Source organism: Euphorbia lathyris, chromosome 4 (assembly GCF_963576675.1).
Source record: "Euphorbia lathyris chromosome 4, ddEupLath1.1, whole genome shotgun sequence".
Lineage (NCBI taxonomy): Eukaryota > Viridiplantae > Streptophyta > Magnoliopsida > Malpighiales > Euphorbiaceae > Euphorbia > Euphorbia lathyris.
The window spans coordinates 51,636,509-51,708,597 of NC_088913.1; the positions used below are offsets into that span (position 1 = coordinate 51,636,509).

General features: G+C 39.7%; 3 protein-coding genes across 3 annotated transcripts; 2 read left to right on the plus strand and 1 right to left on the minus strand.

Moving 5' to 3' along the window:
- The first annotated feature begins 20,569 nt into the window (after window positions 1-20,569).
- Window positions 20,570-23,048, plus strand: LOC136225972 (beta-hexosaminidase 2). The gene is made up of 2 exons (XM_066014208.1): window positions 20,570-21,514; window positions 21,972-23,048. Exons 1-2 carry the CDS (start codon window positions 20,764-20,766, stop codon window positions 22,913-22,915), a joined length of 1,695 nt encoding a protein of 564 aa, XP_065870280.1. The 5' UTR covers window positions 20,570-20,763; the 3' UTR covers window positions 22,916-23,048.
- Window positions 23,049-25,218: 2,170 nt separating this feature from the next.
- On the plus strand, window positions 25,219-25,920 carry LOC136225975 (non-specific lipid-transfer protein 8-like). The gene is made up of 2 exons (XM_066014210.1): window positions 25,219-25,587; window positions 25,696-25,920. The coding sequence occupies exons 1-2, from the start codon at window positions 25,238-25,240 to the stop codon at window positions 25,703-25,705; spliced, it is 360 nt and encodes a 119-aa protein (XP_065870282.1). The 5' UTR covers window positions 25,219-25,237; the 3' UTR covers window positions 25,706-25,920.
- Window positions 25,921-26,131: 211 nt separating this feature from the next.
- LOC136225974 (protein neprosin-like) lies at window positions 26,132-28,578 on the minus strand. The gene is made up of 7 exons (XM_066014209.1): window positions 28,278-28,578; window positions 28,118-28,204; window positions 27,778-28,041; window positions 27,518-27,682; window positions 27,388-27,441; window positions 27,174-27,320; window positions 26,132-26,772 (listed from the first exon to the last, which is right to left on the minus strand). The coding sequence occupies exons 1-7, from the start codon at window positions 28,425-28,427 to the stop codon at window positions 26,395-26,397; spliced, it is 1,245 nt and encodes a 414-aa protein (XP_065870281.1). The 5' UTR covers window positions 28,428-28,578; the 3' UTR covers window positions 26,132-26,394.
- Between the last annotated feature and the right edge of the window lie 43,511 nt (window positions 28,579-72,089).

The window sequence follows — 72,089 nt, forward strand, 5'->3', positions numbered from 1 at the left end:
CTCTTCACCCTAAATCGAGTACCAACTAAATCCGCTAGTTCCACACCGTATGAATTGTTCGTTGGTAGGAAACCTGTGTTCTCATTTATGAGAGTATGGGGTTGTTCGGCATATGTCAAACGCATTGCGTCCGACAAATTAGATTCTAAATCTGATAAATGTTTCTTCATTGGATATCCCAAAGAAACCGTAGGGTATTACTTCTATCATCCAGATGATCAGAAAGTAATAGTATCCAGATACGCAACCTTCTTAGAGAAAGAGTTTCTCGAAGAAACACAAAAGGGAAGCGTGATTGAACTCGACGAAGTTCAAGAGGAAGAGACGCCGGCTAAAACAACAGAAGCGGTTGAAGTACCCGAAGAAGTCCCATTAGATGAGACTCCAGTGGCACCTATTCGTAGATCACGAAGAGTTCGTGAACTCCCAGTTAGATATGGTTTTCTAGTGGGAGATGATGATGAGGTTCCCGTGCTAGACGACGAACCCGAAAACTACGAAGAGGCTCTTACTAGTCCAGATTCTAAAGCATGGCTTGAGGCCATGGATTCTGAAATGGATTCCATGTATACTAACCAAGTGTGGACTTTGGTTGATCCACCCGAAGGAATAAAACCCATCGGGTGCAGGTGGATCTTCAAAAGGAAGACTGACATGGATGGAAAGGTTAGCACCTACAAGGCTAGGTTGGTAGCGAAAGGATATCGTCAAAAACAAGGTGTTGATTATGACGAAACCTTCTCTCCAGTTGCTATGTCCAAATCAATCAAAATCATGCTTGCAATTGCCGCTCATTTTGATTATGAGATTTGGCAAATGGATGTGAAAACAGCTTTCCTAAACGGAAACCTGCTTGAGGATGTATACATGATGCAACCTGAAGGTTTCATATCAAAGGATGCAAATAAAGTTTGCAAACTTCAGAGATCCATTTATGGACTCAAGCAAGCATCTAGAAGCTGGAATAAGCGTTTTGACGAAACCATAAAACAATTTGGTTTCAAACAAAATTGCGAGGAAGCTTGCATTTACAAGAAAGCAAGTGGGAGCTCTATAGCATTTCTCATACTATATGTGGACGATATACTATTAATGGGAAATGACATTGCTCTATTACAATCGGTAAAAGTATGGTTATTCGGTAACTTCTCAATGAAAGACCTTGGTGAAACAGCCTATATACTTGGTATAAAGATCTATAGAGATAGATCGCGTAGACTGCTTGGTCTTTCACAGGCTACATACATTGAAAAGGTGCTAAATCGGTTTAGCATGCTTGAATCGAAACGAGGTAACTTACCCATGGTACATGGAGTGAAGTTAAACAATCATCAATGTCCTAAAACTGATGATGACAAACGACGCATGGCTGTAGTCCCGTATGCCAGCGCGATCGGTTTGATTATGTATGCTATGCTATGCACTAGACCTCGCGTTATCAGTAACGAGTCGTTACCAAGGGAATCCGGGAGACGAGCATTGGATTGCCGTCAAGAACATTCTTAAGTACTTGAGAAGGACTAAAGATATGTTCCTAGTGTACGGAGAAGGAGATCTGAAAATTGAAGGATTTTCAGACGCTAGTCATCTCACAGATGAGAATGATTTTAAATCCCAATCAGGATACCTGTTTATCTTGAATGGGGGCGCGGTCAGTTGGAAGAGTTCTAAGCAGGGAAGCGTGGCTTTCTCTACGACCGAGTCAGAGTACATCGCTGCTGCGGAAGCGGCAAAGGAAGCGGTTTGGATTAGAAAGTTCATTACAGAACTAGGAGTGGTGCCTGACATTGTCAATCCCATTACTCTGTACTGTGATAACAATGGATCTATTGCACAAGCAAAGGAACCACGGTCTCATAATGCATCCAAACACTACCTAAAGCGATACCACATCATCAGAGAGATTGTGGCTAGAGGAGATATGAGAATAGAAAGAGTACCTACCGAGGACAACGTTGCAGATCCGTTGACAAAGCCGTTAGCCCAGAAAGTACATGATCATCATTTGACTTCTACTGGGATAAGTTTTAGAAACAATTGACTTTAGTCCAAGTGGGAGTATGTTGGGGTTTAGTGTCCTAAAGACAATGGTTGTAGGATGCAAACTTATTCTAAATGAATTGTTCTTTATATCATTTGTTTTAATAAGATATATGTTTGATAACTATATAAAGGCAAACCCTTTTACAGCACTAAATAAAGTCTAATAAAAGGAAATCCGTAAGTTTGTTTAAAGTGATTATAAAGTGTTCATACAAGCATGAAGTGAGACAAGACTTTATAATAAACTAATAAACTTAAAACCACCCCAAGTCAAGTGAGATGTTTAGGATTGACATATCACTGTTGAGACTTGTATGTAACAATGTCTTCTGTCCGACAGAAAGCTGATCTCACAAGCTTCACATATATAGATATCTGGACAGTTACATAGATCCGATGAAACGTCGTTCATTAGGATTGGGGATCCGATTTGAGATAACAGGATGGGTAGATTCGTCCTTGTCACCTGTTCATCTCATTGGTATTAATAGGTATAAATAATCCTCAGACTCAAAGGAATGTTAATTGGTCATCCTGAATTACTGAATGTGAGACTTTGATCGCGTGGTCCCACGATCCTTAACAGAGATGACTCTGGGGTGTGAACTGCAAAGGTTAGGTGTCACAGGAGGTAATGTCAGGGTAGTTATACATTGGATTGAGCATTTATCACTCCCGACGAATGGGAGATACGTCCAAGGATCGCTTGTGGAAGACTCGACTCTAAATCCTTGCAAGGTGATAGCTTAAGAGTAGAAATACAGATTTCACTTAACCTATCTATTTGAGTTGACTCGGCCTGTACAAGTAAAACGAACGTCTCGCTATATATGACTTGACATCATCCATAGTCATAAGATTCAGTTCAAGGATGTAGTTGATAAAGGATCGAATTATACTGTAACTAATACGGAAGGGTTAACGGCAGAATCAACCTGTCTTCTTAACGGACTCTGGGGGAATGATTACGGACATGCCGATAACATGCTCTGTTCATCATTCCGTTATGCAAGGATTAAATATAATTCTTGGAGAAATTAATTTAATAGTTGCATACGGCCAGAAGTAGTAAGGACCTAATGGATCACACATAAGACTTGGAAACAAAAGAGAGATGGATCTGATTAATAGATGGAAGCCCAGTTGAGCCCAGTAAGGCCCATGGATAAGGGGGGTCGAAATTATATGTATTAAAGGAAGGGAATTAATTTATTCCACTCTTCCTAATTGGATTAGGATTGTGAAATTAAATTAATTGAGAGATAATCAAGTTAGGAGTTATTAATTGGATTAATGTCCTCATATTATTATCTAACTAGGTTACTTATTATTATCCTAATTATATTAGATATATAGTAAGATAATAATTAGAAATCCTATTCCGAATTGGATTGCTATTAAGTAACCTAATCCTATCTAACTAGGGTTTAGAGACAAGATAATATATATACCCCTTACCTAGTGAATTTCGACACACACTCTAGCCCCACCCCTTGTGATTTTCGAAATCTACTAGCTAGAGAGAGAAAGTGAATTCCATCCCCAAGTTCGTGGACAAGAATTCATTCGGCATTCCATCGATTGATTAATCTAATTCATCCCTCTTTCTCCTTGATCTTGTGTTGGTTAATTAGAGGTAATCTATTTTGGTTACATCTCATAAGGGTTGATTCTAATTTAACCTCACCGTGTTCACGAAAGAAGAAAAACAATCAAAAGGGAGAAATTCGTTTTTCTTCGCCTACATCAGGTCAGTTCACTATTTCGAGGATTCCCGGAGATTGAACCGTCGGATCGTCGCGATTTTTGGACAGTAGCTTCTAGACACATTCTTCCACGTTCCACCAAAGGGATCGTCGTTCGAAGGTCTGGAAGGTCTATTTCGAATAGGGGCAGATTGGTAAACAATTTACATCTCCTTTGAAGTTGTGGGCACTTCGTTTGCAACGGTAGATTGATCATCGAAAGGTATATCTTCTTATCCCTCTTTATATGAAATAACGATTAACGGATCCTATGGTTAAAAGGAAGAAGGCTAAAATTTTTATATTTCCGCTGCTATACCTTAGCCCTATTTCCAACAATTACTTGCATCATTCATTATATGAGTTATGAGTTATTTTACCTTGATGCCAAGTATTAAGTCATTATGTATCTTCAATTAATCAGCCATGTTTAAATCAAATGCTGATAACATGTTTGACATTGACCTATATATTTATAAAACATTGTCTTATAAAACTCATTGAACCAACAAATTACTCAGCGCACTCTAAATGATTAAACCTTCCGCTTAATACTGAGTAAATAGAATATGTTGAATAAGCTGACCTATATCTGAAAACTGACCTTAGACTTACTCGATCAAACCGTTAAATGTTTAGAGTAAAACTAAGTCAGTAGCTCAACCCTTACGGGGGAGTTTGCTAAGTTATACTAGGTCAACTATCATGGGGGAGCTCAATACTGAGTTCCTCGCTGAATAGTTTTGCCAACATCAAAATGGGGGAGTTTGTTGAAACACCTTTCCACATAATTTTGATTTGACAAAATTGTTTAAGTATAATTGAAATACATATTCTAAAACACACTAAGTTTAAATGCTTTGATTTATTCTACTAATGTGTTTGTTCAATGTTGAGTTAAAATTGTTTATAAGACACAAGAATTAAAAGGCCCAAGCCCAATACAGAAGTCAAGGCCCAAGTTAAACAACTCAGTACAACTCGGCCCGCGTTTGTTAAGACGTTGTCGCTTTGGACAAAACACAACTCAGCAAGAGAAGGATCTAGAAGACCTTCGGGAACAACTTCAAGATGAAGCTGCTGAGTAGACTCGACAAAGCGTACAAGACAGCAGCTGGCTAAGGAAAAACTTCCAGACAAAGTATTTCTACTTTGGGTAAAGTTCAGACGACACAGTATGCTGTCTAGTTGACTTTACCATAAAAGGAGAGACAGTCTGCTGAGCTGACCGAGGACAGAAGATACACAAATCTGATTGGCCGAGAGCTCTGAGCAAGTCAGGATGACAACGACAGGAAGCCGTTTCCCTCCAACGGTTATTTCGAAATTCGAAATGACCGATGCCCAGACGTCACTATAAATAGGGCCATCAGAAGCTTCATTCAACACAGAACTTGATCAAGCCATTATGCTGACCAAATTTCTACATAAGTTCTGCAAGCAAGAAGCAAAGAAAATCTTACACTAGAATTCATACATTTGTGTAAAAGTCTAGAGTGATTATTTCAATCGTCTAAAGTGTCTTAGCAAATCATTGTATAGGACAAAACACTTATCATTTCTAGAGATAGAAAGGAGAGGTTGAGTACTCGGTTATAGTACTCAGCGAGAGATTAGGATTGAGTAGAGGTGTAGAGGAAGGTACTCTTGTTATACTCAGTTGCTAAGATTGTAAAAGGTTTGAGGCTCTACCTTTAAAGAGCTCAGTAGAGGATTCGAAATCTCGGAACGTGTTCCGGGGACAGGACGTAGGCTTAGAAGAAGCCGAACCTGGATAAATCTGCTGAGTAAAGTATTTCTTACCTTTAACTCCTTATATATATTGCTTGCTCAAAATAACCAAAAACTGACCAAGTAAAGAGGTCAAATTGAGTTGTGCGTGTTGAACATCTGAGCTCAGGAATAGACTCTAAGTGTTATCTCCTGACTCAAGCTAAGAAACTGACCTAGTCAACAGTTGACTAAGCCAGTATCTTGCTGTTTACTCAGCGCCGCTGTTAAAACCTTTTTCCTTAGAAAAAGAAGTCTGCCTTAATTGCGAAAAAAGTTTAAATAGTTCCTAACCCCCCCCCCCCCCTTGGAACTATACTTGCAACCTTATAAGGGACCAACAAATCCTACATTTTTACAAAAGTCTCAAGGGTTAAAAGATTTTGAATGGACTGAAGAATGCCAAGAATCCTTTGAAAGGTTAAAGCAATTTTTGTCCAGCCTTTCGCTTCTAAGCCGATCGATGGCAGGCGGAAGGAACTCTCTTCCTTTACATCAGCTAGCCAATGAATCCATAAGAATTGTCCTAGTCAGGGAGGAAGAGGGAGAGAAATTCCCCGTCTGCTACATTAGCAGGGTTCTAAGGGATGTGGAGACCCTATATCCCCGTTTAGATAAGTTAGCCTTCCCTTCATCGTAGTAATCACAACATAGAAGCTTCGACATTAATTTTAGAGTCACCCCATCATCATTCAGGCAGACTTATCGCTATGCAAATTCCTCTAACGACCGGAGACGCTTGGCAGGTTGGCAGAATGGGTTCTAAAACTGGCGAAATTTAAAATCAATAGGACCACCATACAAGAAATAGGGACGACTGCCAAAAGGTTCGCAATTTAGGCTAGGGGAAGTAGTGGCCGAGGTAGTAGCTGTTGGTCCCTTATAACGTTGCAAGTATAGTTCCAAGGGGGGGGGGGGTTAGGAACTATTTAAACTTTTTAATTAATTTTGGGCAAACTTCTTTTCTTAAGAGAAAAGGTTTTAACAGTGGCGCTGAGTGATCAGTAAGATACTGGCTTAGTCAACTGGTGACTAGGTCAGTTTCTTGACTTGAGTCAGGAGATATCACTTAAAGTCTATTCCTGAGCTCAGATGTTCGATGCGCACAACTCAGCTTGACCTCTTTACTTGGTCAGTTTTTGGTTATTTAAGCAAGCAATATATATAAGGAGTTTAAGGTAAGAAATACGTTACTCAGCAGATTTATCCAGGTTCGGCTTCTTCTAAGCCTACGTCCTGTCCCCGGAACACGTTCCGAGATTTCGAATCCTCTACTGAGCTCTTTAAAGGTAGAGCCTCAAACCTTTTACAATCTTAGCAACTAAGTATAACAAGAGTACCTTCCTCTATACCTCTACTCAATCCTAATCTCTCGCTGAGTACTATAACCGAGTACTCAGCCTCTCCTTTCTAATCTCTAGAAATGATAAGTGTTTATCCTAAACAATTAATGCTAAGACACCTTAGATGATTGAATAATCACTCTAGACTTTTACACAAATATATGAAATGTAGTGTAAGATTTGATTTGCTTCTTGCTTGCAGAACTTGTGTAGAAATTTGGTCAGCGTAATGGCTTGATCAAGTTCTGTGTAGAATGAAGCTTCTGATGGCACTATTTATAGAGACGTCTTGAGGCATCGGTCATTTCGAATTTCGAAATAACCGTTGGAAGGAAATGGCTTCCTGTCGTTGTCATCCTGACTTGCTCAGAGCTCTCGGCCAATCAGATTTGTGTATCTTCTGTCCTCGGTCAGCTTTTGGTCAGCTCGGCAGAATGTCTCTCCTTTTATGTTAAAGTCAACTAGACAGCATATTGTGTCGTCTGAACTTTACCCAAAGTGGAAATACTTTGTCTGGAAGTTTTCCTTAGCCAGTTGCTGTCTTGTACGCTTTGTCGAATCAACTCAGTAGCTTCGTTCCGAAGTTGTCCCCTGAAGGTCTTCTAGATCCTTCTCATGCTGAGTTGCGTTTTGCACAAAGGGACATCGTTTTGATAAACTCGGGCCAAGTTATCTTGAGTTGTTTGACTTGGGCTTTGACTTTCGTATTGGGCTTGGGCCTTTTAATTCTTGTGTCTTATAAACAATTTAACTCAACATTGAACAAACACATTAGTAGAATAAATCAAAGCAATTAAACTTAGTGTGTTTAGAATATGTTTTTTTTAATTACACTTAAACAATTTTGTCAAATCAAAATTATGTGGAAAGGTGTTTCAACAAACTCCCCCATTTTGATGTTGGCAAAACTATTCAGCAAGGAACTCAGTGTTGAGCTCCCCCATGATAGTTGACCTAATATAACTTAGCAAACTCCCCCGTAAGGGTTGAGCTACTCACTTAGTTTTACTCTAAACATTTAAAGGTTTAATCGAGTAAGTCTAAGGTCAGTTTTTTCAGATATAGGTCAGTTCATGGAACATATTCTATTTTACTCAGTGTTTACGCGGAAGGTTTTATCATTCAGAGGGCGCTGAGTAATTTGTTGTTCAATGAGTTTTATAAGGCAGTGTTTTATAAACATATAAGTCAATGTCAAACATGTTATTAGTATTGGGTTCAATCAATAAGTTTTACAAGTGTTAGACATAGCTGATTCAATTTGAAGATACATAATAACTCAGTACACAGCAACATATATCATAACTCAAGAATAGAATGAAAGATGCAGGTATGATATATTGATATCGGTAGTCAGTATTTACAAACAAAACTTAAAGACAGGGCATATAGATTACATCATACTTAGTCTATACTGAGCTAGCCTATATCTATTTCTTTTTCTTTTGTTGGGATTGACTAGATCCATGATGTGTTCTTGGTTGTGTTCTCGCTTGTTCTTTCTCCCCCGTTTTGTCAGCATTGGGAGGAGGAATCCTAAAGCTGTCGGTTAAGACAGCCCTGGTTAGTTCGTTGGATAGCGCTTTAAGTCGGTCAGCACTTTCATTGACACCATCAAAAATGGCAAATCCCTGATTTGAGACTTCATCAGGTATATTGAGTGCGGCAGCGCTGATCATACTGACGATGAAATCTTCAGACTTACCAATCCATATAAGCGCGTCAGTCAGTCCAGCAATGACTTGATGAAAGGTTTTGAGTAAGTAGGTGTCAAAGTACTGACGCTGAACATTGATATGACGAATGTGATTGAAGGTTTGTCTTGTGATAGATAGCATCTCGTTTTGTTTCATTGCGTCAGTGTCCATCTCCTGCTTGTTCAGATTCAGCAATCGAACAGCTTCACCAATTTGCTCCACTGAGCACTGAGAGTAAGAAACCATTTGCTCATTGGTCTTGAGTTGCTCGGTGTGAAGCTGAGCAAAGAGCATCTTTACTTCATCAGAAGTTGCATATCCAGGGTTCACAGCTGACAAGTTCTGTACTTGCTGTTGTAGAGCGTTTAAGTGTTGCACAGTTGTCAGCTGGATCTCGGCCAACTTGGCGATGGAATCCTGCTTAGCTTGCTGTGTTTGATAGGAGATTATGATACTCAGCAAGTCCTTAAATCCCTTAACTTCGTTCAGAAGCTGAGTTACTTGGGAAAGCTGAGTAGTCTCCACATTAGAAGACCCAGCAGCAGGAGTAGACTATTGTTGAAGGTCTTTGATCAAGGTTTGTACTGATTCGATGATGCGTTTGCCAGACTCAGTGACATTCATGTAGCTTAAAGAACCTTCATTCAATTGTCCAGATGCATCAGTATGACCGGTGGGAGGAGGAGTCAAAGGAATGACATGGTCAGTGACTGGAAGTGTTGTTCCAATCTGCACTTGAGGTTCTGGCAGGGTTGATTGATCGGCAGAGATGTTAATTGGAGAAGTAGAAACTCGAATACTGTCTGTGCTGACGGGGGCAGATGTGTTTGGAGTCAGCACAAAGCTTGGATGGACAACATTGACAGCACTCGTCTCAACCTGACTTGTTAAGGTGGCAGAAGCATTTTGGTCGGCATGTTCCTATTGGGAAGAAACAGAGGCTTGTTTTTCGATGGATGCCGCAGGTTTTCTACCAACAAATCTGAGTTTTAGGGCAGAAGGGTCTTTGGTTGGTTGTTGAATGGCAAAGTTAGGAAGAGTTGATAGTTCAACAGGAGTCTCACTGACTTCTTTCTGACTTGCCTTGATGAGTTTTCTTCTTCGAGGAGGAGGAGGATTGTCAGCTTGAATAGAATTGCCGGAGTGAGAAGGAGAAGTTTCTTTCTGATCATGATGAGGAAGGTCGGCTTGCTCTTGGACTTGATCAACATTGTGTTGGTCAAGTTCTTCCTCTTCTCCAGCAGCCAACCCAGTATTGGCTTGCTCAGCTTCGATTTCACTAGCTGTCTCCTCGGAGTCAGCATCATTGTTGTTCTCATCATCGTCATCAGAATCCCTATCCAATTCTTCCTCAACTTGTGCAATGAACTGGTCGTCCAGATGCACTTCTTCTTCTTATTCCTCAGACACAGTTCCTAAACACTGTGTGTAGTGAGAGTCACCATGCACAACAATGTCAGTAGGGATAGCATCGAGGGGAGTCAGTGTAGAAGGCTTCTGCTTCTTATGAGGTTGCTCATTAGTGTCCTCAGTTTCAGGCTCATCTTGCCTGCTCCGCTTATCAACTAACTTAGGTCTCTCCTGACCCTTAGTACCAGCTGACTTCTGCCTCTTAGCTGGAGACTCAGCATCATGTGAGGTAGTCTCAACAGCTTTTCTTTTTCGGGAAGCTGGGGCCTTAGATCTTTTCCCTTTCTGCGGAACAACTGTTTCCTCAGCTTGTCCAGCAGCAGCAGCAGCTTTTCCTTTCTTTACAGGCTGACCAAACTTCAACGCTCTCAGTGAAGCTGCTGTGATCTCAGATCCTTTAGCTGTTTCTTCATCAGTCAAGTCTATCTGATGATCAATGAGGATCCTGGTGATGAGCGATCCTAGCCTTAGAGTTTTGGTACTCCGTAGGAAGCCAACAATGAGGAATACTGGCATGTTGATCGGTTTGTACGTCAGCATATGCCAGATGAAGCATTGCTCGAAGTTTGTTGCTGAGGTGGTGCAGTTAATCTTGGGATAGATAAAATAACTCAGCAGGTAATGAGCCATCTTCTGGTGCTGACCCATGGAGGAACTGGATACTTCTCCTGAGTGGCCTGCAGGTTTACAGAAGTTGACCTCGTACCCAGTACCATCCTGATCTCCAGATCTCCTTAGCCTTGTTCTCTCAGTTTTTAACTTGAGCAGATTCCCTAGGTAGAGAGGGTTGATGAAGATGGTTTTCTCTTTCACCACAGTTACCAAGTAGTCCTGGTTATCATCGGCAACGCGAAGGTTGTGGTAAAACTCCTTTACAAGGTCAAGATAGGTGGGATCCCTAATCGAAAACAGCTCAGTCCATCCATTCTGTGAAATCCACTCACAGAAGGGTTGTTCGGATTGTACGAAGGCTTCAGATACCCATCTTGAGGGCTCAACCTTCCATTCTCGGACGTTTTCGAAGACCTTTGAATAGGTCCTGACTTTTTCAGGCTTTCCCTTACCAGAGGAGGTTTGGCCAGTTTTTCCTTTGCTCGGTGAGGTGACCTTGGTAGATTCTGGCACAGAGGTTTGCCTGGAAGTTTCATCGGAGCTGGGCTTAGGGTGGCCGACACCGGAAATGTTGAAGGAAATTTTAGTCATAGTTGAAGGATGCGTTTGGGAAGCTTTGAGAAAATTTTTTTTTTTAGAGAGAAAGCTCTTTGCCTTAAAATTCGGTAGACGTAAAGAAGATAACAATGGGGATTTACCCATTATTTATAGCGGTAAAGTGTGGATCTTAACGAATCCATGTGTCAGTTTTGCCTCGGGATTGTGAACCGACAATGATCCTGGCATTTATGACACATTCGGCGCGTACGTCATCCTAGGTGGCTATACGCGTGCTTTTGCATTTATTCTAACGGATCTAACACTCAGCGTTTAGAATACTAAGCGTTTCATATTCTGAGTGGTCAGTATTGCATAAAGGGATTATTTCTTAGTTTAAACTAACTTACTCAGTGTGCAAATTTACTCAGTATTTGCTGTTCAATTAATTTCAATGAGTACTCAGCAAAAACAATCATTCAGCATAGTAATTCACTCAGCATGCATATTCATTTAGTTCAGGAATTTACTAAAGAGGATTAAACATACCAATAGCTTCTCTCAGTATGCTGAACTGCTCACGGGCCAGTGGCTTCGTGAAGATATCCGCAAGCTGCTCGTCCGTTGGGACAAAGGTCAGCTTGATCTCTCCCTTGAGTACATGATCTCTAATGAAGTGATGTCTGATGCTGACATGCTTCATTCTGCTGTGTTGAATTGGGTTCTTTGAAAGATCAATTGCACTTTTGTTGTCACATTTGACTTCAATTGTCTTTGTTTGAACACCATAGTCTTCAAGCTGTTGCTTAATCCATAGGACTTGAGCAACACAATGACCAGCAGTAATGTACTCAGCTTCAGTGGTAGACAAGGCTACTGACGCCTGCTTTTTGCTGAACCAGGATACAAGACAGCTTCCTAAGAAGTGACATCCTCCAGAGGTGCTTTTACGTTCCAGCTTATCCCGTCCATAGTCAGCGTCAGTGTATCCGATGAGTGTGAAATCATGAGTATTGGGATACCATAAACCTGCGTTCACTGAGCTTTGCAAATATCTAAGGATTCTTTTTACAGCAATGTAATGAGATTCCTTAGGGTTAGATTGATATCTAGCACAGTAGCATACTGAAAATTGAATATCTGGTCTGCTTGCTGTTAAGTAAAGTAGAGAGCCTATCATACCTCGATATAATTTGCTGTCTACCGACTTACCATTCTCGTCAGCGCATAGGACAGTGTCAGTGCCCATAGGAGTGGATATTGGCTTGCAATTTTCCAAATCATATTTCTTTAATATCTCCTTGGCATATTTGGCTTGACTGATGAAGATGCCATTCTTTCCTTGTTTAATTTGAAGACCGAGGAAGAAGTTGAGTTCTCCCATCATGGACATTTCAAACTCAGTCTGCATTTGTTTGCTAAACTCCTTGCACATTGATTCGTTAGTTGCACCAAATATTATATCATCAACATAAATTTGGGCCAGCAGGGTATCTTTACCCTTTCTCTTAATGAATAAGGTTATATCAGCTTTGCCCCTGACGTAATTTCTAGTCTTCAGGAAACTGGTCAGCCTCTCATACCAAGCACGTGGTGCTTGCTTGAGGCCGTACAGAGCCTTTTTGAGTTTATAAACGTGGTTTGGGAATTTAGGGTCCTCAAAACCTGGAGGTTGATTAACATAAACCTCCTCGTTTATAACTCCATTAAGAAATGCACTTTTGACATCCATTTGGAATAATTTAAAATTCATGTAAGATGCATATGCACATAGAATTCTAATTGCCTCTAGCCTTGCCACTAGGGCAAAGGTCTCACCGTAGTCAATACCTTCTTGCTAACTGTAGCCCTAAGCTACAAGTCTTGCTTTGTTTCTGACCACGTTCCCTTGTTCATCCATCTTGTTTCTGAAGACCCATCTTGTTCCAATGGTCTTCTGACTCTTTGGATGAGGCACTAGCTCCCATACATCGTTTCTTCTGAATTGATCGAGCTCCTCTTGCATTACGATCATCCAGAATTCATCGTACTCAGCTTCAGCGAAATTCTTCGGTTCTTGAACTGAGACGAAGGCTACATTGCTGAGGTACTTCCTGAGTTGATTCCTTGTCATCAGGGTATTCCCAGCAGAATCAAGGATTGCACTCTCTGAGTGCCCTCTTGGAATCCTTATCTCTTTAGGTAGATTTATGTCTTGTGCTCTCTGTGTTTCAACAATCTCTGCAGAAGTAGATGGGTCAGTGAAAGTAATCTTAGGTTCACTCTTACTCTTGGTCAGCCTTTTAGTGAATGACTCAGTAGCTGGTTCTTGGTCAGCGGTTACTGAGTGTGGATCATCCTCGGTCAGCGACTGGTATCTACCTGCAGGGTTAGTTTCGTCGAACTCCATATGTACTGACTCTTCTAGAACTTGAGTTCGCTTATTAAAAACTCTGTATGCTTTGCTATTTGTTGAGTAGCCCAAAAAGATAGCCTCATCAGCTTTTGAGTCAAACTTTGCTAAGCTATCTTTGGTATTTAAAATAAAACATTTACAGCCAAAGGCACGAAAGTATCCAATGTTGGGCTTTCGTCCTTTCCAAAGTTCATAGGGGGTTTTCTTTAATATAGGTCTAACTAGAGCCCTATTAAGAATATAGCACGCTGTGTTGACAGCCTCTCCCCAAAAATACTTTGGAAGCCTATGCTCATCCAGCATTGTCTTGGCTATTTCAACCAGAGTTCTATTCTTCCTTTCAACAACCCCATTTTGTTGAGGTGTTCTAGGAGCAGAAAAATTGTGGTCAATGCCGCTGGCTTCACAAAATTCAACAAACTTTTGGTTTTTGAATTCTCCACCGTTATCGCTACGGATGTGAGCTAATTTTAGGTCTTTATCATTTTCAATTTTTCTAACCAAATTTGAAAATGTCTCAAAGGTCTCATCCTTGCTACTCAGCAAGATGACCCACGTGTACCGAGAGAAGTCATCTACAATGACCAAGGAAAATCTTCTTCCACCCAGACTCAGCGGCTGGACTGGACCGAAGAGATCCAAGTGTAGTAACTCTAACGGACGCTTAGTTGAGACAATATTTTTTGCTGTGAAAAGATTGTTTGGTTTGTTTTCCAGCTTGACAAGCGTGGCATAATTGACCTTTTTCAAATTTAAGTTCAGACAGTCCCTCAACCAATTGCTTTCTTGCTAATTTGGCCAGGAGGTCCATGCTTACATGACCAAGTCTCCTGTGCCATAGCCAGGAATTTTCTTCCTTTGATACTAAGCATACAGTTTTTGAAAACTTTTTCTCTAAGTCTAGCATAAAAACATTATCTATGCGAGGGGCAGTTAAAATTAACTCATTTGATTCACCCTCGTATATTTTACATCCAGTAGCATCAAATATAAATTTTCTCCCATTGTCACATAGCTGAGCTACGCTGAGTAAGTTATATTTGAGTCCGCTGACTAGGGAGACAGATTCAATAGTAGGATTACCTCCAATGGTTCCTGACCCTACTATCTTACCCTTCTTATTGTCTCCAAAACTTACACTTCCTCCTCGTTTACGCTCAAACGTGATGAACTGAGTTTCATCACCAGTCATATGCCTCGAGCATGCGCTGTCAATATACCACATCTTTGACTTCTCGGCACATCTCAGGCTTACCTGCATTGTAACTAGTTACTTTTAGGTACCCAATTCTTTTTGGGTCCTTGCTTGTTAGGTGCAACAGGTAAAGCCACATATTTTATTTTATGGCAATATACTTGGATAGTATGGCCATTCTTTCCACAAAAGTCACAGCTGATCTTCTGTTTAGGATGTTTCACTGACTTGTCAGCACCCCAGTGCTGAGCGTGCCAGCACACCTTAGTGGTGTGTCCTTTCTTCCCACAAAAGTCACACTGGACTTTTCGCTGGGGATTCCATCTCTGTTGAGTACCTTGGTACTGAGTTCTCAGAGGAATGTTTCTTTTATTTGGAACCTTTAATTGGTTCTGGATAGTTGTGACGTCCTTTCTCAGTTTCTTTGAAACTGATTGGACTTCAGAGATAGACTCGTGTATGATCTTCATGTTATCATGCAGAGTTGAAATGTCCTGAAGAAGGAATCTGAGGTCACTCAGCTTGACCTCTTCCACTTCGTCACAGCGCCTGCTGAGTGCTCTAACTTTCTTATTACACTTCTTGACAAGTGTGTAGAGATCACTCAGGGCATTAACCATATCGTTTCTGAGCTAGGGAAGAGTAATTACCTCATTTGATTGCTCCTCGTCATCTGATGCGACGGATGGGTCAGCATACTCAGAGACGCATGGCTCAGCAAGTTCGTCAGCCATGAAGCATATCTTCGCTGACTCGGTGGCCTCAGCTTCTGTAGATGAGGACTCATCACTGTCGCTCCATGTAGCCACCATTGCCTTCTTGCCGCTCTTCTTGTCTTTCCTCAGTGTGGGGCAGCTTGACTTAATATGGCCAGTTTGATGGCACTCAAAGCATGTAGTGGGCTTTGAGCTGTCCTTTTTGTATTTGTTGTCGCTTGAGTCAGTTTTATACTTATCAAACTTTCTGTAAGGCTTCTTAGAATATTTGTCATTCTTCCTGAATAGCCTTTTCATCTTCCTTGTGAACATAGCCATCTCCTCGTCATCAGTTGAGCTCCCGTCAGTGGAGTCAGCTTTCATGACCAGAGACTTCTGCTTCTTGTCTTCAGATTTTTCCTTCACCTCGAAGTTTTTCATAGATATCTCATGGGTCAGCAACGAGCCGATGAGTTCGTCATATTTGTAGATGGTTAAATCCTGAGCTTCCTCAACAGCGGTCTTCTTTGCTTGCCAGTCTTTAGGAAGACTCCTGAGTATCTTTTTGACTTGTTCTTCCTCAGTGAAGATTTTCCCAAGTCTCTTGAGCTCATTAATGATGTTGGTAAACCTTGCATTCATGTCTGAAATGCCCTCATCATTGTTCATCTCGAACAGCTCGTACAGTCTCATCTGCTGATTCACCTTGGACTCCTTTACTTTATTAGTTCCCTCGTAGGTGACTTCCAGCTTTTTCCAGATCTCTTGCGCCGACTCACAACCTGAGATTTTATTATATTCTGCAGCATCGAGCGCACAGTGAAGCATATTGATAGCCGAAGCGTGATTTTGAAGCTTCTTAAGATCATCCTCTGTCCATTTGGCCTCAGCTTTTACAACTGTTTGGCCAGCCACAACTTCGACAGGTACAAATGGGCCTTGAACTATAGATAGCCAGGCACTCATATTTGTAGCCTGAATGAAATTTTTCATCCTATTCTTCCAGAAGGTATAGTTAGACCCGAAGAATAGGGGAGGCCGAGTGATGGACAGCCCCTCAGGCAGTATCTGAGTTGTTTGGTTTCCTGGGAGAAACCGACTACTGTTTTCGCCCATGGTAGGGATCAGCTCAAGGTTGTTAGACCTTTTACAGTGAGCTTTTAAGCTCTGATACCACTTGTTGGTCCCTTATAACGTTGCAAGTATAGTTCCAAGGGGGGGGGGGGGGTTAGGAACTATTTAAACTTTTTAATTAATTTTGGGCAAACTTCTTTTCTTAAGAGAAAAGGTTTTAACAGCGGCGCTGAGTGATCAGTAAGATACTGGCTTAGTCAACTGGTGACTAGGTCAGTTTCTTGACTTGAGTCAGGAGATAGCACTTAAAGTCTATTCCTGAGCCCAGATGTTCGATGCGCACAACTCAGCTTGACCTCTTTACTTGGTCAGTTTTTGGTTATTTAAGCAAGCAATATATATAAGGAGTTTAAGGTAAGAAATACGTTACTCAGTAGATTTATCCAGGTTCGGCTTCTTCTAAGCCTACGTCCTGTCCCCGGAACACGTTCCGAGATTTCGAATCCTCTACTGAGCTCTTTAAAGGTAGAGCCTCAAACCTTTTACAATCTTAGCAACTGAGTATAACAAGAGTACCTTCCTCTATACCTCTACTCAATCCTAATCTCTCGCTGAGTACTATAACCGAGTACTCAGCCTCTCCTTTCTAATCTCTAGAAATGATAAGTGTTTGTCCTAAACAATGAATGCTAAGACACCTTAGATGATTGAATAATCACTCTAGACTTTTACACAAATATATGAAATGTAGTGTAAGATTTGCTTTGCTTCTTGCTTGCAGAACTTGTGTAGAAATTTGGTCAGCGTAATGGCTTGATCAAGTTCTGTGTAGAATGAAGCTTCTGATGGCACTATTTATAGAGATGTCTTGAGGCATCGGTCATTTCGAATTTCGAAATAACCGTTGGAGGGAAACGGCTTCCTGTCGTTGTCATCCTGACTTGCTCAGAGCTCTCGGCCAATCAGATTTGTGTATCTTCTATCCTCGGTCAGCTTTTGGTCAGCTCGGCAGAATGTCTCTCCTTTTATGGTAAAGTCAACTAGACAGCATACTGTGTCGTCTGAACTTTACCCAAAGTGGAAATACTTTGTCTGGAAGTTTTCCTTAGCCAGCTGCTGTCTTGTACGCTTTGTCGAATCAACTCAGCAGCTTCGTTCCGAAGTTGTCCCCTGAAGGTCTTCTAGATCCTTCTCATGCTGAGCTGCGTTTTGCACACAGCGACATTGTTTTGATAAACGCGGGCCGAGTTGTCTTGAGTTGTTTGACTTGGGCTTTGACTTTCGTATTGGGCTTGGGCCTTTTAATTCTTGTGTCTTATAAACAATTTAACTCAACATTGAACAAACACATTAGTAGAATAAATCAAAGCATTTAAACTTAGTGTGTTTAGAATATGTTTTTTTTTTAATTACACTTAAACAATTTTGTCAAATCAAAATTATGTGGAAAGATGTTTCAACAGTAGCTACAACAAGAATAAAGATAGCATCAAAAGACACCCCAAAGAATGGTGTAGAACAAAGAAGGAAGATGAAATAAAATTACCAGAAGAAGAGATGTTTCCAGCGCCCCTCAAGGAGCTACTAGAGCTGGTGGAAGAGGGGGAGGAAGGAATATCATGAGGAACTGATCCGCCCACGACAAGAGATGCCGCCTCCGCCTCCGCCTCCGCCTCCGCCAACCAAGTAGATGCCTCAGCCTCCTCATCAACACGTTTCTTGGTAGCCAATTAGAGAGCTAAAAATTTAAGTCAGTACTCATGTTAGAACCTGTATACACGAGAATCAAACAATCAAAACAAACTCAAAGGAGGTGTTCATTTCTACCTTTAAAGATGTGCGCATATGTGGGGGCCCCCTCTAAATGAACCCTATGACGCTTATCAACCAGCGAAACCGGTTTGTTCTCCACCAAACAACTCAATAATTGATTTGTTGTGAATTAGAGGCGTAGATGGGTCAGACAATCAAACACATCTTGTTCATCATCAGTTAAAGGAACGAGGTCTCGAAAACCATCTCTTTCCATGACACTTGGATTCTAGGAGCGGCGAAAGGGAAATCTGAGGGGGCAAAGAGAATCTCCAAGGATTTGGCCCCCTTCACCTCTGAGAAGACAGATCCAAAACTAGTGAGGCTTAAACTTATTGCTGGAAGGTTTATCATTCACAAAGGATGGCCGGTTTACAGGAAGCTTTAAGATCCACAAGAAGTCATCCGCGAGCCTCCGATTAGGAATCCGAATATGCCGAAAAAAGAGGACTTGTTAGTAAGAACTCTAAATCATCACAAACCTTGGCTATACCCAAGAGATCCAACCAGCCATTCAGAGATAATTGCACCAGACAGATATATAATTCATGCAATACATTCAGAATGATGTCCAATAAAGGAAGATGAACCCCATTCTCAAGAAAAATCTCATAAAATCCCAAATGGGCTTCAGACGCCTCAATAATCACCTGGTCAAGGTTTGGAACCCTAGCCTCTAAATGTGCAAACTCAGAATATTGAAATACCAGTGTAGCCAGAGTAAGATCATCAAAGGTAGATGGTTGTTCATGATTCCTCAAATGAGGAATCTTCGGCTTCTTGGGTTCCTCGTCCTTTTTTCTGGCAAGTCTCATTATTGTTGTTGTTGCTGGGTCTAGATCTCTCACCTTTTCCGGTGAGACGATCCCGCGCAAGCCATGACTTAAGCAAAAGAAATAAAGAAAAGAAAGGAGAACTTACTGAAACCTGTAGAAAACAATTGACCTTCCGGAGAAGTAGAGTACGAATCTAAAGGGATAAGAGCAAGGGAGAAGTCAAGAAGGAAAAGGCAATAGAGCGCAATGAGAGAAGAAGATAAAGGGGGGGAAAGGAAAACGAAAAGACTTCAGGGCAAGTGAAGCGTCCATGACATTAAACCAGGCGTTCTCATTAAAGAGCTGTCGAGCACCAGATTCTAGACCCATCCCCCAGCAAACACGTCAGCAAAGCTATAGGTAACCCCATGATGACTCCGAGAAAAGGATGACTTGAAGCAAAATAACAAAACAAACCTTTTGTAAAAGGGTTATTTTACAAAAGAATGTATTCAAGACTATGAGGTGGGGGACATATGATATCGGGCTAAGTGATGTCACATGCATGACGTCATCCCCATCCTCACTGCGGCCCAAGTCCAAACGTAATAAAGGTCCACATAACGTCCAATACGGCTCATGACCAACTTCAACAAGCCAAATATATTCACCACGGCCCAACCCTTGCGAACAGCAGCCCATTGCGACTTACAAGTTTCTAACCTCCAGACGTCAATGGATCTTCTAGAATCATACGAGATAAAGTATTCCTCTAGGGATTCAGACTCTAATCCAGCTCCATAAGGATTCCCAAGAGGATGATAACCTCAAACCTAATCGAACACTATAAATAGACAGGTATAGACACATGGTTCGGTACATTAACTACTATCTCAAAATAGTTCATACCATTTCTTTCGGTCCTAATCATAAAATGACTTACGCATCGGAACGGATTTGCCGGACTTCGGCTTTGTCTGATCTGCATACTGTTTTGTAGGTTCATTATGATGTAAGATCATCATCACCACTTGGATACGTAAGCAAAATAATATAACAAGTTACGTGTGATATGGGATAGTGGATATCATGTTATTTTAGTAGCTTCAGATTCAGCCTCAGCTATTCAATTGCTTAAAGGGGATTTAGTTTTGTCAAATTGGCTTGGTGTTATTCTCAGTGATGTTTTTGAGGTGGTTGACTCTTTTGAATCCATCCAGTTCGTGCATGAAAAACGAAAAGCCAACACTGCTGCTCATAGTTTAACTGCATGGGCACGCTCTCTTTCACAAATGGAAATTCTTATATAAATCAATGTTTTAGATAAATGAATATATTAGCAGTTCATTATGAGACAACAAATCAATGTTTTAGATAGATGAATATATAAATCATGATTTAAGAGTAACTACTTTTACCAAATTGAAAAGGTGAAGAATAATAGAAGGATAAAATGGCGTTATGCAAGAAAGGAAAGGACAGGACAGGACGGCGGCGCCGGCAACTCTTCCTTTGACATTTAACTTGCAATCTTCTATTCTCTTTTGTATAGGAGTCAACTGCATGGTTCCAAACTGCAAAACACCAAATGGTAAATGACAAAAATTCTCTCCATTTTCCACCTTTAAATTCCTGCTCCACTATTTCTGAATCTCAAACTCACTTCTACTGCTTCTAACAATGAGGATCATCGCTATTCTCTTCTTCTTCGTTCTCTCACCTTATGCCAATGCCATAATCCCTTGGCCAAAGCCCAGAATTCTTTCCTGGCCTCATCCACAGGCCACTCTCCTATCCCCTTCCTTCTCTATCTCCTCCCCCAATCATCCCTACCTCTCTCCCGCCGTCAATCGTTTCCTCCACCTTATTCTCTACGAGCACCACCGTCCTCTCGTTAACCCTTCCCTCAACATCTCCAACTCCTCCCCTCCTTTGCTCACTCTTTCCGTCTCCGTCGCGGACCTCACTTCCCCACTCCACCACGGAGTCGACGAGTCCTATTCCCTCTCAATCCCCAATCTCACTTCCACGGCCAATTTGACAGCGGCGACTGTCTGGGGTGCTATGAGAGGACTCGAGACTTTCTCGCAACTTGTTTGGGGCAATCCTTCCTACGTGCCGGTGGGCCTTTATGCGTCGGACTCGCCGCTTTTCCCGCATAGAGGGGTAATGTTGGATACATCCAGGAATTATTATCCGGTACAGGATATATTGAGGACTATCGGAGCCATGAGTGCTAATAAGCTCAATGTGTTTCACTGGCACATTACCGACTCCCATTCCTTTCCTTTGCTTCTGCCGTCTGAGCCTGAGCTTGCATCCAAGGGTTCTTATGGCCGCGAAATGCAGTATACGCCGGCCGATATTGCAGCAATTGTGCGGTTTGGTTTGGAACACGGTGTAAGAGTTATTCCTGAGATTGACGCTCCTGGTGAGTAGCCACTTCTATATATGGTCTATGGAGAAATTTTATAATGTTTTTTTTTTTGTGGTTGATTATCACAAACTTTGACTACTTGGGAATAATTTATAATTAATTATTACAAATTCATTAGAGCGTTTGGATATTTTTATTTATTTTTGTCTTATTTTTGTTTTGTTGCTAACAAGGTTTCCGTCTAATCCTGGCGGTCGGTAATTTCCTTCATAAAGTTTGGTTTATTATGTTTGCAGTAACCATTACAAAATTGCTGTCGCAAAAATGGCTTACTATATATGTCTCTGTAGGACTAGGCTTTATTTTTTCTAACTACTTGAGATTTTTGGTTGTTATAAAACCTTCCCATGATCTATTATTATATGGAGTTAATTTCAATATAACATTCTCCATTGGAACTAGATTATTTCCTAAGTTCTTGGTTATGAGTGTGAAACTTTTATAATTTCAGGACATACAGGATCATGGGCTGCAGCCTACCCTGATATTGTGACATGCGCAAACATGTTCTGGTTACCAGCTGGAGCAGCATGGGCTGACCGGCTTGCAGCTGAACCAGGAACCGGCCATCTAAACCCTCTCAACCCGAAGACCTATCAAGTTCTTAAAAATGTTATTGCTGATACAATCAACTTATTCCCTGAACCATTTTACCATGCGGGAGCTGATGAGATCATTCCAGGCTGCTGGAAAGTTGATCCAGATATTCAGTCCTTTTTATCGAATAACGGAACCCTTAGTGAACTGTTGGAGACGTTCATCAAATCCACTTTGCCTTATATTTTGTCACTTAACCGGACAGTGGTGTACTGGGAAGATATTTTGTTGGACGAAAATGTCAAGGTGGATGCTTCAATTCTTCCACGAGAGCATACCATCCTACAAACTTGGAATAAAGGTCCAAATAACACAAAACTGATAGTTTCTGCTGGTTATAGAGCTATTGTGTCATCTTCAGAATTCTATTATTTGGATTGCGGACATGGCGATTTTCTTGGGAATGACAGCCAATATAATCAGCCACCAACAAGTGGAACTGAAGGAGATGGAGGATCGTGGTGTGGTCCCTTCAAAACATGGCAAACCATTTATAATTATGACATAACATATGGATTGAGTGAGGATGAGGCCAAGTTGGTACTCGGTGGTGAAGTGGCGTTGTGGTCGGAGCAAGCAGACCCCATAGTTTTAGATGCAAGGATTTGGCCTAGAACTTCAGCAATGGCTGAGACTTTGTGGTCAGGGAATAGGGATGAGACAGGTAAAAAGAGGTATGCAGAGGCCATGGACCGTTTAAATGAGTGGAGGTACAGAATGGTCAGCAGAGGAATTGGGGCTGAACCTATACAGCCTCTGTGGTGCATTAGGAACCCAGGCATGTGCAATACTTTTTAAGAGTTTGCTTTTATGCATAATTCTTTCCTTTGTAAAATCAGATTTCCAAAACTTGATACATCTTACCCAGTCTTGTATACATTTTCTTATTGTTCAAATTTAAATTGAAAAATCGAGAAGCTTTTCAAGATAATGTTTTTTTTTTTTAACTCTGTGACACAAGCCTATTAAAGAAAAAAAAAATCTGGAACTTTGATGATATTTTTATACAGTTCTTGCATGTCTCTAATGATGGATCGTCTTTAAAAGGCAGAACAAAAAGTGATTGTCTGAAGAAGTAATTTGAAGTTGAGGTTTTTTATTTTTTATTTTTTATTTTAAAACAAACTTCATAAGCAATAAAGCCTATTCTCCCACCAGAGCCAGAGACCCTTCTTGCTTAGCAAGATAGTGGACTCTCATTTGCTTTTGTCCTAGCAACATTTACAAGCTGCGATAACAACTTTTTACAATCATCAACTATAAACATAAAATGTGTAAAACCTGAAGACTGGTCATGAACAGAAAAACAAAGAAACTGGCAGTCAATTTCCATCAAAACATGACCCCAACCATTCTTCGGCAATCAAGAACCCCTGCAATTAAGATTCCTGAATGCTTGGTCACAAATGATTCCTTAAAATCCAACCAGAAGAACTGAAATTATGACCCGAGAAAACAGCTGCATCAATATTGCATTTAAGGATCGACGGTGGAGGAGGAACCCAACTCATGTCGAATTTTCTGCACCATCTGTACCTGCAAACATAGCAGGAGATGAAGGATTTCTAGACACAGCAGGAACCACAACATATGATGTAGATTGCGAATACATAACCAGTGGTTCTGAAAACATAGCACCCTGATACACGTGAGTTGCTGCTGGGAAAAGATTTTTCCAGATCTTGTCATTCCTTGCCTTCCAAATACCCCAAAGCAGAACCAGCGGCTCTTCCTTTCAAGATTTAGAAAACAACATAAACACAGCTAGCCATCACCCCTTGACTGATTGAAACTGATTCCAGGCCCCCATAAAAGAGTATAATTATGAGTTTGAGTTGCTGTTTTTAAAAGGACAAGACAGAACCAGAACTATATGAAAATAATTACCTGTTCTTGTTAATTTAATGCAAAACCACGTGTACATTTGCTGCTAATTCTAGGTTAGGGCCTGTGGATTATTAAATTTTTTGTTCAAACAATAATCAGTAGGTCCTTTGATCTTTGATGAACTTGAAACTTGCAATTGTTGTTGCTGTTGTGTTGAGTGGCTGCAAAAGTTCATGTTGAGTTTCCAATAAGATGGACCAATTAAGGGAAGTTCATCTAAGTGTGGAGCATTCTTTGCACATAACGCTTCTTTCTAATTGAACTATATGAAATTTTATAATGCCTATATGTGGTGTTGCTATAATTTGTATTGCATTGCACATGGTAAGAGACTGGAACAGAAAAGCCTTCATTGAAAGTTACCAATGGTTGGTTAATCATTCTCACAATTCTGAAATCCAAGGCTTTTTTGCAATTGTTTTGACTGGCTAAGAATTCAATCAACAGTTGCCGAATCTCTAGGATAGTTTAATATAATCTTGCAAGTATGTGTCATGGCATCTTAGTCCTCACACCTAGCTACCTATCAGAAAGCTCCAAATACGTCTAATGTAAAAACTGCAAGCTAATCCTTATGCAAACCTACACGAAATTGACATGGGCCTTTGCATAGACTCATTTCAGAACCTACCCTTTTGTAATTTATATAATTTCAAACCTAAGTTCTACAAGTAACATAAAAAAAATGCTCAACAACTATGTAATGCCAGACATACAGACAATAACACATTTATTTGTTTCATAAAATATTACTGATAGGTGACGTATCTATTCAGAACAGACAGAGAAGGATTTCACCTTCTGTGATAATAGCAGCAGGAGAAATTTTTTAGTCGTCTCTATTGTCATTTCAAAGAATATTCAGTTTTAGTAGCATTTTTTGTTTTGGGTAAATGTATTATATTAATCAGTTCGAAATTGATCAGACACCTTTTAAGTGACCCCTCCCCCAACTAAGATCGACACGGTGTCATATATATATATATATATATATATATATACACTCTGCATACTTCAATATTACACTTCACTACATTAATCCAACCTAACTTTACACTCTTTCTATTATTTTCCTTCTCTCTTTCTTGCACTCATGAATCAAACAATCACCTGTAATTGTTCAAAATTTTCTAACCTTTCTTGTTGCAGTGAGCTTCCCTCCACATTCATTATAAAGCAGGAAAGCAATCAACTGCATACTCAACAGCAAGACTTGCTTCCCTTTCAATCAGCATGATGAAGTCTCAAAATGTAGCATTACCAGCAATGGCAGCTCTTCTGCTTCTTCTTTCTCTTGCCCTGTCTTCAGAGGCTGCTATTTCGTGTAGCGATGTGATGAAAGACCTGAGACCTTGTGTGAAATACCTTGTGAATGGAAGCGGAGCACCACCTGCAGCTTGTTGTGCAGGTGCTTCAGCTCTTGCAGCAGCTGCAACTACTACTGATGATAGGAAGGCTGCTTGTGCCTGCATCAAGTCAGCTGCACAGAATATCAATCCAAATACTCAATTAGCTCAAGCTCTTCCAGCCAACTGTAGGATCAGCTTTCCCTACAACGTTTCGCCCAATGTTGATTGTTCCAAGTGTGTATACTTCCTCTCTAGACATGATTTTGTTTTCATTGTTTTCTCTATACATGCATTAGCATTTTCCTTCACATTTCTTATTAACCATTTTTTCTATAATTGCAGGATTACTTAAAAGTTATATGGTCTGCTCTGCCTAGTGGTATCTTGTGGAAATGTCAGAACTCAGAAGTTATATGGTCTGCTCTGCATTTTATATATTAATATGGAAGTGCTTATATGTCTTTAGTATTTTGTAATATGCTGGAATGTCTGCTAGGATATCTCCACAAAAATAAATCTCAATAAAAAGGGTGGTTTGTTTACAAATTCATCTGCTTTCATATGTAATGCCAATTGCTTCAGTAACGTGTTTTCACTTAATAGTGTAGTTTATCTCTAGAATTGTCATGTTTAAACCTCTAGCAACAATTTAAAGAAAATTACAAATTATTTTTGAAAACTTGTTCTAACTTGAAATGATCCAACATCGTGTACCTGAAACTAGATTAATTGTTGCTCAAACACCATGTTAAAAAACTTAGGAAAAAAAAAAGGTACCTCAACAGGAAATTTTGACCCCCACATACATGTATATAATGGGTTTAGGCCTCATTAATTAGTTAACAAATATGAAATGTTTTCACATGATTTATGAAACAATTTCAAGAATATAATAGTGGAACAAGGGAAAATATACAATGGGCTAGACAATAATTGAAGAGTAGGAAATAAACAAATGGGCTTCTCTTCCGACAAGAATTAACTTGGGTTGGGTGTTCAACCTTTTCTTCAAATTGTAGTTTGTTGAGATTTTTGACATGATTAGGGGCAGTTAGGATTTCTTCCAGGACCTCCATAGAAAAAGTAGGTACCCCAATCAGCATCTTTACCATTTTGAACATTATAACAATTGGGTTGCTCTGTAAAAGTGTGAATATCTTTTGGAATCCTGAGGTTATTGGATCCATCAACAAGTTGAATATTCTTGAAGTAACCAGATTTTCCAAAACCTTCACCAGGAAAATGTCCACTTCCCATTTGTGTAGTTGTGTGGTGGCCATCAGATTGTGAGTTCACAATTTCCCCTCCCCATTCAACCATTGTAGCACTTTCTACTAAGTAGGAGAAGAGGGAGGCTGGCCAGTATCCTAGCACTGATTCATCCCCAAATTGTATCCACCAGTTTCCCTCTTTTGGGTCCTACACCCACCAACATTATTCCCCATTTTAATTTATGCAACCATAACTAACATGTATCAATACACACAAACAAACACATCACATGTCAAACATTATCTTGTGTTTCTAATTCAGGTTAAGAAATTAAAGATCATGCATAGCCAGGCAGAATCATCATACTTTTAGAATATCTTTTTGCCATTTTAGTCCTTGACATTGTCCACTCTAACCTGACAGTATCCAATTGAATTTTAAAGGGTTACTGTTAGAGGTTTTTAGGTATAATAAAAAAAAATACATATATTACTTTTGTTTAGTTTAGAATCACATGTTGAAGTTTTGACAAGTAAAAAAGGCCAAGAGTATGATTAGTATACCGTTGTTAATTCTATAATAAAGTAGTGAGTTTTGTCCTTATTTACCTTCCAGACAAGTAGGCTGATCTCATATTGGGAGCCACCATAATTTGAAACAGGAAAGATGCTTGCACCCATTGCAATTTGATTATTGATTTGAATAAATCCTGAGCATAGGAGATTATAGCAGCCCGTGGCTTGATAGGCATCACTCTGTCATTAGATCAAACATTAGATCTGGACAAAATGAGTGAATATTGAGATGGATACATATACTCACAGTCCAATAAGTGAAGAGTCTAGGTCTGTTATCACCATATAGATCTGGACTGACCTGTACCAACTCTTTCTAGTATTAAAATGGATAACTCAATTATGGGTAAAAAGAGAAATAAACAAGTGAAAAAGACCTGCCAGCCAGCTTCGATGCTGTTAAGATCTTGACCAAAGGAACCTCCCAAGATCCAGATTTGAGATAGGCTGAATTCATTAGGCTGTTGAATATTGGGTTCCCAGACATTTATAGTTGCCTTAGCTCCATAATACTTGTCTCCTTGTACATACACTATTGCATGCTAAAACACTCCAATTATAGAAGAAAAATGAAATCTATCAGATAAAAGAATCATAACTAAAAAGCTTTTACACTAATCTCCCAATAGATTCCAACCTGGTGGCCATTTTGAGTAATGAGGTCAGGTTCTGGTGACATGGGTTGAGGGATGCCATTGCCATTGCCAACATGGTTCTTCCTTCCAAACATTTCCACGGAGCTTGCTCTTAATATATCATCTTCTTTAATTCTTCTTACTGGAATAGTTCCTTGTGGGCATTTCCCGTTCAAATGCCACAACTGAGTAACTGTTTTTTTCTCTGAAGTTGAAGAGGCCTTGGTCTCTCTCAATATTCCTTGTGGAAGGGAATTGGGTCTCATCTGTAGCAACAACATATCAATCAATCACGGTATTGGTGAAAATAATAATATGAAATCTAGTAAGAAGGGTAAGAACCTGAATGGTGTGGTTTCTAAGTGAAGGATGATCAAAAGCCGGTTGGTGGGATATATGGACGCAATCAATTATATCTCCATCAGGGCTCTGAGACATGGAAAGGGAAATTAAGAATAAATAAACTCAAAACTTGTTTCAGAGAATGGAGAGGAAGAATAACCTTGATAGATTTAACAGGAGTCTTGTTTAAGCGATTCAAATGGTTACTAATATCTTCTAGGTTGTGGTTGTGTTGAGATAGTCCTCCAGCATGAGCAAATAGGATGATATTGAGTAGAAACAGAAGCAGCAAGAAAGAGGGTAGAGCCATAGCTATAGCTATGGAATTTAGAAAGTGCTGTGTTGTGTTGAAGATGAAGGAGATTATGAGTGGAGGATGATTTTTTAAGCATATCTTTATAGTACGAACCCACAACACAGCCTTTTTCACTAGGAAGGAAGATACAGACACTCCACTCGTCCAACACAAAACAACAGCCGACTTTTTGTCTCTTCCTCGCCGTTGTGGGGGGAAATTATATCCACCACACCAACAAAACTCACTACTTGTTTTTTCCATTTCAACCCTCACTTAATGCAAATATCCTATTCTTAATATAGGTTAAGAGGGTTTACTGTGTAAGCATGTTTTTTTTGAGGATGTTACCATTTACCGTCCCTTTTTGCTTTTACCGCTTCTATTTGGACAATATTACCCTTTTAATAAAAAAAAATTTGAGTTTTTTCAAAAAAAAAGCGCCAATTTTGGCCTAGGTGGGTGAAACGGGCGGATCCTTCACCCGCTCAGTCAATGGTTTGGAAGGGTGAAACACCCGCCCAGCCAATGGCTTGGGCGGAACCATTGGTTGGGCGGGTCAGCTACCCGCCTAGGCCAAAATTGGGTCTAGGCATAAATTTAATATTTTTAGTTGACGGAAAATGTTAAATCATTCAATTTTTTGTGACGAAAAATACAAAATCGTCACGAAAAATATGTATTATGTTCATGATTTTTTTTCAAAAAAAATGTAAATTTTAATGTTTCCGACTCATAATCATCTATTTTCGGGGTTCGGGTTGTCACATATCAATTATTTTCATAATTTTAATTATTGTTGTTCGGGTTCGTGATTTTGGAGAGAGAATTTATAGCTTTGATCAAAATTATAAAAAATGCAAAAAAGTCCAAATGAAGACGGTAAGTAGGAAAAAGATGGCGGTAAATAACAACCCACGTATTGTTTTATTTTCTCTTTTATTTATATACATAGGGCTGGGTAAATTACACCCATGGCCACCGAATTTTACTCATTTTAATATTTTGATCACTGAACTTCAATTCTTAACGGTATGATCACTGAACTTTATTCTTTTTAATACCGGTGGCCATTAAACTTTAACTAATTCCTCAAAATGATCGGTAACGACCTCAAAATATTTAAGAATTAAAGTTGTTTATAACGATATTTACCATGTTCTAAATATCGTTATAAACAACTTTAAATGCAGAAAAATTATTTGGTTAACTTCAGAAAAAATTATTTTACAATGATATGATTATACTAAATTAAGAAAGTACTTTGGAAAGAGAGAAGGATTTAGAAAGCCATAACTTTTATTACACAAAGAGTATTTTACAATGGAAGCAAAGGATGATCTTACAAATGAGCTAAGGCTTCCTTATATAGGAAAAACCTTAAGAACAAGACAAAATAAAAAGATAAGAATAACATCTTATCTTACACACCACTCATCACACCCTTATCTTTTTGAAAGATAAGATAAGAATCTTACCTTTCTTACACACCACACCATTATCTTTAAGAAAGATAAGAATCTTATCTTTCTTATTACACATCACATCACACTAGATTATTATTACAAGAAAAATACAAACTTGATACTTAAACCACAACTTTCTGGACAAGTGGCACTTATGTCTTCTGGATATTTTCATATGTAATGACTAGGAGAGAGATTGAAGTTCTTCCAATCTTCATCATCCGAATCAATGTCGCCATACAGAGATTCGTACCATGGTCCTTTCCTTACTCGTGGGTCCGGATAAGGGTCTTGGGAATCTTGGAAGTAATGAGGTGGAACTTAAGGTTCTTGAGTTGGCACTTGAGTTGCTTGAGGTGGCATTTGAGGTGGCACTTAAGTTGCTTGAGGTGGCACTTGAGGTGGTCTTGATCTGGAAGAAGATGCTTGTCCTGGTTCTGGTTGTTATTGTGAAGCCATAAATGGAGTCCGATTTGACACTAAGTGAATGTTGACTGGCTTGGCAGGGTACAGTGTTGTACTAAGAATTTGGTTAGTATTGAGATCATAACCATTAAGGCAACAAAGATAATTTTTGAGTGCCATTTTTTCATTGCCTTTGGTTTCCTGTATTGGAGTTAAAAAAGTATTCCACTCATAAGCTTCATTTTGAGTCCAAAATTTCCCTTGCATGTCTTGGAAGTATGGCCTGTGGATGATAAAGACTGCACTGGTTGATAAATGGGACGTTGAACTATCCCAGAGCTTGAGTCTTTCAATTATTTTCTGGAGTTCCTTTCGCCACCACGAAAGGGGGGCATACCAATCCATTAAAGTCCATAACAGAGAATCACATTGCTGTTCTTTATGGAGGTGATGAAACATTTCCAAGACTGGTATTTCAATGGCAATGGAATAGAGAACCGTTAATCACCAAATGCACCATAATTCGGAAGAGAGGAGATCTTGTGTGGGTTTCAGACGGAAAAGGATAAGGAAAGGGCAATCTTGGTAAAATTCATCGGGTTTAGGGAGGTTCCTTGCAGTGAGGAAGTCTTTGAAGTGAACAAACAGGTGGGTTTTGGCATAGCACTGAATTTCAAAAATATTTTTGAAATTAGTTCTAGGAGGAAAGGGGCGAAGGGCTACAGGATTCTTAGGAGTAGAGGATGCCATGAAGATGAAAGGTAGGGAGGCTATAGAGGTAATAAGTGAAGGTTGTGGTCTGGAAAGCAAGTCTGGGATGAGGTTCTGATGTCCTTTTATATGCTCCACATGGAAGTCATATTTTGCAAACCAGTCCTTAAGTCTCAATAATTGTTGGCTAGGGAGAGACTTATTTTTGAATTCAAGGATTTTCGGAAAAGATGAATTATCCATTCTGACAGTGAAATGATGGCCGATGAGATGGAATTCAAATTTCTTTATACCATTTTTTACCGCAAGAATCTCTTTGATCGTGGTGTGATAATGTTGCTCTGCAGCTTTGAATTGTCCACTAGCATGTCCACAGTAATGAGAAGTTCCATCAACTTCTTCAATAAGTAATGCACCCCAATGTTCATCACTAGCATCTGTTTGTAAAACACGCTTTCCAGTGCCAGGTATCTTTAATGCTGGAGGATTTTGAGCCACAACTTTAAGTTGCTGAACAGCTTTAGTTTGGACATGACTCCACGATGGTGCATTCTTTTTCAGCATTTTTGATAATTGGCTAGTGTGCTCAGATACATGAGGGATGAATTCCCGGATGTAATTGATGATTCCCAATAATTGCTGAATTTGCTTTACAGAAAGATTCTCATCAGGGAATTTCAATAATTCTTGAGAAATGTGGGGTCCAGGCTGATATTGGCCATCATGGAATCTCATGCCTAAAAACTCCACTGAGTCCTGTCCAATAATGCTCTTCTTTTCAGAAAGCATTATGCCATGCTGGTCTACAATGTGCTGGAATTGGGCCAAAAGACTATTATGGGCCTGGACGTCTTTTGAGAAGAGTAAGATATCATCAATGTAGATAAGAGCACTATGAAGGATGGGCTCAAAAATCTTAATCATGGCCTTTTGGAACAGAGATGGGGCTGTTTTCAGCCCAAAAGGCATAACTCTCCATTGATATTGTGCTGTAGGAATGCAAAATGCTGTCTTGTAACGATCTTCTGGATGAATCCCAAGCTGCCAAAAACCTGCTTTGAGATCAAATTTTGAAAAGATATGGGCTTCATTGAGATGGACAAATAAGGAATTAATCCTTGGAAGGGGGAATTTGTCATCTCTTAGAAATCCATTGAGGGGCTTGTAGTCAATCACAAGCCTTTTCTTTGCACGAACTATTTCTGACCGCTTCTCGACATAAAATGCTTGATAAGCCCAAGGAGATGTGGTTGGCTCTATCAAGCCTTGTTGCAACAATTGAGCACATTCTTCTTTTGCCAGGAGAAGGTCAGCAGGTGTCATGCCCGGATGTGTTGCCTTTGTAGGATTGACATCTTCATTAAGCTTGAAAGGCAATTTGATGAAGAAATCTTTATTTTTCCAAAGTGGTGAGGGATGCGAGAATTGCGAGTGGGAATCAGCACATGACTTCAAGAGAAGTTTTGTAATTTGTTGAAAATCTGGTGAGACTTCAGCTAGGGAGTACATCTTAGGGAGCACGTGTACAATTTTAATTGTCGTTTGAAACGAATCCCTTCAGGAAGAATTTGTAACCCTTTAGCTTTCTGGTAGACATCAAAACCAACTAAGATGTCTTTGTCTGGAAGTGCCGATCCAAGGACTTTGACCCAAATGATACAGTTAGGGAAAAACTGAATCCCAATGGGTTTTTTGGATCTGAGTGTAGTGGAAAATACCTTGCCATCTGCAGCCTTGAAATACTCATAGTGGGTTTCCCATGAGGTATTAGGCAAAATTGATGGATTAACCATCGTCTTTTGAGCCCCAGTATCCATAAGACCAATAACAGAAATGGGTCTGTCATATTTGGACGGCAATAGATGAATATTTACCAGGGGATAAGTGGGAGTAAGACTCTCTGATGAGCATGATTGTAGGGAATAGATGGGAAGCAAATCATCAGAAACTGGAAAATCATCATCAGAATCTTCTGAAGAAGAAGAATCTGTATAATCTTCAAGGGCGAAGATGGTTTCTGGTGTTGCTTCATCTTGCTCTGAGTACAAGGATTCAACATCTGCATCTTCAAGACTGTAGGAAAGTTGTTGGACCAATTTTTGAGCCTTTTGTGGCTGATTTGGACATTTACGAGCGTAATGCCCCTTTTGACCACAAATGTAACACCGATCAGTCCGCTTATTCCTGTTGGTCTTTTTCTTGAAAAACTTGAATCGTTTCTGCCGTCTGGACCCTTGATATGAATTATGGAATTTAGAGAATCTAGAGAGCTTCCTGTGGTGTTTCTTCTTTGAGGGACGACAGTCACATTTGCTATCCTTGCACTTGATATGTAGGTAAGATTTGTTGCAAAATTTCTGAGCAAGATTTCTTTGGGACATGATATTGCTGAAGAGGCGTTGTTGCTCACACAATTTCTCTAGAGCAAGAAGAGTGAATTGGTGAATTTCCCCAATGCTGATGTCGGCGAAATTTCTGCCTGTAGCTGTGATGAGACGTTGTAACTCTGGTTGGAGTTCGGTTGGTAGAGAGGCAATGTAAGTGTACCGAAGATTCGGATCATTATACCCATTTAGCATGTAGTACCTCTTCACCATTCTTTGATAATGAAAGTCTAGATCTTTTTTCTTCAAAGAGCAGCATTTCATATCAAAGAATTCTTGTTTCATCTGGTTGTGATATTTTTTAGGATCGCCGATGAACTGTTGATGGATCTCTCCCAGAGCATGACTAGCAGTTGGAAGATTGAGAAAGGCGGCCATCTTGTATGGTCCAAGACTTTGGTACCATTCTCGAAGCGTGCCTGTAAACCGGGAGACAAATTCAGTTAGCACCTCCTTCATGGTGACATCTTGTTTAGTCATTTGCAAATCTATCCATGCTGCCATTTCATGGAGATGGTCTCTCCATCGATGAGGAGGGAGATGATCAAATGTGAACCAAGGACCAGATGTTGGCTTGGTAGTTTTAGGTTCTTCATAGAACATAAAATCTTCATCAGCTGGTTCTTCAACTGTGGGTTCTGTCACCCCAGGGGTTGGTGCAGAAGAATGTTGTTCATCAGCCATGAGTATCTGAGTAATATCAGTAACATCAGCATCAGGTTCTGAAGGAAGATCTTCAGATGTTCCTTCTGAGGAGTCTGTAGAATACTCCGGGACAGTGATGAGATGGTTAATCATGGAAGCCATATTGGAAAACATAGGTTGTTTGTCTTTTGAGGGCCTATGATGTTTTGGCTTCGGAGAATCTTCTTCAAATGAGCCGGAAGAAGATAAAACTTTTGTGGGTGGAGCTTGAAGTTGTTCATGGATCATCTGAAAAGGAGTATATGTTTGTGCTGGAGGTGGAAAAGGTGAAAAATGATGAGGGGATCTGGAAAAGGGATCCACAAATTCTGGAGGAGAAGTTGAAGGTTGAGATTGAACCTTTGCCAAGTCTGCTTCTACTTGAGCTAACTGATCTTTTAACCTCCTAATCTCAGCTTCTTTCTGGTTGAATTCTTGACCAAATCTTCGCTGAGAGATCAAAGTTCGAAGATTGTTGTCAACCTTTTGGATCTGCTGTGTCAGATCTTTCTGCGTTTTGAGTGCAAACTCTGTCAAAGAATCAACCTTTTGGGACATGTGTTTCTGGGAGGAAACCATATGCTCAAGCTTGTGATCAATCTTTTGAAGATAATTATTCTGGGCTATGGCATTGTCAGTCTGCCAGTTTAGCACAGACTCAAAGGGTTTAGGTTCTTCAAGATGGCCAGTGTGGGTAACAGTATTGGAAGGTATGTAAGGAAAGGATACTGTTTTAGACTGGGTGTTGGTTTGTTTTGTCAAAGGTGGGAAATCTTCTGGGGTAAAACTGGTGTTCATCATGCATGGTTGTACAAGAGGTGGTAGTTCTGGAGAATTAACAGGTGGAGAAGGATGACACCGTCTTTTTAATTTTGCAAGAAATTCAAGCTCCCTTTTGTAGATTGCAAGAGGCTTGAGATAAGCTGGGGTGACCTTAAATTGAGGGTCTGGAGTGATATCTCTTCTGGGATGGATACCGATCCAGGGCGCATCATCATCATCAGGCTTTGTCGGAGCTCTGGTTGAGGACGAGCGACATGCTCCTTTTTTGGATGGCTTTGTTGTTTTCTTGTGCGAGTAATTATCGCAAGAATCATCATCAGAATCAAGATCTCCTACACATGTGCACGATGGATCACACATCCCACTATCGGGAACATCCCAGATGAAATGACCATCTATGTGTGAAACATAGGTGTGTCGACCATCAGGCCCAAAACTATGGATGGGAATTTTCTTTTCTCTCGGAAAAGAGGCCGGAGAGATCATCATGGCTTGGTGAAAGGAGTGCCTTGGGGGCTGAAAAACTGTTTTTACCAGTCCATCTTCCCTGTTTTGAAAGGATGAAGAAGTGGTTTGGACGGGCTGAGAAATCTGGTGAAATTTCTCATATGCAGTGAGCCATTCAAGAGGCATCAACTGAGTAAGCTCTTCCCTGGAGATCTGGCGAGGGATTTGTACAATTGTTGGATTATCATCTTCCTCCGCAATTAAAAACAAGGCTTCAGATGAAGTACTCTGGGTTGGCATGTCAAGTGCATGATTCTGGAGCCGATAAATGAGTTGGTGGTGAATTGTTGCTGCAACAGCTGTTGAGATTTGTTCAGCACCAATTAGCTGTACTTGAATCTTAAAGGTGGAAGGAAGGTTTGGGTCGTGTAATGAAAGGTTGAAGTTTGGAAAAAATGTTAGAACAATACTACCGGCATTGAGTGTTTTTAAAACTGTGCCGATGACAGCATGTTCAAACTTAAGAAATCTAGTATCCAACAGGCTTACTCGTGCTGTGACTGGAAGACCCTTCCTACCATGAAGAGTCAAAATAATACGTACTGCCCCAAGGTGGAAATGGGAGTATCCTTCTTGCCTCCATTTGGATATGAAAGAAGTAGGAATCTCCAAGGTTACATATTGTTCTGCACTGGTAGCCTTCAGAGAACATTGGTCCATTTTGGAAGTTTGGACATATTCTTTAGCATACGGTCGTCTGGTGGAGATCAAAGACCGGATACTGCGTGTGATAGAAGAATCACGCCTATAAATGTTGTAGGGATTGATCAAGGGTAAGTTGGTTGAGTGGATTTGAGCATCTTCTGGAACATAAGAGTATTCCACAAGATTTTCAATTTTTGAGGTTTTGGTTTGTCGAAAGGATGATGGGATAGAAAGAGAAGAAGAAAGTTGGATGGGATTAGAATTAGAAGTTGAAGGTAATTCCATGATTGAATGATCTTTCCTCTGTACTCTCTTGTTTATTTCTATTAAAATAATATAATTTTTTTTTACTTTTAGTCGCTAGGAGCATTTTCAAATGACTCTTACTCCGCTCTTTAAAAATAATATAAACAATTGACTTTCACAAAGGAGTGACTTATACATACTTCCGACATTATTTAGCAAATGGATGTTAGCTGTTAACTGTTAACTGATTATATTAGCTGTTAGCTGATTACCTTTTTGGTTAGCTGGTTTGACTAGCTGATTGCTAATAACTGTGTTGTTTAAAATGACAAATAAGGACATGGTTAAACTTTTATTTGGGGTTAAATTGTAGTAATTAGAGGAAAAAATGTCATTCAAAAGAGGTGTAGCAATAAACTAATTAAAAAACTCATAAAACAATATTTTTCAAAATTAGCTTTTTGGACCCAATAAGCTATTTCAAAGATCTCTTTACCAAACACCATTATTAAAGATTTGACTAGTCAAAACCTCTAAAATTACTCAAACGACTAATTTTATTCCAAAAAGCACTTTACCAAACAGAGTCATCCTCTCTCTGTTGCAAAATAGATGTTTTTTAAGGTTAACGCACAACAAATACAATTAAATTTATCTAAAAAACTTTATTACCCTTGTATTAATTGCATACACAATTTAATTTTTATCAATTCCCAAAATAAAAAGACAACTTAAATATAAGTAAATTGGATAAAAGTCAATTAATGTGCAAGGATGGAATCGAAACGTCGTGTATTATGGAACAAAAAAATTCTCTAAAAAGACATCTATTGTGGAACGGATGGAGTATTATTTTCAACAATACTCCTCATATTCACTCTTTATTTATTATTTTATCATTACAATTATTATATATTGTTATATTTATCAATAGTGAGAGGTGAGAGCCTCCTTAATAATAAATTACTAACAAAAAAATGAATTGTAGTGACGAATCTTGTATGTGTTCCTAAAAAAAAGAATTTATCCATTTTATGAATAAGGAGTTGACTAGTAGTAAAGAGAGGTTCTTCAAATAGTAGAAAGGATACGGTGACTCTTAATGTTTTGAGGAGTCACTAAGAGACTATTAGATTTTATTTCTAATTATTTCTCATTAAATTTTAAATTAAGAACCTAATTAAGAGATGATGTTGGAGATGCTCTTAAAACATTAAAGAGGTGGTTGGTTGCTCCTTTTCATGCTCATTTTTGCCTTTTCACTTCAAAAGGAAGAGTTTTAGGTGTTTGGTTAGTGACCACATGTTTGCCTTTTACATCTGAAAAGCAGCATTAGGTGTTTGGTTAGTGATCTCATGTTTGCCTTTTACACCCGAAAAGCAGCCTTTTACAAAAGCGGAGAATCTCTGCTTTTTGGAAAAGCAGTTTTTTCCAACAGCAAACAACAAACCGTAACAGCAACAACAAACCGTAATAGGAAACAGTAAACCGTAACAGCAAACAGTAGGTAAAACAAACAGGCCCTAAATATACCCATCTTCAACAATACAATACAACTTTATTTATTTATTATTACTAAAATTGTTATCTATTATTATTATTATGTTTATAAAAAAAAAATAGAGAGATGAGAAAGACTCAATATAAATTATTAGTTATATATATAATAAAATAAGGAGGGAGATAGACATATCTATAGTGAGGAGAAAAGTGAAACTCTTAATAATTTGAGTAGAAATTGAGAGTCTATTAGAATTAGATTTTCTTACAAACTCTTCAATAATATAGAAGTACTTTCTAGTAATTAGCATGTATCAATCTCGGGGAATTTATCTAAATAACAAAAAATTGATATTTTTATTAAAATATAAAATAGGCGAATTATTTGAAGAATCCACAAAATCAAAACAAACATTTTAAATATCATTTTTTTAAATATTTCTAAAATACCAAACATTATGTAAACACATACAACAATTAATCTCAAATTCCATTAATATCACAATTCCACATGTGCACTCACTAAAGATAAAAAAAAAAAAAAAAAAAAAAAAAAAAAAAAAAAAAAACTACACACCCACCCTTCAACTTTAGATCTCCATCGGGCTTGGACTCCCGAAAGAAAGCCTCCAAACAGACCCCCACATCCAAGTGTATTAGGGTCATTTAACACATCATCATATGCCTAATCTATAAATACCCCAAGGCAACCAATCTCATGGGTAACTCTCTCTCTCTCTCTCTCTAGTCCGTATTCTTTATCTCTCTTAACTCTACTTATACAACTTGATCGTTAGAGTGTCTTTAAGAGACCAATCTCAGAATAAGTGGACCTTCTAGTGAACCTCAAATTCATTTCCTCATCATTTGGTGAGGTGAGCATGGATCGAATACATTAAACCCCTTCGCAACAAACCTTTTTTTAGCATGATAGGAATGCCCCAGCCCTTAGAACCCATACCCACCAAGGAAATAGTGGGCACCAGCCAGTCCATAAGGCACCAAGAAATCAAGGCAACGGTTGCTAACCTCACTTTCAAAGATGGTGCAACGGTCAGCTCTGACTCAGAGGATGAGAAAGAACACATGGGAAAGCTCCTGAAAACTCTACATAAATTTCATGTTGGTTTAGTATCTTGTAGACAATTGTTTTAGGACATAATTTATTAATAAATAAATTGTCCATTATTAAGTTATTTCATTTATTTGATATAGTAAATTTAACTATCACTACAAGAAAATCGCAAATTACCAGCGGAATTCACCAGCGGACTTATTTCCGCTGGTAATCACAGGCGGAATAGCAGCGGATTGATTTCCGCTGTAGATTGCTGGCGGAATGGCTGTGGAATTGAATTTCCATCGGTGAATTCTAATTTTAAAAGCGGGAAACTAATTTTGACTCCCCCCTTTTTTCTACTCTTTTCTTTTCTCCCGCTTTTGTACATCATATTGACCAAAAATTCAGCAGCTCTCAAACCACTTTCTCGCACATCTTCTCTCTGGTCATCCCTCTCTCTCCTCTTTCTCTCTCAAACTAATTTCTCAGTACCAGTCATCACTCTACTCTTTTTCTATGAAACTCAAAGTCATCAAGTGGGCATGCTTCTCAAACCACTTCCTCGCACCTCTTCCCTCTTGGTCAGTTCGATTTACTATCCGCTATATTCAAACTTCTCTCTGCCATCAAGTGGCCGGATTTTGTGAATTTTTGCTTCATTTCAGGTGAGTTAACTGTTGAAACACCTTTCCATAAAATTTTGATTTGACAAAATCATCCATGATTAAGAGGCAATTAAACTTAAATGCTTTGATTTAATTGTACTAATGTGTTTGTTCAATATTGAGTGCAAGAATATATATATAAAGTAAAGACAGGACAAAAGTCAGCATAAGCAAAGCTGAGCAAAACGAAAACTCAATGTAAGTGGAGTGGAGTAGAACTCAGAAGCAAAACGAAGCTGACTAAAGTTAAAGATTTCTTCAGAAGCGGTTAAACTGAACGGAGCTGACCAAGAAGGAACTCAGCTCAGAAGTTGAACATCCAAAGATAACAAATAAAGCTGAGTGACAGTCAGGACAGCATGAAGGATACGTTCACTAAAGGACAAAGTCTGCCAATCTTCTGCACCAATAATTGGAACCTCAAAGACACACAAAAGACTAATTCCAAGAGACATGGGTCATTGGATTATTGGTAAAAGACAACTGGCACAAAAAGACAAGCCAAACGCAAGAAGACAAACCTGACGCCTGAAGAAAACAGAGAAGGGGAATGGCGGAACAGTCTGAAGCTGACCTGAACTTGTTCCCCAAAAGAGCCGTTTTGGTGTTAACAGTAACAACAATTCAAAGGATCCAAATCTGCAATTTCCTTCTATAAAAGGACAATGAAGAACCTTGGATCATCACTGAAGTATTAAGAGAAAAATACAAAGAGAGAAAATCTTGAAAGCACTCAAATACAAAAAGATCTTACACCCACTTTTCTATTCTCTGTGTAAATGCTAGATTGCTTGTTGTATAATCATCTAAAGTGTTCTTTAGCATAAAAAGAACAAGTTTGTGATCAATAGGAATATTGAGAGTGTTAAGCTGAGTGCTTGGTTGTAAGCATTCAGTGGTAGAGAAATCTAGGTGCTGGGTTGTAGCACTTAGTAGGAGTTGAGTAGACGAATAGAGAAAGGTACTCTTGCATATTCAACTGCCTTGTAATTGGTTTGTGCTCTACCGTTAAAGAGCTCAGTATTGGATTCAAAAAGCCCGGAGGACTCTGGGGACTGGACGTAGGCAGAGAGGCCGAACCAGGATAAGTGATACTTGTTGGTCCCTGGTAATTAGTTCCAAGGGGGGGTTAGGAACTATTATAACTTTTTCGTGTTTTAATTAAGCTGACTAGAAGTTATTTTGAGAGTTTATTAACTCAGCTTATGGTCAGCTTGGTGAGATATGTTTGAAGACAGCTTTAGTCAGATGTTGACTAAAGTTGTTTTCTTGTGAGTTGAGAATTGACACTCTTGGAGGTCAGCTTCTAACTCAGCACCACTTACTTACTCAAGATCAGCTTAGACAATTTATATGCTGAGAATACATGCAATTATAAGAGAGAGTTTAGAGATTACTCAGTATCACTTATCCTGGTTCGGCCTCTCTGCCTACGTCCAGTCCCCAGAGTCCTCCGGGATTTTTGAATCCAATACTGAGCTCTTTAAAGGTAGAGCACAAACCGATTACAAGGCAGTTGAATATGCAAGAGTACATTCCTCTATTCGTCTACTCAACTCCTACTAAGTGCTACAACCCAGCACCTAGATTTCTCTACCACTGAAATGCTTACAACCAAGCACTCAGCTTTACACTCTCAATATTCCTATTGATCACAGACTTGTTATTTTTGAACTAAAGAACACTTTAGATGATTACAAATCAATCTAGCATTTACACATAAAATAGAAAAGTCGGTGTAAGATTCTTTTTGTATTTGAGTGCTTTTGAAACTTTCTCTCTTGTGTTTTTCTTTCGATGCTTCAGTGTTTATCCAAGTTTTTCGATTGTCCTTTTATAGAAGGAAATCTGTAGATTTGATCGTTTTGAAATGTCCTAACCGTTAACATCAAAACGGCTCTTTTGGGGAACAATTTCTGGAAAGCTTCAAACTGCACCTCCATTCCCTTTCTCTGTTTTCTTCAGGCGTCAGGTTTGTCTTCTAGCGTTTGGTTTGTCTGTTTGTGCCAGTTGTCTGTTTCCAATAATCCAACGTCCCATGACTCTTGGAATTAGTCTTTTAGGTGTCTTCGAGGTTCCAATTATTGGTGTAGAAGATTGGCAGACTTTGTCTTTTAGTGAATGGATCCTTCATGCTGTCCTGACTGTTACTCAGCTTTGTTTGTTCTTTTCGAATGTTCAACGTTCATGCTGAGTTCCTTCAAGGTCAGCTCCGTTCTGTTTAACCGCTCCTGAAGAAGTCTTCAACTTTAGTCAGCTTCGTTTTGCTTCTGAATTTTAACTCCACTCAGCTTCTATTCTGTCATGCTGAGTTCCGTTCTACTCAGCTTCGTTTATGCTGACTTTTGTCCTGTCTTTACTTTATATATTTTTGCACTCAATATTTAACAAACATATTAGTACAATTAAATCAAAGCATCTAAATTTAATTGCCTCTTAATCATGGATGATTTTGTCAAATCAAAATCTTGTGGAAAGGTGTTTCAACAAACTCCCCCATTTTGATGTTGGCAAAATACATAATTACGGAACTCAGTTATAAGTTGCCCCATGATTGATATTTTTGATATGACTCCCCCGTAAGGGTTGCATACATTTTGTCTTAATTTTATTCTAAACCTTCCAAGATCTAATTTGATTAGACTTAAGACATTTGTGTGTACTGACTCAGTTTTGGAAGGATGTTGTCTCTCAGTTTTTAGTGTTAATGTGTTTAACCTTTTTGATTCGTTTGTTCAAACTTGATTAGTCAGATCAGGAAGAAAACTGATACTTGTGATATTAGATTAAACCATAACAACAACAAAAAACATATTAACCTAAACAGTGGACAACAAAAATAGGAAACATGATATGATGCTAAGTCTCTAGACACAGACTAGCTAGTTTTACTTCTTCTTTCTTTGAGCTGAGGGATCAACATAAGCAATGCCTTTTCCTTTGCTTCTAGATGCAGTACCTGCAGGCTGAGGCTGAGTTCCTCCTTTACTTGTCTCCCCCGTTTTGCCATCATCGGGTTTGTAGAGGAAAGTTTCATTCCGTGCTGCGGAGGAGAGATACTGAGAGTAGCGCTGGAGCCTTTTGGTGCTTCCACCCAAGCCATCAATGACTGGCACACTATCGTCCTGGATATGCCGAGGAACCCTGAGAAAGCTGCTGATCATACTGAGGAGGCATTCATGAGATTTGCTCAGGCAGGTGAGGGAGCTTGTGATCTGACCAAAAGCTTGATGGAATAGTTTGAGCAGAGCAGAATCATAAAACATGCGCTGGCCATTGTTGATACGCATTGCCTTCATGATAGCTTGTGAAAAGCTCATGAGTTCAGTGTTGGAAATGGGATCAACATCCATTTGGGCTCGGTCAATGTTGAGTAGTCTGACAGCCTCACTCAATTGGTCAATAGTACACTGAGAAGAGGAGGATACTAGATCACGTGTACTGGTCAGCTCAGTATGAAGTTGGGTGAAACATTTTTGAAGTTCGACAGAGGTAGCAAACTCAGCATTGCCGGGTGGACTTAATTTTGTCAGCTCAGCATTCAATTTGGTAAAACAGTTTTGCAATTCAGCAGACGTAACAGATTCAGGATTGGCAGGTGCTCTAGAGGTGGTCAGTTCCGCTGCTAGCTTTACAAAGTAGCTTTGAAGCTCAGTGGAAGTGACATACCCTGGATTGGTTTCTGACAGTTGGTGAATTTTGCCTTCAAGCGAATTCATATGACTGTCCATTGTAAGCACCAGTTCAGTCAGTTTTGCGATTTGCTCTTGATTAGGTTGCTGAGTTTGAACCGCAGTGATAACACTAACCAGATCCTTAAGCCCTCGAAGTTCAGTTAGAAGCTGAGTAATACTAGACAGGTGAGAGGACTCAGCTTGAGTGGATTGGTGACCATCAGCTTGAGTAGTATTGAAGTCTTGAAGCAAGGACTGAGCAGAAGCAATGACACGTCGTCCAGACTCAGTAGCATTCAAGTATGCAAACTTAGCAGTATTGGACTCAGAGGCTGGTACAGAGTTTGATGGTGGTGGTGGAGTTGGTTCTCTGCCAGATTGAGTACCTTGATTGGTACCTGGACTTTGATGGGTTTCTTGAGCTGAATCATCAACATGTTATGTTGGGGGTGGAACTTGATTAGATAAGTTAATCTGATCAGCTTGAAGTGGGGAAGTGGAGACAGGAAGTGTGCTACCTTGAGCATCTTGGATTGGATCTGCAGGGTTTTTATCTTGTTCCTCATCCTGAGTAACAGAGGCTTGTTTTTCCACTAGATCTTCTGATGGTGACTCAGTTTCATTTGAGAAGTACTGGAACTGGATTGTAGAGAGGTTAGTTTCAGGCTCATCAATGGGAAAGTCGTCCATGAGATCAATTTGCTTTTGTGCTTTCTTTTTGAGTCTTCGCTGTGTCTCAGCTCTTGGCGGTGAATGGTCAGTTCGAATACCTTCACTGGACTCAGTAGCAACTGTCTCCTCTGTTGAAACACCTTTCCACAAGATTTTGATTTGACAAAATCATCCATGATTAAGAGGCAATTAAATTTAGATGCTTTGATTTAATTGTACTAATATGTTTGTTAAATATTGAGTGCAAAAATATATAAAGTAAAGACAGGACAAAACTCAGCACGAACAAAGCTGAGTAGAACGGAACTCAGCATGACAGAATAGAAGCTGAGTGGAGTTAAAATTCAGAAGCAAAACGAAGCTGACTAAAGTTGAAGACTTCTTCAGGAGCGGTTAAACAGAACGGAGCTAACCTTGAAGGTACTCAGCATGAACGACGAACATTCGAAAAGAACAAACGAAGTTGAGTAACAGTCAGGACAGCATGAAGGATTCGTTCACTAAAAGACGAAGTCTGCCAATCTTCTGCACCAATAATTGGAACCTCGAAGACACCTAAAAGACTAATTCCAAGAGTCATGGGACGATGGATTATTGGAAAAAGACAACTGACGCAAACAGACAAACCAGACGCTAGAAGACAAACCTGACGCCTGAAGAAAACAGAGAAAATGAATGGTGGTGCAGTCTGAAGCTATCCAGAAATTGTTCCCCAAAGAGCCGTTTTGACATTAACGGTCAAGACATTTCAAACGATCAAATCTACAGATTTCCTTCTATAAAAGGACAATCGAAAAACTGGAAATGTATGCAAGCATCAAAAGAAAAATACAAGAGAGAAAGTTTAAAAGCACTCAAATACAAAAAGGATCTTACATCAACTGTTCTATGTGTAAATGCTAGATTGAGTTGTAATCATCTAAAGTGTTCTTTAGTTCAAAAAGAACAAGTCTGTGATCAATAGGAATATTGAGAGTGTAAAGCTGAGTGCTTGGTTGTAAGCATTTCAGTGGTAGAGAAATCTAGGTGCTGGGTTGTAGCACTTAGTAGGAGTTGAGTAGACGAATAGAGGAAGGTACTCTTGCATATTCAACTGCCTTGTAATTGGTTTGTGCTCTACCTTTAAAGAGCTCAGTATTGGATTCAAAAAGCCCGGAGGACTCTAGGGACTGGACGTAGGCAGAGAGGCCGAACCAGGATAAGGGATACTGAGTAATCTCTAAACTCTCTCTTATAATTGCATGTGTTGTTTGCTTCATTTACTCAGCATATAAATTGCCTAAGCTGATCCTGAGTAAGTAAGTTCTGCTGAGTTAGAAGCTGACCTCCAAGAGTGTCAATTCCTAACTCTCAAGGAAACAACTTTGGTCAACATCTGACTAAAGCTGTCCTGTGATATATCTCACCAAGCTGACCAAATGCTGAGTTAATAAACTCTCAAAATAACATCCAGTTAGCTCAATTAAAACACAAAAAGTTATATTAGTTCCTAACCCCCTCTTGGAACTAATTACCAGGGACCAACAAGTGGTATCAGAGCTTAAGCTCACTACTCAAAGATTTAACAATCTTGAGCTGATCCCTAAAAATGGGTGAGAATAGCACTCGTTTCCTTCCTGGAAACCAAACAACGCAGATACTCCCTGAGGGATTATCAATCACTAGACCTCCCCTATTCTTTGGATCTAACTATACTTTCTGGAAGAATAGGATGAAGAACTTTATACAAGCCACAAACATGAGTGCATGGCTTGCAATTGTTCAAGGTCCACATGTGCCATACAAAACTGTTAACAATGAAAAAATTGTTAAAAGTGAGGCTGAGTGGACAGAGGATGACCTCAGAAAATTACAAAATAATGCTTCGGCTATAAATATGCTTCACTGTGCGTTAGATGCTGCAGAATACAATAAGATTTCAGGTTGTGAGTCGGCATAGGAGATTTGGAAGAAGCTTGAAGTGACATATGAAGGCACAAGCAAAGTTAAGGAGTCTAAAGTCAATCAACATATGAGACTCTACGAGCTGTTTGAAATGAAGGAGAATGAAGACATCTCAGAAATGAACGCAAGGTTCACAAACATTATAAATGAGCTAAAAAGGCTTGGAAAGAACTTCACTGAAGAAGAACAAGTGAAGAAAACTCTGAGAAGTCTGCCCAAGAGCTGGCAAGCAAAGAAAACAGCCGTAGAAGAAGCCCAAGACTTGACTACCTACAAATATGATGAGCTGATCGGATCCCTGCTGACCCATGAAATCTCTATGAAAAACTTTGAAGCTAAAGAGAAACAAAAATCAGAAGATAAGAAACAAAAATCCCTTGTCATGAAAGCTGACTCAACTGAAGCAGTGTCAACTGATGATGAGGAACTGGCCATGTTCACCAGAAAGATGAAAAAACTGTTCAGGAGAAATGATAGAAACGGCAAAAGATCATTTAGAAGAAATGATAAGTACAAAGCTGAGTCAAGTGACAAGTACAAGAAGGACAGCTCGAAATCTGTCACATGCTTTGAGTGTCATCAAACCGAGCACATCAAGTCAAGCTGTCCCAACCTCAAGAAAGAGAAGAAGGGAAGCAAAAAGGCTATGGTAGCCACATGGAGTGACAGTGATGAGTCAACATCATCTGAAGCTGAGCAAAATGAAACAGCCAACATATGTTTTATGGCAGATGATAGAGCTGACCAATCCCAATCTGAGCATGCTAACCTCTCTGATGAAACTGACCAGGAGAATCACAACAATGAGGTAACATCCTTACTTTTGCTTAGAAACGAAATGGTAAATGCCCTGAGTGACTTATATACACTAACTAAGAAGTGTAACAAAAAGATTAAGGCACTCAGCAGGCGCTGTGATGAGATTGAAGAGGTCAAGCTGAGTGACCTCCGATATCTTCTCCAGGACAACTCTGACTTGCATAACAACATGCAAATCTTATATAAGTTTGTCACGGAGGTTCAATCTGAGTCAAAGAAACTTAGAAAGGATATCACAACATTACAGAGTAAAGAGAAGGGCTTAAAAAGAAATAAAGCCCATGTTGAGTACGCAAATACTAGTCAGCATAAGCAAGTTACTCAATGTGAGTGTTGTGGAAAAAGGGGACACACAAAGGATGTATGTTGGCATAACAAGCGGACTGTCCAATGTGACTTCTGTGGAAGAAAATGACATACCACAAAAGTATGTTGGCATGCCCAACACAATAATGCTGACTATACTCAGTTCAACCCACAAAGGGTACCTTTTTGTGATTTCTGTGGTAAGCCAGGCCACACCATAAAAGTATGTCGTCACAAGCTAAAATATGATTTTGCACCTGTTTATACTAACAAGAAAGGACCCAAAAGAAATTGGGTACCTAAAAATGAATAGTTTGAACTGCATATCAGCTTGACATGCGTGGAGAAGTCAAAACTATGGTATATAGACAGCGCATGCTCAAGGCATATGACAGGTGATGAAACTCAGTTCATCACACTAGAGCTTAAACGAGGTGGAAGTATAAGCTTTGGAGACAACAAGAAGGGTAAAATAGTCGGATCAGGTACTATCGGAGGTAACCCAACTATTGAGTCTGTCTCCTTAGTTAAAGGTCTCAAATACAATCTGCTGAGTGTGGCTCAGCTTTGCAAGAGCGGCAGAAAGGTTGTATTTGATGATACTAAGTGTCAAATACTCGAGGGAAATACAAATGAACTGATTTTAACTGCCCCTCGTGTAGAAAATGTATATATGTTAAACTTAGAAAAACAGTTTTCTAAAAACATATGCCTAGTGTCTAAAGAGGACAACTCCTGGCTATGGCATAGAAGACTTGGGCATGTCAGCATGGACCTTCTTGCCAAATTAGCTAGAAAGCAATTAGTTGAGGGATTACCCAAATTAAAGTTTGAAAAAGATCAACTATGTAAAGCGTGCCAGCAAGGCAAACAAACTAAAAAGTCATTTCATAGCAAAAATATTGTCTCAACCAAAAGACCATTGGAATTACTACACTTGGATCTTTTCGGACCTATCCAGCCACTCGGCTTGGGAGGTAAGAAATTCTCCTTGGTTATTGTAGATGATTTCTCTCGGTACACTTGGATCATCTTGCTGAGTAGCAAGGATGAAACTTTTGAGATGTTTACCACAATGATCAAAAAGCTTGAAAATGACAAAGACCTAAGAGTAGCTCACATTAGAAGCGACAATGGTGGTGAATTAAAAAACCAACAGTTTGATGAATTTTGTGAAACCAGTGGTATTGACCACAACTTCTCTGCTCCTAGAACACCTCAACAGAATGGGGTCGTTGAAAGGAAAAATAGAACCATTGTCGAAATAGCTAGGACAATGCTGAGTGAAAATAGGCTTCCAAAGTACTTCTGGGGTGAAGCTGTTCACACGACATGTTACATACTAAATAGGGCTCTAGTTAGACCTATACTTAAGAAAACCCCATATGAGCTTTGGAAAGGACGAAAGCCCAACATTGGATACTTTCGTTCCTTTGGGTGTAAATGCTTTATACTTAACACAAAAGACAACCTTGCTAAATTTGATGCTAAAGCTGATGAGGCGATCTTTTTAGGGTACTCAACAAACAGTAAAGCATATAGAGTATTTAATAAAAGAACTCAGGTTGTAGAAGAGTCTGTACATGTTGAGTTCGATGAAACTGACCCTACAGGTAAGTCAGCTCAGCCTGAAGAAGATGAACCAGGCTTAGCTTCCGCTGATCAACCAGAAGCCTCTGTGTCATCTATACAGGAGCTGACTCAAGGTAAGCAAGAAATTGAAATATCATTTGCTGACCAATCTATTCCTGTAGAGATTGTAGAAACACCTCTTCCAAACGACTCAACACTGTCCAAGGAAATAAAGATCCCAAGAGGACATACAGAACAAGTTATTCTTGATGCCGCCAACAACAAATTAATGACCAGAGATCAACTTAGAAAATACCTCAGCAATGTTGCATTCGTCTCAATACATGAGCCAAAGAACTTTGCTGATGCTGAGCAAGATGAATATTGGATCAATGCTATGCAAGAAGAGCTTGACCAATTCACCAGAAATGAGGTATGGGATTTAGTACCTAAACCTAGGAATCAAAAGCCCATAGGAACCAAATGGGTCTTTAAAATAAGCTAGATGAGCATGGAAATGTGATTAGAAACAAAGCTCGACTTGTAGCCCAAGGCTATAGTCAGCAATAGGGTATAGACTATGGAGAAACATTTGCTCCTGTTGCTAGATTTGAAGCTATACGTATATTGTGTGCCTATGCTAGTTACATGAATTTTAAACTATACCAAATGGATGTAAAAAGTGCGTTTCTTAATGGCTTTATAAACGAAGAGGTATATGTTAATCAACCTCCTGGATTTGAAGATCCAAAATTTCCAAATCACGTTTATAAACTCAAAAAGGCCCTGTACGGCCTAAAGCAAGCTCCAAGAGCTTGGTATGAGAGGCTGACTAACTTCCTACTGACTAGGAACTATGTCAGGGGAAAAGCTGACACAACCTTGTTCATTAAGAAAAAGGGCAAACATACCCTACTTGCACAGATATATGTTGATGATATAATTTTTGGTGCTACTGACGAATCCTTGTGCACAGAATTTAGCCAACAGATGCAAACTGAGTTCGAAATGTCCATGATGGGTGAACTCAACTTCTTCCTTGGACTTCAAATCAAGCAAGGAACGAATGGCATCTTTATAAGTCAGTCTAAATACACCAAAGAAATGTTAAAGAAATTCAGCATGGTAGATTGCAAACCAATATCAACTCCCATGGGTACTGATACTGTCCTATGCAAGGATGAAAAGAGTAAGTCAGTTGATAGTAAATTCTATCGAGGTATGATAGGTTCATTACTCTATCTCACTGCTAGTAGACCAGATATTCAATACTCAGTATGCTATTGTGCTAGATATCAAGCTGACGCCAGGGAATCTCATCTAACTGCTGTAAAAAGAATTTTTAGATACTTGCAGAGCTCAGTTGATGCAGGTCTATGGTATCCAACCTCAAATGATTTCACACTCATTGGATATACTGATGCTGACTACGGACGAGATAAGCTAGAATGAAAAAGTACTTCGGGAGGATGTCATTTCCTCGGAAGCTGTCTAGTATCTTGGTTCAGCAAGAAGCAATCATCTGTAGCTCTGTCTACAACTGAAGCTGAGTACATGGCTGCTGGAAGCTGTGTTGCACAAGTCCTATGGATAAAGCAACAACTTGAGGATTACGGAGTCAAAACAAAGACAATAGAGATCAAATGCGACAACAAAAGTGCCATTGATCTATCTAAAAATCCAGTCCAACACACAGGATGAAGCATGTTAGCATAAGGCATCACTTCATCCGAGACCATGTACTAAAAGATGAGATCAAGCTGACCTATGTGCCTACAAACGATCAGTTTGCAGATATCTTCACAAAGCCCTTGGCACGAGAACAATTCAACACACTAAGGGAAGCAATTAGTATGTCAAATCCACTCTAACTAAATCTGTATTGAATAAATTGTCACATGAGTTGAACTTTGAATAATTGTGCAAATGCCATGTTGAGTAAAATATCTACTCCTTACTAAGCTTGAAAATGAAAAAGCCACCCTATGCTGAATTGACATATATATTAAGTGATGATACTAAGTAGGCATAAAAGCTGAGTAAACATCCTATGCTGAGTAGATAAACATATTGAGTAATCACTCTATGTTGAGTAAATACACATGCTGAGTGAGTAACGTATGTTGAGTAAATTAGTGATAGAGAAATTATCTTAGGCAATCAATGTCGTGGATGCTTCGAATTCTAGCAAAACCTAGTAAAAACCCACTGGCGTAAAGAGAACCTACACGTGTAACCTCTGGCACCTTGGGAAGACGCACATTAATGGCAAATCCCATGCGCCGAAGATGTCATAATTGACAGAATTTGTGTCGGTTGAACCTCCCCAGGTAAAAACGGCTAGTTAATGATTAAGGGCCGTCGCAGATTTGTATAAAGTGGAAGAATCCCCACTCTTCATCCCTTACACCTGTAATCTCCTAAAATCAAACTTTCTTCTCTTTAAAAACTTCAAAACCTTCAAAAATGACTTCCGGAAAAAACAAATCCCCTAAAACTCAAACCACAGACAAATCCACTGACCACGCTGGTCCTTCAACGGAAATCAAAAGGACAATGATCAAGGTACACTCAAAGGTCAATAATCTGGAGGTTTTAAAGTGCCGATGGTTTTCTCCAAGTTTCGTCTCATCTGAGAAACCATTCTGTGAATGGATCAAGAAGAACAAATGGAAAGGTCTCTTCTCCCTTTCAGGAACAGCTTACCCCAGGTTAGTACGGGAATTCTACTCGAATCTACGTGTTGATGCAGACGACTCTGATTACTTGGAGACCACTGTGAAGGGTCAGAAAATAGTCACAACCCCTGCTTATCTAGCCACACTGCTAGAATTACCAGACGAAGGAATTCAATTTAGAACGACAGAAGAAAAAATACCAAAATCCACATCTGAAAAGCTAAAGGGGTTCTGTAAACCCAAAGATCATAAGGGGGAAATACCCAGCACCTGCATGGGTAAAGAACAAAAGATGGTCCACTTCATGCTGACCAACTTTATCTTCCCCAAACTCAGCTCAGCTTCATCCGCATCGAATTTCGAACAGTGCTTCATCTGGCACATGTTGACCTACACTCCATTCAATCTTCCTGTCTTTCTAGTTGGTGCATTTCAACGAAGTGGTAAGAAACTCCGCTTGGGATCTCTAATCACAAAGATTCTTGAAGACAATCAGATTGAGACGAAAAGTGAAACAAGTAGCTTGGGAAGTGAAATTAATGCAGTTCTGCTGGATGGACTGTTGTACAATCAACCCTTGAAGGGATATGAAGGAGCTGGAGATGCTGAAGAAGATGAAGAAGATGAAGAAGATGAGCAACAAGAAATTGAGCCTGAAGTTGAGCCTGCAGAAGAGGTTGAAGCTCGTGCTGAGTCACCAGAAACTGCTCAGTCTGAGAAGAGAAAGAAGAGGAAGGCTGTAGAAACCTGCTCCAAGGACATTCATGTTGTCCCAAAGAAAGTAAGGCTTTCATCAAGACAGAAAGCTAAAGCTGACAAGGCTAAGGAGCATGTTGAGAAAAGAAAGAGGCAAGAAGAGCCTGAGGATGAGAACGAAGAAACCCCAGAAACCCCTTTAAAGAAAAAAAAAGGGTAACTCTTTAAAGATAGTAGAAGTTGTCCCACTAGCCTCTACTCAACCTGAAGGTCATGGAATTGACCAAGAAGATGTGCAACACGTTGAGCACCAACAAGTTAATACTGAAGAGGAAGAATACCCCAATGATAATGCTGAGCAGCAAAAGAAAGAAAGTAACGTTGTTGAGAGCCCTGTTGAGCAACCTGTAGAAGAGGAGACAATTGCTACTGAATCCAGTGAAGGTCTTCGAACTGACCATTCACCACCAAAAACTTAGACCCGACGAAGATTAAAAAAGAAAGCGCAAAAGCAAATTGATCTCATGGACGACTTTCCCATTGACGAGCCTGAAACTGACCTCTCCACAATCCAGTTCCAGTACTTCTCAAATGAAACTGAGTCTCCACCAGAAGATCTAGTGGAAAAGCAAGCCTCTGTTACTCAGGATGAGGAACATGCCAAAAACCCTGCAGATCCAATTCAAACGGCTCCAATTAAGCCAACTCATGTCTCAACTCCACCTCGAACACAAAATGTTGATAACTCAGCTCATCAAATCCATCAAAGTCCAGGTACCAATCAAGGTACTCAATCTGGCAAGGAACCAACTCCTCCACCACCGTCAAATTCTGAACCAGCCTCTGAGTTCAATGCTGCTAAGTTTGCATACTTGAATGCTACTGAGTCTGGCCGATGGGTCATTGCTTCTGCTCAGTCCTTGCTTCAAGATTTTCATCCTACTCAAGCTGATGGTCACCACTCCACTCAAGCTGAGCCCTCTCACCTGACAGGTATTACTCAGCTTCTGAATGAACTTCGAGGCCTAAAAGATCTGGTTAACATTATCACCGCAGTCCAGACTCAGCAACCAAACCAAGAGCAAATGGAAAAACTGACTGAATCAGTACTTACAATGGCCACCCATCTGAACTCTCTTGAAGGGAAAATTCAACAACTGTCAAAAGCCAATCCAGGGTACGTCACTTCCACTGAGCTTCAAAACTGTTTTGTTAAGCTAGCAGCAGAACTGACCCCCTCTAGAACAACTACCCATACTGAATCTGCCACATCTGCTGAGTTGCAAGATTGCTTCACCAAGCTGTATGCTGAGCTAACCAAATCCAGTCCACCCAGCGATACTGAGTTTGTCACCTCTACCGAACTTCAACAATGCTTCACCAAGCTTCATGCTGAGCTAACAAGTACACGTGACTTAGTATCTTCTTCTTCTCAGTGTACTATTGACCAATTAAGTGAGGCAGTCAGACTCCTGAACATTGATAGAGCCCAGATGGATGTTGATCCAGTACCCAACACAGAACTCATGAGCTTTTCACAAGCTATCATGAAGGCCATGCGGATCAATAATGCCCAGCGCATGTTTTATGATTCTGCTCTGCTAAAACTATTCCATCAATCTTATGGTCAGGTCACCAGCTCAATCTCCTGCCTGAGTAAAGCCCATGAATGTCTCCTCAATATGATCAGCAGCTCCCTTCGGGTTCCTAGGCACGTCCAGGACGATAGCATTCCCGTCATTGACAGTTTGGGTGAAAGCACAAAAAGGCTTCATCGCTACTCTAACTATCTCTCCTCTGCCGCCAGAAATAAGACCTTCCTTTACCAACCCGATGATGGCAAAACGGGAGAGACAAGTAGAGGAGGAACTCAGCTTGCAGGAAATACCTCTGGAAGCAAAGAGAAAGGCAAAGGAATTGCCCTAGCTGAACCCTCAGCTCAGAAAAAGAAGAAGTAGAACTTGTTTAATCATGTCCAGAAATTATCCTGTCTTTAAATGTTGTTTGGGTAGATTTTTCTTTTTGGTTGTTTGTTTCTGTTGTTTAAACTCAATATTACAAATAGTTGTTTTCTTTCTGATCTGACTAATCTAGTTTGAACAGAACAAATCAAAAAGGTCAAAAACAATAAACACCAAAAATAAACTAAGAGACAACATCCTTCCAAAACTGAGTCAGTACACTCAAATGTTTTAAGTCTAAATTAGATCTTGGAAGACTTAGAATAAATTTAAAACAAAATGTATGCAACCCTTACGGGGGAGTAGTTTCAGCATAAAAAATAATTCAATCATGGGGTAACTTATAACTGAGCTCCGTAATTATGTATTTTGCCAACATCAAAATGGGGGAGTTTGTTGAAACACCTTTCCACAAGATTTTGATTTGACAAAATCATCCATGATTAAGAGGCAATTAAATTTAGATGCTTTGATTTAATTGTACTAATATGTTTGTTAAATATTGAGTGCAAAAATATATAAAGTAAAGACAGGACAAAAGTCAGCACGAACGAAGCTGAGTAGAACGGAACTCAGCATGACAGAATAGAAGCTGAGTGGAGTTAAAATTCAGAAGCAAAACGAAGCTGACTAAAGTTGAAGACTTCTTCAGGAGCGGTTAAACAGAACGGAGCTGACCTTGAAGGTACTCAGCATGAACGACGAACATTCGAAAAGAACAAACGAAGTTGAGTAACAGACAGGACAACATGAAGGATCCGTTCACTAAAAGACGAAGTCTGCCAATCTTCTGCACCAATAATTGGAACCTCGAAGACACCTAAAAGACTAATTCCAAGAGTCATGAGACGATGGATTATTGGAAAAAGACAACTGACGCAAACAGACAAACCAGACGCTAGAAGACAAACCTGACGACTGAAGAAAACAAAGAAAAGGAATGGCGGTGCAGTCTGAAGCTATCCAGAAATTGTTCCCCAAAGAGCCGTTTTGACATTAACGGTCAAGACATTTCAAACGATCAAATCTACAGATTTCCTTCTATAAAAGGACAATCGAAAAACTGGAAATGTATGCAAGCATCAAAAGAAAAATACAAGAGAGAAAGTTTAAAAGCACTCAAATACAAAAAGGATCTTACATCAACTGTTCTATGTGTAAATGCTAGATTGAGTTGTAATCATCTAAAGTGTTCTTTAGTTCAAAAAGAACAAGTCTGTGATCAATAGGAATATTGAGAGTGTAAAGCTGAGTGCTTGGTTGTAAGCATTTCAGTGGTAGAGAAATCTAGGTGCTGGGTTGTAGCACTTAGTAGGAGTTGAGTAGACGAATAGAGGAAGGCACTCTTGCATATTCAACTGCCTTGTAATTGGTTTGTGCTCTACCTTTAAAGATCTCAGTATTGGATTCAAAAAGCCCGGAGGACTCTGGGGACTGGACGTAGGCAGAGAGGCCGAACCAGGATAAGTGATACTGAGTAATCTCTAAACTCTCTCTTATAATTGCATGTGTTGTTTGCTTTATTTACTCAGCATATAAATTGCCTAAGCTGATCCTGAGTAAGTAAGTTCTGCTGAGTTAGAAGCTGACCTCCAAGAGTGTCAATTCCTAACTCTCAAGGAAACAACTTTGGTCAACATCTGACTAAAGCTGTCCTGTGATATATCTCACCAAGCTGACCAAAGGCTGAGTTAATAAACTCTCAAAATAACATCCAGTCAGCTCAATTAAAACACGAAAAAGTTATATTAGTTCCTAACCCCCCCTTGGAACTAATTACCAGGGACTAACATCCTCTTCTACAGGTTGCTCAAAAGGACCCTCAACGGCATTACTTTCTTTCTTTCTCTGCTCAGTATCATCCTGAGGTTCTTCAACAGTGGGACATTCTTCCTGCTCAGTATTAACTTCTTGGTGTTCAACATGTTGCTCAGTCTCTTCCACAGCTTCCTTTTCTTGGTCAGTTCCATGACCTTCAGGTTGAGTAGAGGCTAGTGGGACAGCTTCTACTATCTTTAAGGAGTTACCCTTTTTCTTCTTCTTTAAAGGGGTTTCTGGAGTTTCTTCGTTCTCATCCTCAGGCTCTTCTTGCTTCTTTCTTTTCTCAGCTTGCTCCTTAGCCTTGTCGGCTTTAGCTTTTTCTCTTGATGAAAGCCTTACTTTCTTTGGGACAGCATGAATGTCTTTGGAGCAGGTTTCTACAGCCTTCCACTTCTTCCTTTTCTCAGGCTGAGCAGTCTCAGGTGACTCAGCATGAGCCTCAACATCTTTTGCAGGCTCAGCTTCAGGCTCAATTTCTTGTTGCTCATCTTCTTCCTCTTCCTCAGCATCTCCAGCTCCTTCATATCCCTTCAAGGGTTGATTATACAATAGTCCATCCAGTAGGACTGTAGTAATTTCACTTCCCAATGTACTTATTTCATTCACCGTCTCTATTTGCTTGTCCTGTATAATTTTTGTAATGAGAGAGCCCAAGCGGAGTTTCTTACCACTTCGTTGAAACGCTCCAACTAGGAAGATGGGAAGATTGAACAGAGTGCAGGTCAACATGTGCCAGATGAAGCACTGTTCGAAGTTTGATGCGGATGAAGCTGAGTTGAGTTTGGGGAAGATAAAGTTGGTCAGCATGAAGTGGACCATCTTTTGTTCTTTACCCATATAGGTGTTGGGTATTTCACCCTTATGATCTTTGGGTTTACAGAACCCCTTTAGCTTCTCAGATGTGGCTTTTGGTATTTTCTCCTTTGTCGTTCTAAATTGAATTCCTTCGTCTGGTATCTCTAATAATGTGGCTAGATCGGCAGGGGTTATGACGATTTTCTGACCTTTAACAGTGGTCTCCAAATAGTCAGAGTCATCTGCATCAACACGTAGATTCGAGTAGAATTCTCGTACTAACCTGGGATATGTTGTTCCTAAAAGAGAGAAGAGACCTTTCCACTTGTTCTTCTCGATCCATTCACAGAAAGGTTTCTCAGACGAGACAAAATTTAGAGAAAACCATCGGCATTTTAAAACCTCCAGATTGTTGACCTTTGAGTGTACCTTGATCATTGTCCTTTCTATTTCCGTCGAAGGACCAGCGTGGTCTGTGGGTTTGTCTGTGGTTTGAGTTTTAGGAGTTTTGTTTTTACCGGAAGCCATTTTTGAAGGTTTTGAAGTTTTTAGAGAGAAGGAAGTTCGATTTTAGGAGAATACAGGCGTAATGAATGAAGAGTGGGGATTCTTCCACTTTTTATATAAACTTACGACAACCCTTAATCATTAACTAGCTGTTTTTACCTGGGGACGTTCAACCGACAAAAGTTCTATCAATTATTACATCTTCGGCGCATGGGATTTGCCATTAATGTGCGTCTTCCCAAGGTGCCAGAGGTTACACGTGTAGGTTTTCTTTACGCGAGTGGGTTTTTACTAAGTTTCACTAGAATTCGAAGCATCCACGATATTTATTGCCTAACTTTTGAGAAGATAATTCCTCTATCACTAAGTAACTCAACATATATTACTTACTCAGCATGCGTATTTACTCAGCATAGAGTGATTACTCAATATGTTTATCTACTCAGCATAGGATGTTTACTCAGCTTTTATGCCTACTCAGTATCATCACTTAATATATATGTCAATTTAGCATATGGTGGCTTTTTCATTTTCAAGCTTAGTAAGGAGTAGATATTTTACTCAACATGGCATTTGCACAATTATTCAAAGTTCAACTCATGTGACAATTTATTCAATACAGATTTAGTTAGAGTGGATTTGACATACCAATTGCTTCCCTTAGTGTGTTGAATTGTTCTCGTGCCAAAGGCTTTGTGAAGATATCTGCAAGCTGATCGTTTATAGGCACGTAGGTCAGCTTGATCTCATCTTTTAGTACATGGTCTCTGATGAAGTGATGCCTTATGCTAACATGCTTCATCCTGCTGTGTTGGACTGGATTTTTAGATAGATCAATGGCACTTTTGTTGTCGCATTTGATCTCTATTGTCTTTGTTTTGACTCCGTAATCCTCAAGCTGTTGCTTTATCCATAGGACTTGTGCAACACAGCTTCCAGCAGCCACGTACTCAGCTTCAGTTGTAGACAGAGCTATGGATGATTGCTTCTTGCTGAACCAAGATACTAGACAGCTTCCGGGGAAATGACATCCTCCCGAAGTACTTTTTCATTCTAGCTTATCTCGTCCGTAGTCAGCATCAGTATATCCAATGAGTGTGAAATCATTTGAGGTTGGATACCATAGACCTGCATCAACTGAGCTTTGCAAGTATCTAAAAATTCTTTTTACAGCAGTTAGATGAGATTCCCTGGGGTCAGCTTGATATCTAGCACAATAGCATACTGAGTATTGAATATCTGGTCTACTAGCAGTGAGATAGAGTAATGAACCTATCATACCTCGATAGAGTTTACTATCAACTGACTTACTCTTTTCATCCTTGCATAGGACAGTATCAGTACCCATGGGAGTTGATATTGGTTTGCAATCTACCATGCTGAATTTCTTTAACATTTCCTTGGTGTAATTTGACGGACTTATAAAGATGCCATTCTTTCCTTGCTTGATTTGAAGTCCAAGGAAGAAGTTGAGTTCACCCATCATGGACATTTCGAACTCAGTTTGCATCTGTTGGCTAAATTCTTTGCACAAGGATTCGTCAGTAGCACCAAAAATTATATCATCAACATATATCTGCGCAAGTAGGGTATGTTTACCCTTTTTCTTAATAAACAAGGTTGTGTCAGCTTTTCCCCTGACATAGTTCCTGGTCAGCAGGAAGTTGGTCAACCTCTCATACCAAGCTCTTAGAGCTTGCTTTAGGCCGTACAGGGCCTTTTTGAGTTTATAAACGTGGTTTGGAAATTTTGAATCTTCAAACCTAGGAGGTTGATTAACATATACCTCTTCGTTTATAAAGCCATTAAGAAATGCACTTTTTACATCCATTTGGTATAGTTTAAAATTCATGTAACTAGCATAGGCACACAATATACGTATAGCTTCTAATCTAGCAACAGGAGCAAATGTTTCTCCATAGTCTATACCCTATTGCTGACTATAGCCTTGGGCTACAAGTCGAGCTTTGTTTCTAATCACATTTCCATGCTTATCTAGCTTATTTCTAAAGACCCATTTGGTTCCTATGGGCTTTTGATTCCTAGGTTTAGGTACTAAATCCCATACCTCATTTCTGGTGAATTGGTCAAGCTCTTCTTGCATAGCATTGATCCAATATTCATCTTGCTCAGCATCAGCAAAGTTCTTTGGCTCATGTATTGAGACGAATGCAACATTGCTGAGGTATTTTCTAAGTTGATCTCTGGTCATTAATTTGTTGTTGGCGGCATCAAGCATAGCTTGTTCTGTATGTCCTCTTGGGATCTTTATTTCCTTGGGCAGTGTTGAGTCGTTTGGAAGAGGTGTTTCTACAATCTCTACAGGAATAGATTGGTCAGCAAATGATATTTCAATTTCTTGCTTACCTTGAGTCAGCTCCTGTATAGATGACACAGAGGCTTCTGGTTGATCAGCGGAAGCTAAGCCTGGTTCATCTTCTTCAGGCTGAGCTGACTTACCTGTAGGGTCAGTTTCATCGAACTCAACATGTACAGACTCTTCTACAACCTGAGTTCTTTTATTAAATACTCCATATGCTTTACTGTTTGTTGAGTACCCTAAAAAGATCACCTCATCAGCTTTAGCATCAAATTTAGCAAGGTTGTCTTTTGTGTTAAGTATAAAGCATTTACACCCAAAGGCACGAAAGTATCCAATGTTGGGCTTTCGTCCTTTCCAAAGCTCATATGGGGTTTTCTTAAGTATAGGTCTAACTAGAGCCCTATTCAGTATGTAACATGCCGTGTGAACAGCTTCACCCCAGAAGTACTTTGGAAGCCTATTTTCACTAAGCATTGTCCTAGCTATTTCGACAATGGTTCTATTTTTCCTTTCAACGACCCCATTTTGTTGAGGTGTTCTAGGAGCAGAGAAGTTGTGGTCAATACCACTGGTTTCAATGAATTCATCAAACTGTTGATTTTTGAATTCTCCACCATTGTCGCTTCTAATGTGAGCTACTCTTAGGTCTTTGTCATTTTCAAGCTTTTTGATCAATGTGGTAAACATCTCAAAGGTTTCATCCTTGCTACTCAGCAAGATGATCCAAGTGTACCGAGAGAAATCATCTACAAAAACCAAGGAAAATTTCTTACCTCCCAAGCTGAGTGGCTGGATAGGTCCGAAAAGATCCAAGTGTAGTAATTGATAGTCCCTCAGGGAGTATCTGTGTTGTTTGGTTTCCTGGAAGGAACCGAGTGCTATTCTCACCCATTTTTCGGGATCAGCTCAAGATTGTTAAATCTTTGAGTAGTGAGCTTAAGCTCTGATACCACTTGTTGGTCCCTGGTAATTAGTTCCAAGGGTGGGTTAAGAACTATTATAACTTTTTCGTGTTTTAATTAAGCTGACTAGAAGTTATTTTGAGAGTTTATTAACTCAGCTTATGGTCAGCTTGGTGAGATATGTTTGAAGACAGCTTTAGTCAGATGTTGACTAAAGTTGTTTTCTTGTGAGTTGAGAATTGACACTCTTGGAGGTCAGCTTCTAACTCAGCACCACTTACTTACTCAAGATCAGCTTAGACAATTTATATGCTGAGTAATAAAGTAAACAACACATGCAATTATAAGAGAGAGTTTAGAGATTACTCAATATCACTTATCCTGGTTCGGCCTCTCTGCCTACGTCCAATCCCCAGAGTCCTCCGGGATTTTTGAATCCAATACTGAGCTCTTTAAAGGTAGAGCACAAACCGATTACAAGGCAGTTGAATATGCAAGAGTACCTTCCTCTATTCGTCTACTCAACTCCTACTAAGTGCTACAACCCAGCACCTAGATTTCTCTACCACTGAAATGCTTACAACCAAGCACTCAGCTTTACACTCTCAATATTCCTATTGATCACAGACTTGTTCTTTTTGAACTAAAGAACACTTTAGATGATTACAAATCAATCTAGCATTTACACATAGAATAGAAAAGTCGGTGTAAGATTCTTTTTGTATTTGAGTGCTTTTGAAACTTTCTCTCTTGTGTTTTTCTTTCGATGCTTCGGTGTTTATCCAAGTTTTTCGAATTGTCCTTTTATAGAAGGAAATCTGTAGATTTGATCGTTTTGAAATGTTCTAACCGTTAACATCAAAACGGCTCTTTTGGGGAACAATTTCTGGAAAGCTTCAGACTGCACCTCCATTCCCTTTCTCTGTTTTCTTCAGGCGTCAGGTTTGTCTTCTAGCGTCTGGTTTGTCTGTTTGTACCAGTTGTCTGTTTCCAATAATCCAACGTCCCATGACTCTTGGAATTAGTCTTTTAGGTGTCTTCGAGGTTCCAATTATTGGTGCAGAAGATTGGCAGACTTTGTCTTTTAGTGAATGGATCCTTCATGCTGTCCTGACTGTTACTCAGATTCGTTTGTTCTTTTCGAATGTTCAACGTTCATGCTGAGTTCCTTCAAGGTCAGCTCCGTTCTGTTTAACCGCTCCTGAAGAAGTCTTCAACTTTAGTCAGCTTTGTTTTGCTTCTGAATTTTAACTCCACTCAGCTTCTATTCTGTCATGCTGAGTTCCGTTCTACTCAGCTTCGTTTATGCTGACTTTTGTCCTGTCTTTACTTTATATATTTTTGCACTCAATATTTAACAAACATATTAGTACAATTAAATCAAAGCATCTAAATTTAATTGCCTCTTAATCATGGATGATTTTGTCAAATCAAAATCTTGTGGAAAGGTGTTTCAACAATACTGAGTAATCTCTGAACTCTCTCTTATATTGTATGTGTTGTTTGCTATATTTACTCAGCATATAAATTGCCTAAGCTGACCTTGAGTAAATAAGTGGTGCTGAGTTAGAAGCTGACCTCCAAGAGTGTCAATTCTCAACTCACAAGAAAACAACTTTAGTCAACATCTGACTAAAGCTGTCTTGAAACATATCTCACCAACCTGACCAAAAGCTGAGTTAATAAACTCTCAAAATAACTTCCAGTCAGCTTAATTAAAACACGAAAAAGTTATATTAGTTCCTAACCCCCCCCCCCCTTGGAACTAATTACCAGGGACCAACAAGTGGTATCAGAGCCTAAGCTCACTACTCAAAGATTTAACAATCTTGAGCTGATCCCTAAAAATGGGTGAGAATAGCACTCGGTTCCTTCTAGGAAACCAAACAACACAGATACTCCCTGAGGGACTATCAATCACTAGACCTCCCCTATTCTTTGGGTCAAATTATACATTCTGGAAGAATAGGATGAAAAACTTTATTCAAGCCACAAATATGAGTGCATGGATTGCAATTGTTCAAGGTCCACATGTGCCATACAAAACTATTAACGATGAGAAAATTGTTAAAAGTGAGGCTGAGTGGACAGAGGACGACCTCAGAAAATTACAAAATAATGCTTCGGCTATAAACATGCTTCACTGTGCGTTAGATGCTGCAGAATACAATAAGATTTCAGGTTGCGAGTCAGCACAGGAGATTTGGAAGAAGCTTGAAGTAACCTATGAAGGCACAAGCAAAGTTAAGGAGTCTAAAGTCAATCAACATATGAGACTCTACGAGCTGTTTGAGATGAATGAGAATGAAGACATCTCAGAAATGAACGCAAGGTTCACAAATATTATAAACGAGCTAAAACGGCTTGGAAAGAACTTCACTGAAGAGGAACAGGTGAAGACAATTCTGAGAAGTCTACCTAAGAGTTGGCAAGCAAAGAAAACAGCCATAGAAGAAGCTCAAGACTTGACTACCTATAAATATGATGAGCTGATCGGATCCCTGCTGACCCATGAAATCTCTATGAAAAACTTTGAAGCTAAAGAGAAAGAAAAATCAGAAGATAAGAAACAAAAGTCACTTGTCATGAAAGCTGACTCGACTGAAGCTGAGTCAACTGATGATGAGGAAATAGCCATGTTCACCAGAAAAATGAAGAAGCTGTTCAGAAGGAATGATAGAAACGGCAAAAGGTCATTTAGAAGAAATGACGAGTATAAAGCCGAGTCAAGTGACAAGTACAAGAAGGACAGCTCGAAGTCTGTCACATGCTTTGAGTGTCATCAAACTAGGCACATCAAGTCAAGCTGTCCCAACCTCAAAAAGGAGAAGAAGGGAAGCAAAAAGGCTATGGTAGCCACATGGAGTGACAGTGATGTGTCAACATCATCCGAAGCTGAGCAAAATGAAACAGCCAACATATGTTTCATGGCAGATGATGGAGCTGACCAATCCCAGTCTGAGCAAGCTGACCTCTCTGAAGATTCCGAGCAGGAGGAAAACAACAATGAGGTAACATCCTTACTTTTGCTTAGAAATGAAATGGTAAACGCCCTGAGTGACTTATATACACTAACTAAGAAGTGTAACAAAAAGATTAAGGCACTCAGCAGGCACTGTGATGAGATTGAAGAGGTCAAACTGAGTGACCTCCGATATCTTCTCCAGGACAACTCTGACTTGCATACCAACATGCAAATCTTACATAAGTTTGTCACGGAGGTTCAATCTGAGTCAAGAAAACTTAGAAAGGATATCACAATGTTACAGAGTCAAGGGAAGGGCTCAAATAGAAATAAACCCCATGTTGAGTACGCAAATACTAGTCAGCGTAAGCAATTCACTCAATGTGAGTGTTGTGGAAAAAGGGGGCACACAAAGGATGTGTGTTGGCATAACAAGCAAATTGTCCAATGTGACTTCTACGGAAGAAAAGGCCATACCACAAAAGAATGTTGACATGCCCAACACAATAATGCTGACCATACTCAGTTCAACCCACAAAGGGTACCTTTTTTTGATTTCTGTGGTAAGCCAGGCCACACCATAAAAGTATGCCATCACAAGTTAAAATATGATTTTGCACCTGTTTATACTAATAAGAAAGGACCCAAAAGGAATTGGGTACCTAAAAATGAATAGTTTAAACTGCAGGTCAGCTTGAGATGCGTGGAAAAGTCAAAACTATGGTATATAGACAGCGCATGCTCAAGGCATATGACAGGTGATGAAACTCAGTTCATCACACTAGAGCTTAAACGAGGTGGAAGTGTAAGCTTTGGAGACAACAAGAAGGGTAAGATAGTCGGCTCAGGTACTATCGGAGGTAACCCAACTATTGAGTCTGTCTCCTTAGTTAAAGGTCTCAAATACAATCTGCTGAGTGTAGCTCAGCTTTGCAAGAGCGGCAGAAAGGTTGTATTTGATGATACTAAGTGTCAAATACTCGAGGGAAATACAAATGAATTGATTCTAACTACCCCTCGTGTAGAAAATGTATACATGTTAAACCTAGAAAAACAGTTTTCTAAAAACATATGCTTGGTGTCTAAAGAGGACAACTCCTGGCTATGGCATAGAAGACTTGGGCATGTCAGCATGGACCTTCTAGCCAAATTAGCTAGAAAGCAATTAGTTGAGGGATTACCCAAATTAAAGTTTGAAAAAGATCAGCTGTGTAAAGCTTGTCAGCAAGGCAAACAAACTAAAAAGTCATTTCATAGCAAAAATATTGTCTCAACCAAAAGACCATTGGAATTACTACACTTGGATCTTTTCGGACCTATCCAGCCACTCAGCTTGGGAGGTAAGAAATTTTCGTTGGTTATTGTAGATGATTTCTCTCGGTACACTTGGATAATCTTGCTGAGCAGCAAGGATGAAACTTTTGAGATGTTTACCACACTCATTAAAAATCTTGAAAATGACAAAGACCTAAGAGTAGCTCACATTAGAAGCGACAATGGTGGAGAATTAAAAAACAAACAGTTTGATGAATTCTGTGAAACCAGTGGTATTGACCACAACTTCTCTGCTCCTAGAACACCTCAACAAAATGGGGTCGTTGAAAGGAAAAATAGAACTATTGTCGAAATAGCTAGGACAATGCTGAGTGAAAATAGGCTTCCAAAGTACTTCTGGGGTGAAGTTGTTCACACGGCATGTTACATACTGAATAGGGCTCTAGTTAGACCTATACTTAAGAAAACCCCATATGAGCTTTGGAAAGGACGAAAGCCCAACATTGGATACTTTCGTGCCTTTGGGTGTAAATGCTTTATACTCAATACAAAAGACAACCTTGCTAAATTTGATGCTAAAGCTGATGAGGCGATCTTTTTAGGGTACTCAACAAACAGTAAAGCATATAGAGTATTTAACAAAAGAACTCAGGTTGTAGAAGAGTCTGTACATGTTGAGTTCGATGAAACTGACCCTATAGGTAAGTCAGCTCAGCCTGAAGAAGATGAACCAAGCTCAGCTTCTGCTGATCAACCAGAAGCCTCTGTGTCATCTATACAGGAGCTGACCCAAGGTAAGCAAGAAATTGAAATATCATTTGCTGACCAATCTATTCATGTAGAGATTGTAGAAACACCTCTTCCAAACGACTCAACATTGCCCAAGGAAATAAAGATTCCAAGAGGACATACAGAACAGGCCATTCTTGATGCTGCCAACAACAAGTTGATGACCAGAGATCAGCTTAGAAAATACCTTAGCAATGTTGCCTTCGTCTCAATGCTTGAGCCAAAGAATTTTGCTGATGCTGAACAAGATGAATATTGGATAAATGCCATGCAAGAAGAACTTGACCAATTCACCAGAAATGAGGTATGAGATCTAGTACCTAGACTTAGGAATCAAAAGCCCATAGGAACCAAGTGGGTCTTTAGAAATAAACTAGATGAGCATGGAAATGTGATTAGAAACAAAGCTCGACTTGTAGCCCAAGGCTATAGTCAGCAAGAAGGTATAGACTATGGAGAAACATTTGCACCTGTTGCTAGGCTAGAAGCAATACGTATATTGTGTGCCTATGCTAGTTTCATGAATTTTAAACTATACCAAATGGATGTGAAAAGTGCATTTCTTAATGGCTTTATAAACGAAGAGGTATATGTTAATCAACCTCCTGGGTTTGAAGATTCAAAGTTTCCAAACCACGTTTATAAACTCAAAAAGGCCTTGTATGGCCTGAAACAAGCTCCAAGAGCTTGGTATGAGAGGTTGACCAATTTCCTGCTGACCAGGAACTATGTCAGAGGAAAAGCTGACATAACCTTGTTTATTAAGAAAAAGGGTAAACATACCCTACTTGCACAAATATACGTAGATGATATAATATTTGGTGCCACTAACGAGTCTTTATGCAAAGAATTTAGTCAACAGATGCAAACTGAGTTTGAAATGTCAATGATGGGTGAACTCAACTTCTTCCTTGGACTTCAAATCAAGCAAGGTAAGAATGGCATTTTTATAAGTCAGTCTAAGTACACCAAGGAAATGTTGAAGAAATTCAGCATGGTAGATTGCAAACCAATATCAACCCCCATGGGAACTGATATTGTCCTATGCAAGGATGAGAAGAGTAAGTCAGTTGATAGTAAACTCTATCGAGGTATGATAGGCTCTTTACTCTATCTCACTGCTAGTCGACCTGATATTCAGTACTCAGTATGCTATTGTGCTAGATATCAAGCTGACCCCAGGGAATCTCATCTAACTGCTGTAAAAAGAATTTTTCGATACTTGCAAAGCTCAGTTGATGCAGGTCTATGGTATCCAACTTCAAATGACTTCACACTCATTGGATATACTGATACTGACTACGGACGAGATAAGCTAGAACGGAAGAGTACTTCGGGAGGATGTCATTTCCTTAGAAGCTGTCTAGTATCTTGGTTCAGTAAGAAGCAATCATCCGTAGCCCTGTCTACAACCGAAGCTGAGTACGTGGCTGCTGGAAGCTGTGTTGCACAAGTCCTATGGATAAAGCAACAGCTTGAGGATTATGGAGTCAAAACAAAGACAATAGAGATCAAGTGTGACAACAAAAGTGCCATTGATCTATCTAAGAATCCAGTCCAACACAGCAGGATGAAGCATGTTAGTATAAGGCATCACTTCATCAGAGACCATGTACTAAAAGATGAGATCAAGCTGACCTATGTGCCAACAAATGATCAGCTTGCAGATATCTTCACTAAGCCCTTAGCACGAGAACAATTCAATATACTGAGGGAAGCCATTGGTATGTCAAATCCACTCTAAATAATTCTGTATGATTGAATGATTGCTATACTGAGTGGAAATTTGAATGAATGTGCAAATGCCATGCTAAGTAAATTAACAATAAATATCTACTCTCTATTAAGTTTAAAAATAGAAAAATAACCTCATGCTAAATAGACATAAACATTGAGTGGTTATACTGAGTAGATACAAATGTTGAGTAAATATCCTATGCTGAGTAGATAGACATATTGAGTCTTCATCTTATGCTGAGTAGAAGCACATACTGAGTGCTCAAACGTATGTTGAGAGATAGACAAAACATGGGCACTCAACATCACGAATGCTTCGAATTCTAGAAAAATAAAAAAGAAACCCACTCGCGTAAAATGAACCTACACGTGTAACCTCTGGCACCTTGGAAAGACGCACATTAATGGCAAATCCCATGCACCGAAGATGTCATAAATGACAGAATCTTTCTCGATTGAACGTCCCTAGGTAAAACGGCTAGTTAATGAATAAGGGCCGCCGTGAATCTATATAAAAAGTGGAAGAATCCCCACTCTTCACTCTTTATGCTTGTAATCTCATGCAATCGAACTTCTCTCTCTCATTAAAACCTCAAAACCTTCAACAATGGCTTCTGGCAAAGACAAAACCCCTAAAACTCAAACCTCAAACAAACCCACTCAGGCTGACCACGCGGGTCCTTCGACGCAAATAGAAAGGAAAATGATCAAAGTACACAGAAAGGTCAACAATCTGGAAGTTCTGAAATGCAGATGGTTCTCTCCAGGATTCGTCACCTCTGAGAAGCCCTTTTGTGACTGGATCGAGAAGAATAAGTGGACTAGTCTCTTCTCTCTCTCGGGAACAACCTATCCTAGGTTAGTACGGGAATTCTACTCAAATCTATATGTTGATGAAGATGACTCTGATTATTTGGAGACCACGGTTAAAGGTCAGAAAATCATTGTCACCCCTGCATATCTAGCCACCTTACTAGATTTACCAGACGAAGGAATTGAGTTTAGAACAACAAAGGAGAAAGTGCCAAAAGACACGGCTGAGAAGCTCAAGGGGTTCTGTAAACCCAAGGATCATAAGGGTGAAATACCCAGCACCTGTATGGGTAAAGAACAAAAGATGGTCCACTACATGCTGACCAACTTTATCTTCCCCAAACTCAGCTCAGCTTCATCCGCCTCCAACTTCGAGTAGTGCTTCATCTGGCACATGCTGACCTACACTCCACTCAACCTTCCCATATTCCTAGTTGGGGCTCTTCAACGAGGTGGTAAGAAACTCCGCTTGGGATCTCTAATCACAAAAATTCTCGAAGACAAGCAGATCGAGACAAAAAATGAAACAAGTAGCTTGGGGAGTGAAATCACTGCAGTTCTGCTGGATGGACTGTTATACAATCAACCCTTGAAAGGATATGAAGGAGCTGGAGATGCTGAGGAAGATGAAGAAGCTGAGCAACCAGATGCTGAGCTTGAACATGAACCTGAAAAAGAAGTGGAGACTCATACTGAGTCCCCTAAGAAAGCTCAGCCTGAGCAGAAGAAGAAGAAGAGGAAGGCTCTTGAAACCTGCTCTAAAGACATCCATGCTGTCCCCAAAAAGGTGAGACTTGTGTCTCAGGAAAAAGCTAAAGCTGACAAGGCTAAAGAGCAAGCTGAGTTACCAGAGAAGAGAAAAAGGCAAGAAGAGACTCAGGATGAAGAAGAAACCCCTGAATCCCCTTTGATGAAAAGGAAGAAGGTTAACACCTTACAAATAGTTGAAACTGCACCACTAGATGAGGCTATCTCTACAGGTCATGGAACTGACCTAAACGAAGCAGCTGAGAAATGAACTGAGCAACAAGCTGCAGATGAAACTCATGCTGAGGAAGAAGTTAATACTGAGCAGGAAGAACATACCAATGTTGAGAAATCTCAGGATGATGCTGAGCAGGGAGAAAAAGAAAGTAATGTTGTTGAGGGTCATGTTGAGCAACTTGTAGAAGAGGAGACAGTTGCTACTGAGTCCAGCGATGAAATTCAAGCTGACCCTTCATCCCCAAAAGCTCCGACACGACGAAGACTTAAGAAGAAGGCGCAAAAGCAAATTGATCTTATGGACGACTTTCCTATTGATGAGCTTGAAACTGACCTCTCCACAATCCAGTTCCAGTACTTCTCGAATGAGACTGAGTCACCACCAGAAAATCCTGTAGAAAAACAAGCCTCTGTTACTCAGGATGAGGAACAAGCCAAAAACCCTGAAGATCCAATTCAAGCTGCTCCAGGTGGCACACCTCCTATTTCAACTTCACCTCTCCAAGCTGAGTAGATTAACCTGTCTAATCAAACTCCACCTTCAACCCAACATATTGATGACTCAGCTCCAGAAATCCATCAAAGTCCAGTTACCAATCGTACTCAATCTGGCAAAGAACCACCTCCTCCACCACCATCAAGCTCAATACCAGCCTCTGAGCCTAATGTTGCCCAATTCGCATACTTGAATGCTACTGCGTCAGGACGTCGTGTCATTGCTTCTGCTCAGTCCTTGCTTCAAGATTTAAACACTACTCAAGCTGATGCACACCAATCCACTCAAGCCGAGTCCTCTCAACTCTCAGGTATTACTCAGCTTCTAAATGAACTCCGAGGCCTTAAGGATCTGGTCAGTGTTATTACTGCGGTTCAAACTCAGCAACCAAATCAAGGCCATATAGCCAAACTGACTGAAATGATGCTGACAATGGCAACCCATATGAATTCGCTTGAAGGCAAAATTCATCAACTGTCCGCAGTCAATACAGGGTATGCCACTTCCACTGAGCTTCAAAGCTATTTTGCTAAGCTATCAGCGGAACTGACCACCTCTAGCACAACTGCGAATCCTGAGTCTTCTACCTCTGCTGAGTTGCAAGACTGCTTTACCAAGCTAAATGCTGAGCTGACCAAATCGAGTACAACCGGCAATGCTGAGTTTGCTACCTCTACCGAACTTCAACAATGCTTCACCAAGCTTAATGCTGAGCTGACCAGTACACGTGACTTAGTATCCTCCTCTTCTCAGTGTACTATTGACCAACTAAGTGAAGCTGTCAGACTCCTCAACATAGACAGAGCATAGATGGATGTTGATCCAGTCTCCAACAGTGAACTCATGAGCTTTTCACAAGCTATCATGAAGGCAATGCGCATCAACAATGCTCAGCGCATGTTCTATGATTCTGCCTTGCTCAAGCTGTACCATCAATCGTTTGGTCAGATCACCAGCTCGCTCACCTGGCTCAACAAATCCCATGAATGCCTCCTTAGCATGATCAGCAGCTCCCTTCGGGTTCCTAGGCATGTCCAGGACGATAGTGTACCAGTAATTAATGGCTTGGGTGAAAGCACTAAGAAGCTTCAGTGCTACTCCCATTATCTCTCATCTGCAGCTCGAAATGAAACCTTCCTCTATAAACCCGATGATGGCAAAACGGGGGAGACAAGTCAAAAAGGAACTCAGCCTACAGGTACAAGTCAAGGAGGAACTCAGCCTGCAGGTAATGCTTCAGGGAATAAAGAGAAAGGCAAAGGAATTGCTCAAGCTGATCACTCGGCTCAAAAGAAGAAGTAGAACTAGATATAGTCTAGTAAATGTTGTTTGTTTAGAACTTGCATAGAAACATTTATATGTTCTACTGTATTGGTTAGCTTTATCTTTTTTTTTTGCTTAAATCTATGGCAAGTAGAATTTCCTCAAACTGGTCGATCAAATTGAACAAACAAATTAAGAAGTAAAGAATACTCAGTTACAATAACACCTAGGTAATAAACTGAGTAAAAACATACTTAAATGCTAACTTAAAATTAAAAGAAAAATCAGATCTTGAAAAATCCAACATTTAACTAAATCAGCATACACAAGTGTCTTAAAACTAATCAAACATTGGAAGGTTTAGAATTAAGTTAAGACAACATGTGCAACCCTTACGGGGGAGTCATTTCAAAAATATCAATCATGGGGTAACTTATAACTGAGTTCCGTAATTATGTATTTTGCCAACATCAAAATGGGGGAGTTTGTTGAAACACCTTTCCACAAGATTTTGATTTGACAAAATCATCCATGATTAAAAGGCAATTAAACTTAAATGCTTTGATTTAATTGTACTAATGTGTTTGTTCAATATTGAGTGCAAGAATATATATATAAAGTAAAGACAGGACAAAAGTCAGCATAAGCAAAGCTGAGCAAAACGGAAACTCAATGTAAGTGGAGTGGAGTAGAACTCAGAAGCAAAACGAAGCTGACTAAAGTTAAAGATTTCTTCAGAAGCGGTTAAACTGAACGGAGCTGACCAAGAAGGAACTCAGCTCAGAAGTTGAACATCCAAAGATAATAAATAAAGCTGAGTGACAGTCAGGACAGCATGAAGGATCCGTTCACTAAAGGACAAAGTCTGCCAATCTTCTGCACCAATAATTGGAACCTCGAAGACACACAAAAGACTAATTCCAAGAGACATGGGTCATTGAATTATTGGTAAAAGACAACTGGCACAAAAAGACAAGCCAGACGCAAGAAGACAAACCTGACGCCTGAAGAAAACAGAGAAAGGGAATGGCGGAACAGTCTGAAGCTGACCTGAACTTATTCCCCAAAAGAGCTGTTTTGGTGTTAATGGTAACAACAATTCAAAGGATCCAAATCTGCAATTTCCTTCTATAAAAGGACAATGAAGAACCTTGGATCATCACTGAAGTATTAAGAGAAAAATACAAAGAGAGAAAATCTTGAAAGCACTCAAATACAAAAAGATCTTACACCCACTTTTCTATTCTCTGTGTAAATGCTAGATTGATTGTTGTATAATCATCTAAAGTGTTCTTTAGCATAAAAAGAACAAGTTTGTGATCAATAGGAATATTTGAGAGTGTTAAGCTGAGTGCTTGGTTGTAAGCATTCAGTGGTAGAGAAATCTAGGTGCTGGGTTGTAGCACTTAGTAGGAGTTGAGTAGACGAATATAGAAAGGTACTCTTACATATTCAACTGCCTTGTAATTGGTTTGTGCTCTACCGTTAAAGAGCTCAGTATTGGATTCAAAAAGCCCGGAGGACTCTGGGGACTGGACGTAGGCAGAGAGGCCGAATCAGGATAAGTGATACTGAGTAATCTCTGAACTTCTCTGCTCTTGAACAACTCAAGACCTCCGCCCTCACTGT

Excerpts from the sequence above, each read along its gene's own strand:
- LOC136225972 (XM_066014208.1), top strand. The coding sequence starts at position 20,764 with ATGAGGATCATCGCTATTCTCTTCTTCTTCGTTCTCTCACCTTATGCC. Across the intron at positions 21,515-21,971 it reads TCCTGAGATTGACGCTCCTG|GACATACAGGATCATGGGCT; the intron begins GTGAGTAGCCAC and ends TTATAATTTCAG.
- LOC136225975 (XM_066014210.1), top strand. The coding sequence starts at position 25,238 with ATGATGAAGTCTCAAAATGTAGCATTACCAGCAATGGCAGCTCTTCTG.
- LOC136225974 (XM_066014209.1), bottom strand. The coding sequence starts at position 28,427 with ATGGCTCTACCCTCTTTCTTGCTGCTTCTGTTTCTACTCAATATCATC. Across the intron at positions 27,442-27,517 it reads GCATCGAAGCTGGCTGGCAG|GTCAGTCCAGATCTATATGG; the intron begins GTCTTTTTCACT and ends GAGTTGGTACAG. Across the intron at positions 26,773-27,173 it reads TCAGCCTACTTGTCTGGAAG|GACCCAAAAGAGGGAAACTG; the intron begins GTAAATAAGGAC and ends TGGTGGGTGTAG.